Genomic DNA, 72,089 nt, shown 5'->3' with positions numbered 1-72,089 from the left:
TGTTTCAAAGAGTCTGTTTTCTGGATTCAACCATACATGGGCAGTTCCTATGAATACAGAGATCCTAAAAGTATTTGAATCTCTGAGATTCTCTGTCTTTTAAAATAATGACTTTAAATTTGTTCACCAAAGGTGTCTGTCCATTGAGCTTTCTGGGCACGTCACAGCTTTTTGTCTCACTAACTTTACTCTGCCAAATTATCTCTACTCCTTTCTTTAGGAATTGTGTCCTTTCTCCCTCCTTAATTTGAGATATAGCCTCTGCTTTCCCACCTTTTTGTCCTACTAACATATTTGTTTTTATCAGTAAGCCTCTTGTGATTTCTTTATTCCTTAATGAATTTGAACAGTAACTATTTCAGGAAATTATCTTAAGCCTCTTCTTTGGGAATTATTTTGAATCCTGTGCCCTGAAGGCTGAAAACAGAATAAATAAGAAACATCAGTTCTGTTGACTAATTTTAGTTGCTTCTAATAGTTTCCACACTGGATTATCCCTACCCTTAAGAGAAACAAGATTTGGTCATCTTTCACAAACATAAATCAGACATGTTGTCTCTCAGCTGGTAAACTAATCTGCATTCAGATGAGAAAAAAATGGGAGTTATTTTATATCTTACAATTATTCAGAAGACATGCTTGGAAAAATGTATCTATTTCTGGAGATCTTAAACATGCTTTATAGTCACTGGAGAAATTTGTTCAGATTTTGCATTTCTGAATGTATTCACCAAAGAGTAGAAGTTTCTTGATTTCTAAGAACCCATTTTGCAATTTGAGAAATTTTCTTCTAGATTGCTCTGATTTGAGCTAAAAACTTCCCCAAGCCTCTAAGACCAGTTAAACCAGGTGAGAGGAGGCATTACAAACTTGTCTGGTGAACTTAATGAAGACAATCATTCTGACTTTAAAAGAAAAGAAAGACTTAAAAAGGCTCTTCTCTTAGAGTATGCTTTCCTCTTGATTTTTGAATGATGTATTTTCCCAAATAAAATGTCTCAGTGTTCAAAAAAATTGAATGTCCAGAGATCCAAATATTTGGTCGCATAACTGCCATACATCCAGAATTTGGGGAACATCTGGACAGCTGTTTCAGGGTATCTATTACTATACTCCTAAATCAACATCTGTCCATTTATAAACATTTTTGTGAAAAATTTTTTGTTTCACTGTTGTTCGTTTTTTCAGTGAATCCCTTTGATGGATGACTGATAGTGTACATATTCAGATAGCCTTTTTGAGAACATAGGATACCACAGTGGTTGTGCCAGTTTCCTCCAGAAATCTGTGCATATAAACATAATGGCATGGGGCATAAGACAATCCCTTTTTCTTAGACATCACAACTGTTGTCTGTGCAATATTAATCATAAAAGCAGATATTCTAACCTGAATCTTTAAGAACACAGATTGCTATAGCATTTGAGTTTTTAAAAAAGCTTTGAGAAAAGATAACAATTATTTTTAATCTATCATGATTATTTAATATTAGCAAATACAATAATTAACAAAGCATAAATTGCCTTTTATTAGTAATTGCAATGGAGTGGCTGGGAACATGGTAAAGCATGAGAATGTATTATTTACTTACATATATTCTGTCTTGTTCTTTAATTAATTTATTGTGTTTTGAGATGAGCATGTTTAGAAACATGCCAATATGAGAAATGATACCATATATAGAACAAGCATGCTTGTTCAGGGCTTGCTAATAGAAGTGTCTTCTCGCAATCTACAGCTTCATTATTTTTTCATTTCATCTCTCCTAGTTAGCAGAGTCATCTACCTATTTTGCTCCTTAGTTTAGAAACCTTCAGTGAATCCTCACAAACTTCAGTATTAAATCTATCTCCCAGACTGACACGCTTAAGTGGTGTTATACAACAGAAACAAGTGGCCCCCCAAATGTCAATGACTTACAGTAACAAAGATTTATTTCTTTCTCATGATAATGCTTTTGCATGTTGACTGCAGTTCTCCAAATTATTTTTATTCTGGAAGCCATCTGAAGGAGTAAACTCAATCTGGGCAGGCATCGAAGAAAAAATGTATATAGTAGACTGTACACTGATTTTTTTTTTTTTAAACTTTGGTTTTTGCTCTTATTTTATCGGTCAAAAGAAATGACATAGACAAGGATATCAATGGAATATGAAATCCTCCTGCAGGAAGGGATGCTAGAGGGAGAAGCAAAAATCTAATCCATCACCCTCTTCACAAGCTTATTTTTATGTCTGTCAACTGAAAGTACTATTTATTATCTTTCACAACCTGCTGTTTCCTTGTTGTGTTTGCACATAGATCTGAAAATTTAAATCTGTCAGAATCCCTTAGAGTATCTTCCTGGCAATTTCCTACTCATTTTTAGGAACTGTAAGATCTATAAAGGTCCTATTAGCTTCAAGAATCTATGTGGCATATTTAGAATTACTTTTACTGGGAAATTTCTATTATGTGCATAACCCTTTTTCATTATAGCCTTCACTATAGCCATAGCTGTGAATATCAGTCTGGTGCTCATGCAGTCTGTTTCAAAGCTTCCAAAGTTTAAGTCTCCTAATTTTGAAACAATACCATGTTTGTTTTATTATAAGGTGGTGTAGGCCAATTAAATAGATGACTGATAGATACCAGACTTTGCTTCCATTTGAAGGCAAATATATTTATTTGTTGAGTTCCCTAATGCGAGGGAACAAACCTACCACTGGACCTCTTCAAGTAGAAGATTTTCTCGCATGTCATGTGGGCTCAGTATCAAAAGATCACTATATAATTAGTATAATTTTGTATATTAATATAATATTTGGTGCATTAATATAACATGTTGCTTTGTATATTATTAAGCATATTACTTTTTCTTACATGTAGTAACTGTTGAGTGGTTATTCTGTCTTTCTTAAAGTAACAGCTGTCCCTTATGTCCAGTCTTTGGTTCAGCAGTCTTGTTCTTCCATAAGAATAGTTTCATGGTCTCCAAACCATCCTTCATTCCATGGAAGAGAGACCATTATGATTGTAATCATTAAATTTCTGTTACAGAAGAACATAGGGGTAAAGAGTTAGACATATAAGATAGAAATGTTAACGTTATAAGATTAGAACACTCTTGTTCTTCTCCCATACTTCTGGGAATTTCTCAGACTTTCCATCTCTGGGGGCTTTAATTGGCTTTGGAATTTCCTAAACATGAGCATATCTGAGATTTATGAGGTTCTCATGGTCTTCTATATTTTAAGGAGAGATGAGAACTAGCAGAACTGCCAGCTACTAGTAAAAACCAGTAGGTTTGTTGAATACATGATGAATGTCTTAAAAGATGAAATTTGAGAGCTGAAAGAAACTCTAGAAATGATCCAATCTAGAGGAACCTAAACATAGCTGCATATCTGAATCACCTTGGCAGATTTAAAAATTACGGATGCTGCAGTCATAACTGCAGAGATGCTGATTTTGCAGATCTGGAATGAGGGGCACAGAAGACTTAGTCACTGAATCCAAGCCTCTCTTTACACTCTACCAATCTCTTCTGTTATCTCCCACAATATACAGTTGAGAAAGCTATAGAAAGTAGGTGCATAATAAATGTGACTGAATGACATCTAGTATAAATTCAGAATACATTTTTTACTGACAATATATCCCATGCTTGTCTTGTAAGAAGAAAGACAACTAGGATATTCTTTTAGTATGTAACATTTAAGTCAGGTTCTTTAGTTTTGATAAATATTCTGGTTCCTACCTAGTGGTTCCCACTTAGATTCCAGAGGTGGAGAGTAACCCGAATACCACCCCAATACCACCACCAAAGAATAAAAAAATCTGAGAGGAACTCCTATTTAACATACTCAACCAAAAAAGAATGCTCATGAATATCCTGAAGTATCTTTCAACATCCCATCCTAATAAAAAAAATTCAACCTTCTAATTCAATGTAATCAATAATTTTGAGCACTACTATATGCCAGATACTCTGCTAGGTGATGGATTATATGACCTTAGTTACTCTGATGAAGAGCATGCAATATCAGAGCAGAAGACTGAGCTAGTTACCATCCTATCAGCACCCTTGCCCCTCACTGCAGCTTAACTATGTGCCCCTAACATGTTCAGGGATCCAATTCCAATGCCTAGATATTATTTACTCCCAGTGCTTTTATCTTTTTCAAGGTTGCATTAAACAAATATATCTCTTTTTACTCTGTCCTCTGATTTATCCTCCTTTTCTTTCCCCAGGATCCAGTGTACATTTTCTCCCTCAATTCTGCTTATGAAATCTAACATGCTTTATCTGGTTTCTGGATTTTTTTTACCTTTTGAAAGTACTTACCTTTAATTCTTATATAGTTACTTAGGAGAGAACACCACCACCTACCTTTTAAAAGAATCTGAATTAAATTGAAAGTTTCTGTCACAGGCATTCAAGTAGTCATGTTGAAGATACCACCAACCATCCAAAATCAGTCTAGTTAATTTTTAGGTGCCATACTGACTGGTTCCAGGACAAATTTGTTTTTGTTACATACTCTTGCCATTGTTTGTGTCTTGCCATCACTGTTGGCCAAGACGCATCAATACATAATTGTTATCACCTGATCTTATGTGAATTTGGTAAGGTGCTATTCACATTGTTGTCACATCAACTGAATTATGTTTGTAATTGGTATGACTCATGTTGAATTTAATTGATTTTCACAATGTCTTCAAAAAGATTGTTATGATTTACCACTGAAATAAAAAGTGTATGTGTGTACAATGTCCTGGACACAGAACAACATGATATATGATAACATTTTAAATGTAAACAAAAATCTAAAAGTATTCTTTCAGTGATTATCAAGTAAATGTTCTAAGTGGAAAGAAAATCATGCCATAGTTTCACTGGCAGGAGATTTTCTTTTTCTTTTTTAGACATATATAAAATGATGTGTTTTTGTGACTCAATTTGCTGGAGGTGACTTTATGCCCAGCAAAGACCATTCTCCAAGTTTGCCTACTGATTAATATGGCCATGTAACTTCGTTGTATACCTAGAAATATAAACAGAAGTTATTTGGTTGATATTTTGGAAAAAAACAAACAACTCCTTTATGTGGGCAAACTTAACTGAGAAATGGTGTCTTCCTTTCTCCTCATTGAAATGGGGACTTGATGCTGGATCTTGAGTATCCTTCTTAAGACCAAGTGACCCTGAATACATAAGAATGACTGAGAAAGATGAAAGTAGCCTGAGCATTTTATGACCTTGTAGGACCAAGAAACCAGCCTTAGACTTCTTACCTGTGAACCCCTCGTGCATTAGAAAAATAAAATCCTTAATTTTTACTATTTTTCAGGTATCTAAACTCACTGTTGATGACAAATCTTGACTCTACACATAGAATCAAATGCATAACATGAAATTCATAAAACTTTTGATAGCCCCCTAATGAAATTATTTCCAAATGATTCAGTAAGAATGGTTTTCCAGGATATTTTATTATTTTTTAATTTATGTAAGTAATATATCACCATTGTATTAGAATAGAAGGATAAGAACCATATGATCTCCATACATACAGAAAAAGCATTTGACAAAATACAGCATCAATTCTTGATAAAAACCATCAACAAAGTAGGGGTAGAGGGAACATACCTCAACATCATGAAGGCCATATATGAAAGACCCATAGCTAATATTATCCTCAATGAGGAAAAAATGACATCTTTTCCTCTATGGTCAGAAACAAGACAGGGATGTCCACTTTCACTACTGTTGTTCAACATAGTACTGGAAGTCCTAGCCTTATCAATCAGAAAACAAAAAGAAATAAAAAACATCCAGATTGGCAAGGAGGAAGTCAGACTTTCACTCTTCATGAATGACATGATTCTCTATGTAGAAAACTCGGAAGATGCCACCAAAAAATTTCTAGAACTGATACATGAATTCAGCAAAGTTGCAGTATATAAAATCAATATACAAAAATATGTTGTATTTCTATATACCTATAATGAAGCAGCAGAAAGAGAAATCAAGGAATTGATCCCTTTTAAAATTGCACCAAAACCTATAAGATACCTAGGAATAAACCTAACCAAAGAGGTAAAACTCTAGAACACTTATGAGAGAAATTGAAGAGGACACAAAGAAATAGAAAAACATTCCATGCTCATGGATTGGAAGAAAAAATATTGTTAAAATGTCTATACTACCCAAAGCAATCTACACATTTAGTGCAATCCGTATCAAAATACCAACAGCATTTTCCACAGAGCCAGAATAAACAATCCTAAAATTTTTATGGAACCACAAAAGACCTTGAATAGTCAAAGAAATCTTGAAAAAGAAAAGCGAAGCTTGGAGGCATCACAATTCTGGACTTCAAGCTGTGTTACAAAGCTGTAGTCATCAAGACGGTAAGGTACTGGCACAAAAACAGACACATCAGTGGAACAGAATGGAAAACCCTGAAATGGACCACAACTATGTGGTCAACCCATCTTCAACAAAGCAGGAAAGAATATCCAATGGAAAAAAGACAGTCTCTTCAACAAATGGTGTTAGGAAAACTAGACAGCCACATTAAAAAGAATGAAACTAGATCACTTTCTTATACCATAACAAAAATAAATTCAAAATGGATGAAAGACCTAAATATGAGACAGGAAGCCATCAAAATCCTAGAGGAGAACACAGGCAGCAACCTCTTTGACCTAAGCGAGAGCAACTTCTTACTAGACATGTCACCAGAGGCAAGGGAAACAAAAATGAACTATTGGAACTTCGTCAAGATAAAAAGCTGCTGCACAGTGAAGGAAATAGCAAACCTCAAAGGCAGCCTACAGAATGGGAGAAGATATTTGCAAATGACATATCCGATAAAGGGTTAGTATCCCAAAATCTATAAAGAACTTATCAATCTCAACACTCAAAAAACAAATAATCCAGTCAAGAAATGGGCAGAAGACATGAATAGGCACTTTTCCAAAGAAGATATCTAGATGGCTAACAGACACATGAAAAAATGTTCAACATCACTCATCAGGGAAATACAAATCAAAACCACAACGAGAAACCCCTCATACCTGTCAAAATGGCTAAAATTAACAACACAAGAAACAGTGGGTGTTGGTGAAGATGTGGAGAAAGGGGAACCTTCTTACACTGTTGGTGAATGCAAGCTGGTGCAGCCACTCTGGAAAAACAGTATGGAGGTTCCTCAAAAAGTTGAAAATAGAGCTACCCTATGACCCAGCAATTGCACTACTGGTTATTTACCCCAAAGATACAAATGCAGTGACCCAAAGGGGCACCTGCACCCCAGTGTTTATAGCAGTAATGTCCACAGTGGCCAAACTATGGAAAGAGACCAGATATCTGTCAATGGATGAATGGATAAAGAAAAGTGGTGTATGTGTGCAATAGAATGCTACTCATCCATCAAAGAGAATGAAATCTTCCCATTTGCAATGACGGATGGGACTAGAGGGTATTATGCTGGGCAAAGTGAGCCAATTAGAGACAGACAGTTATCATATGATCTCACTCATATGTGGAATTTAAGAAACAAAACAGAGGATCATAGGGGAAGAGAGGAAAAACATAAAACAAGACAAAATCAGAGACGGAGATACGAGATAAGAGACTCTTAATCATAGGAAGGGTTAGGGGTGGGGGGATGGGGTTACTGGGTGATGGACATTAGGGAAGATACATGATGTAATGAGCACTGGGTATTATATAAGACTGATGAATCACTGACCTCTATCTCTGAAACCAATAATACATTATGTTAATTAGTTGAATTTAAGTAAAAATAAATTTTAAAAAAGTGGTATATATTATATACACACACACACACACACACACACACACACACAGTGGAATATTGCTCAGTCATCAAAAAGAAAATCTTGCCACTTGCAATGACAAGGATGGAGCTAGAGTGTATAATGCAAAGTGAAATAAGTCTGTCAGAGAAAGGCAAATACCATATAATTTCTCTCATATGTGGAATTTAAGAAACAAAACATGATCATAGGGAAGGGGGGAAAAAGAGAAGGAAAGAAGTGTCTCTTATGAGAGATGCTTAATGATAGAGAAAAACAGTTGATGGAGGTGGGTGGGAGATGGGCTAGATGGGGGATGGGTATTAAGGAGGGCACTTATGATGAGCACTGGGTGTTATATACAACTGAAGAATCACTAAATTCTTTTTTTTAAGATTTATTTATTTGAGAGAGCGAGAATGAGAGAGAGAGAGAGTACATGGTGGGGGGAAGGTTAGAGGGAGAAGCAGGCTCCCTGCTGAGCAGGGAGCCCCATGCGGGACTCAATCCAGGGACTCCAGGATCATGACCTGAGCCAAAGGCAGTTGCCTAACCAACTGAGCCACCCAGGCGCCCCAAATCACTAAATTCTATACCTGAAACCAATTTTATCAAATATTAACTAACTGGAAATCAAATAAAAACTTGAAATCAAAAGAAAAAAAAATAGGTGAGTTAATTGAAAATAAATTAACACCATCTAAATTCCCTCTCAAAGATTACTAATATTATCCAGTGGAAATATTAAATATAAACAAATATTTAAACTTTTATAAAATGGATCAATATATGTTGTAATCAAAGTGAGTGATTTAAGGGTGTTCATTGTACTAAGGATGTTTTTTCATTCTCCATTTTTCAGCAGGCTTAAAAATTTTCAAATTGGAGATTCAGATCTCTAATGTGTACATATATGTGTGTGTACATAACTTTGTACATTTTCCAAAACACTTGATTGACAAATATCACAGTTGGAGAAACTTTGGCACTTCCTTCAGTGCTGCTTTGGGCAAGCTCAGGGTTCCCATTTCACTGAGCCTTGTCCCATAACTATCTCCACACAGAGACTTGAAAAAACTCATTTATTTATCCTTCTCCCCCATCTTAGAAATAACATCCCTCAAACATATTCCCACTACCAATTTTAAAATCTGAAATGAAAATCCTGACAATGCAGAGGTGAGTTATACTATAGGACTAATTAGAACCCTTTGAATTTCAATGAAGAAAGAGAAACTGCTGTACTGAGACAGAATTATCAGAAAATGCCTGCTCTTATACCCAGTAGTGCAATTACTGGGTATTTACCACAAAGACACAGATGTAGTGAAAAGAAGGGCCATATGCACCCCAATGTTCATAGCAGCCGTATCCACAATAGCCAAACTGGAAAGAGCTGAGATGGACAAAGATGTGGTCCATATATACAATGGAATATTACTCAGCCATCAGAAAGGATGAATACCCAACTTTTACATCAACATGGATGAGACTGGAGGAGATTATGCTAAGTGAAATAAGTGAAGCAGAGAAAGTCAATTATCATATGGTTTCATTTATTTGTGGAACATACGGAATAGCATGGAGGACATTAGGAGAAAGAAAGGAAAAACGAAGGGGGGGAAATCGGAGCGAGAGATGAACCATGAGAGACTATGGACTCTGAGAAACAAACTGAGGATTTTGGAGGGGAGGGGGTGTGGGGGGATGGGTTAGCCTGGTGATGGGTATTAAGGAGGGCAGGTACTGCATGGAACACTGGGTGTTACATGAAAACAATGAATCGTGGATCACTACATCAAAAACTAATGATGTATTGTATGGTGACTAACAAAACATAATAAAATTTAAAAAAAAAAGAAAATGCCTGCTCTAAGTATATTCAAATTTGATAAGTGAAATGGCTTTCAGTGTGTTGTTTAGGAATCCCATAGTAGAGCATTAATGAGTCCCCATAGCTGATTACAAGTCAGTTCTAGCAAGGGATGTAATTAAAGTCTCAGATGTTTCGATTTTCACAAATAGAAGTTTGTCCTCCCTTGGTGCCTTTTATCCATGCTCAGAGTTCTTTGCAATTATTAGCTCATTAGTCCTAGTGGATTTTTAATTTAATTGTAAATTAGTAGACCCTACAGAGTTAAATATAAAACAAACAGAATGTTAATAGCCCATTTCATGAATATATATACCAATGGCTCAACCTTTATTATCTCAACATATACATTAATAATACCACCAGTGACTCCACCTCTCCTCTAAAGCAAGCACAATTTCATGTGTCCTGCATATCAGTAGTACACAAAATGTGTTTCAACCTCAAAACTACTTTTCTTTTTGGTACTTTTTTACATGCCGTTTCAAAGTTTAGCTTTTTGAGAATTTCTATATATCTTCATCCTACTACTTTGTAATATGTATAGCAAAATTGTCTCATATATTATGGACAAATAATAGAATGTTTTCATCAAATACACTGATTACTGAGATATCGTTTGATTTATCAAGCATCTTACATTAACATTACTTCCATTAACACCTTCAATCTGGGAAGGAAATCATGGGCATTTTCAGTGTTTCTAGGGCCCTGAGAAATATTTGGCCTTGTGCAGAATTGAAGGACTGAAAGAGGGCAAAGATTTATCACATGGATAAATGGAGAAGTGAATCTTGATGCCCCTAAAATTGAGAGAAGAGAAAGAACTATATAGTTGAAAGCTGAATTTTTTTCTAACCAGGTTCCATTCATCCTCTAACTCCAACTTAACTCCTGCAAATCACCCCTGCCCTCATTCTGTTCCAGTGCTGTCATTCCATTCCTGGTATGGTAGACCTGCACATGACTTAAGCCTGGCCAGTGTATTGTTTTCACTGGATTATGGTGATTGGTCCATGTAACAAAGTACCACAAACTGGGTGGCTTAAACAACAGAAGGTTATTATAGTTCCAAGATCAAAGTGTCAACAGGGTTAGTTCCTTCTGGATGCTGTGAGGGAGAATATGTTCCATGTCGTCTTCTTAGCTTCTGCTGGTTTGCAGGCATTCTGTGGCATTTCTTGGGTTTTGCTGCATCACCCCAATCTCTGCCTTCATTTTTATGTGGTGTTTTACCTGTGTGCCTGTTTCCAAATTTTCCCTTTTTGTAAGGACACCAGTCATACTGGATTAAAGATTCACACTACTCCCATAAGACCTAACCTTAACTAATGACATCTGCAACGACCCGATTTTCAAATAAGGTAACATTCATAGGTACTGGGTATTAGGACTTCAACATATGAATTTGGAGGGGCACAATTCAATCCATAACAGTCCAATATAAATGAACAAGCCATTAAGAGTCAATGAGGCTCAATAAAAATTTCATTGTGAATCCTCAAATATACTCCCAATTCTTTTTTTTTTTTTTTCCCCCACCACATAAAAGCATGCAGGGACTGATTCTGCTGCAGTCATCTTACAACCACTGGCTGGGAGTGGGGAGTTTGCTGAAGGTAAATATAACATTGTGGAAGTAGAGCCAAGAAATGAAGATAGAAATGTCTATTTCCTTCTTACTGAACACTGGGTAAAACCATAACTGAAGTCAAATATTCCCTTAATTGTTCAGTTCTATTAGCTAGAATGTACCCTCCCCTAACCCTGTCTTAGTATCACTTTCTGCCCATTGCCAAAGAAATAAAGTCATAAAGGATATGATTAAACAGTGGATTAGGGGTGGGGTATCCATGGGAACTCAAGAAAAAGGGTGATAGAGTGAATAACTCCTTTCTACTTTTGTATTATTTTAAATCAGATTCAGTTTGATGAGTTCCTCCATAGGAATATGTAATACTTCGAAGGCATAAGGAATCTAATCATTCTGTTCTATGAAATACTGAATCCCTTCACACAACAAAGGTGCAGTTTCCTGTAACAACAAATCTCCCAGCAAATGATCGAGCTATATGTTTCCAGATGCTGGGCCTGCATCTTCTTGGGAATAAAGAGACAATCAAGCTAAGGGCAAAAGGATTAGCACAAAGCTAACAGAGGATCAGAGGTCGAATGCAGACATTGTCAGTGGCCACAGAAAGGTGGTCTTCAATCAGAGATAGTGTCTAAACAGTGGAATTAGAAATGCAGGCTAATTCAAAAGGAAAACTATTCTTGGGAATGGGGTGGGAACTTGACTTTCAAAATGCATACTGGTGATGATGGTATATAAGGCGAAGTAGGTTTATCTCTGACAAATGTTTGGGAGCAGTGATGAAGAGGAGCAAGGTCCATCTTCCAGAAACATGGCAGATAATAACAAGTCAGGCAAATGTGTTGTGGCAGGTTCTCCACAAATGTCATTGACCATGAATCTTCAGAATATTGTTGACACTCCATCACTTTACTTGTATGCCTTAGGAACCCAAGGAGCCTGGTGTAGGAGCACCAGATAGTCTTATTATCTCTAGTGGTGTTTGATAGTGAGGTGATACTAGTCATAGAGGAGACTTATACCCAAAAACATCATTGAGGTGCCTGATATACCCAATCTAATTTCCATATCTTGTTCATTTTCTAAATGTATACCATAGATTTGGGGATTAACTAGCTTCTCACTGGCCACAAGTGAAATAGAAAACAATTGCTCAATAGAAACAGAGGTGATGGGGATAAGAAATTGACAGTATGGGAGGAAGGGAGCTGCCATTGTACAGACTCCCAATGTACAGTATTTAAGGAGCATAACTTCATGTTAATTTTGGTAATTTGGAGAGTTATGGGAATATTTCAATACATAAATCAGAGTATTCAGCCTTGGGAATCTCACACCTCTAAAGTGCAGATTCACTGCAGAACAGCAGCCTCCTGGATACATGCATGACTGTTGGACAACTTTTGTGCCTTGTCTATGGTCTTCTTGGCCCACCTTTTAATCTAGCCATCATGTAACAACCAGCTTCATACAAATATGTAATCTGAGAGCACTTCATCTTTTCCTGTGGCATACCTTCTGTTTTGTGCTCCAGGTCTTTGACATTGTGGTGTGGGATGCTTGTGGGAACCGGGTAGCACTCACACATCACACACTGCAGTGCCAGAGAATAAACATCTGATGAGGCAATCCTTGACTAACTGGAAGTGGGAGCTTATGCATGAATTTCCTCTTCTTTCCTTCCAGTGATCAATTTTGAGGCATATTCTACATTGCTTCTCAGAAGATCCAGCATAATCTTAACTCCAGTGCCGACAGCAGTAACCAAATTGAGAACACACCCTCGTACTAACTTTTCTTCCTTCCATGTCTCACTCCCTAACTTCTATTCCCTGGGATTACTTCCCCCCAAAACTATCTGCACTCAAGCCCTCTCAGACTCTAATTTCCCAGGGGGAACCTAGGCTATCAAAATAACCTTCTGGGTTCTCTTTATGTTTTATAGCTAAAATCCCGTTGTAGTTCAAGGTACTTACTTATCACTTATAAATCTCTACATTTTTTACAGTAGAGGACACTAAAGAGTTGCTGATGTGTGAGTCACAACAGATCACAAATCAAAGCTGGCAATTGAGAATATCAAGCCTTGTGATTTACACCTGCACTTAACATTTTACTGTTTATTTTCTTTATAATGTATGCCCTGATCAGAAGCCACATAGTTCTGATCTGGTACCATGGTTGCAATAGCTATGGATGATGAAAGATACTGTTTTTGGATTGCCCAATGGGTGCTCCAGAATTTTGTGTGTCCTTTGTGAACCAAATATTAAGTCAGACAATTCAAAGTCTAAGTTTGATAACTGGCTTAATTTTTATGTAGATTCTGTTTTTGGAGTATGTGGAAGAATTAATGAGGATAGCAGGTGATGGTAGGAGATTCTTATCTAAAATCTATTCTCAAATTTGGTTATACATCAGAATCACTTGGAGAAAAAAAATTTAATACAGACTTTGGGGATGGCTGTGTGTTCAGTTGGTTAAGTGTCCCACTCTTTAGCTCAGCTCAGGTCTTCATCTCAGGGTCGTGAGCTCAAGTCCCACACTGGGCTCCATGCTGGACTTGGAGCATACTTAAAAAAAAAATATATAGATTCTTGAGTTTTATCCCCAAAGGTTCTGGCTCCATAGACCTAGGCAGATATCCTGAGATATATATTCTTAAAAGCTTCCCAGGAGATTTTGATGCACAGTCAAATTAGGGAAACAGTGATCTAAATAATTCTTGAATTTTAAGAAAATTTGTCACCAAACTAAATTTTTCTACCATAGATTTGGAAGCTCAGGCATTTTTAAAATCACATTTTCTTTTTGTTTTTTTAAATTTTATTTTAAAGATTTTATTTGTTTGACAGAGAGAGACACAGCGAGAGAGGGAACACAAGCAGGGGGAGTGGGGAGAGGGAGAAGCAGGCTTCCTGTGTAGTAGGGAGCCCAATGCGGGGCTCAATCCCAGGACCCTGGGATCATGAACTGAGCCAAAGGCAGATACTTAACGACTGAGCCACCCAGGTGCCCCTAAAATCACATTTTCTTATTTTCAAGTGAGAAAAAGTCTACATTTCTTGATTTGGAAAGGGAACTTTAGAATTAAATTTTCAAAATAAAAGGTCTAATTTCATATATTTTGATATTTCTGAAAAATTAACATGAGTTTTTTTTTTTTACATATTTTCATTTATAGACATCTATAGGCAGGCTTAATTTAAAAGAAATCTCTAGGTGTAGTAGTATATAATAGAACGTATGTGTGGTTAATTATAAATACTTCGACTAATTAGCATTAATTAACTGTATAATTAAGACTTTGATTGACAAAGATAAGTAAGTTGATTCTCCTTAAATATACATGTTCCAAAAATGTTCATTAACTATTTTCAACCATAATACATTTCCTAATAGACTATCAGATGTGGATATGGTATTTTTTCTTCTTTTTAGAAACTACCTTAATAAATGAGTGTAACTTTGTGTCCAGATGATTCCACAGCTGCTTGAGATTGCTGAAAAAACAGTGAGTTCAGGTGCTTAGTTACCAAGAGAGTATGGGACATTCCCTTTGTTTTTGTTTGTTTTCTTCCTTAATTTTTATTTAAATCCTAGTTAGTTAGCACACAGTGCAATATTGGTTTCAGGAGAAGAATTCAGTGATTCATCACTTACATATAACACCTAGTCTCATCACAACTAGTGCCCTTCTTAATACCCAACACCCATCTAGCCCATCCCCCACCTCTATCTCTTCATCAAGCCTCACTTTGTTCTCTACTTTTAAGAGTCTCATATGGACCTACACATTCGAAGCAATCCCCATCAAAATACCATCCACTTTTTTCAAAGAAATGGAACAAGTAATCCTAAAATTTGTATGGAACCAGAAAAGACCCCAAATAGCCAGAGGAATGTTGAAAAAGAAAAGCAAAGCTGGCGGCATCACAATTCCGGACTTTCAGCTCTATTACAAAGCTGTCATCATCAAGACAGCATGGTACTGGCACAAAAACAGACACATAGATCAATGGAACAGAATAGAGAGCCCAGAAATGGACCCTCAACTCTATGGTCAACTCATCTTTGACAAAGCAGGAAAGAATGTGCAATGGAATAAAGACAGTCTCTTCAACAAATGGTGTTGGGAAAATTGGACAGCCACATGCAGAAGAATGAAACTGGACCATTTCCTTACACCACACACAAAAATAGACTCCAAATGGTTGAAAGACCTAAATGTGAGACGGGAGTCCATCAACATCCTAAAGGAGAACACAGGCAGCAACCTCTTCGACTTCAGCCAAAGCAACTTCTTCCTAGAAACATCACCAAATGCAAGGGAAGCAAGGGCAAAAATGAACTATTGGGACTTCGTCAAGATAAAGTTTTTGCAAAGCAAAGGAAACAGTCAACAAAACCAAAAGACAACTGACAGAATGGAAGAAGATATTTGCAAATGACATATCAGATAAAGGGCTAGTATCCAAAATCTATAAAGAACTTCTTAAACTCAACACCCAAAGAACAAAGAATCCAATCAAGAAATGGGCAGGAGACATGAACAGACATTTTTTCAAAGAAGACATCCAAATGGCCAACAGACACATGAAAAAGTGCTCAACATCGCTCAGCATCAGGGAAATCCAAATCAAAACCTCAATGAGCTACCACCTCACACCAGTCAGAATGGCTAAAATTAACAAGTCAGGAAATGACAGATGTTGGCGGGGATGCAGAGAAAGAGGAACCCTCCTACACTGTTGGTGGGAATGCAAGCTGGTGCAGCCACTCTGGAAAACAGTATGGAGGTTCTTCAAAAAGTTGAAAATAGAGCTACCATACAATCCAGCAATTGCACTACTGGGTATTTACCCCAAAGATACAAATGTAGGGATCCAAAGGGGTACATGCACCCTGATGTTTATAGCAGCAATGTCCACAATAGCCAACTGTGGAAAGAGCCAAGATGTCCATTGACAGATGAATGGATAAAGAAGAGGTGACATATATATATATATATATATATATATATATATATATATATATATATACATGTATATATACGTGTATATATATATATGTATATATACATGTGTATATATATGTATATATATATACACGTATACATATACAATGGAATATTATGCAGCCATCAAAAAGAATGAAATCTTGCCATTTGCAATGACGTGGATGGAACTGGAGGGTATTATGCTGAGTGAAATAAGTCAGAGAAAGACATGTATCATATGACCTCACTGATATGAGGAATTCTTAATCTCAGGAAACAAACTGAGGATTGCTGGAGTGGTGGGGGGTGGGAGGGATGGGGTGGCTGTGTGATAGACACTGGGGAGGGTATGTGCTATGGTGAGCACTGTGAAGTGTGCAAGACTGTTGAATCACAGATCTGTACCTCTGAAGCAAATAATACATTATGTATTTAAAAAGAAGAAGAAGAAGAAGATAGCAGGAGGTGAAGAATGAAGGGGGGGAATCGGAGGGGGAGACGAACCATGAGAGACTATGGACTGAAAAACAAACTGAGGGTTCTAGAGGGGAGGGGGGTGGGAGGATGAGTTAGCCTGGTGATGGGTATTAAAGAGGGCACGTTCTGCATGGAGCACTGGGTGTTATGCACAAACAATGAGTAATGGAACACTACATCAGAAACTAATGATGTAATGTGTGGTGATTAACATAACAAAAAAAAGTCTCATATGCTTTGTTTCCCTCTTTCTCTTTTTTCCCCCTTCCCATATGTTCATCTATTTTGTTTCTTAAATTCCACATATAGTGAAATCGTATGTTATTTCTCTTTCTTTGGCTTATTTCACTTAGCATAATACACTTTAGCTTCATCCACATCATTGCAAATGGCAAGATTTCATTCTTTTTGATGGCTGAGTAATATATGCAATACATATATATATATACCACTTCTTTATCCATTCATCAGTCAATGGACGTTTGGGCTCTTTCCATAGTTCGGCTATTGTTGATAATACTGCTATAAACATCAGGGTGCATGTACCCCTTCAAATCTGTATTTTTGTATCCTTTGGGTAAATACCTAGTAGTACATTTGCTGGGTTGTAGGGTAGTTCTATTTTTAACTTTCTGAGGAAACTCTATACTGTTTACCACAGGGGTTGCTCCAGTTTGTATTCCCACCCCTAACAGTGCAAGAGGGTTCCCCTCTCTCAATATCTTCACCAACACCCATTGTTTCTTGTGTTGTTAATTTTAGCCATTTTGACAGGTATGAGGTGGTATCTCTTCATGGTTTTGGTTTGTATTTCACTGATGATGAGTGATGTTGAACATCTTTTCATGTGTCTGTTAGCCATCTAGATATCTTCTTTGGAAAAGTGTCTATTCATGTCTTTTGCCCATTTCTTGACTGGATTATTTGTTTTTTGAGTGTTGAGTTTGATAAGTTCTTTATAGATTTGGGGATACTAACCCTTTATCGGATATGTCATTTGCAAATATCTTCTCCCATTCTGTAGGCTGTCTTTGAGTTTTGTTGATTATTTCCTTCACTGTGCAGCAGCTTTTTATCTTGATGAAGTTCCAATAGTTCATTTTTGTTTCCCTTGCCTCTGATGACATGTCTAGTAAGAAGTTGCTCTCGCTGAGGTCAAAGAGATTGCTGCCCGTGTTCTCCTCTAGGATTTTGATGACTTCCTGTCTCATTTAACAGAAAATCAGCTTTTAGTTGTTGTTCATTTGTTTATTTTGATTGTGTTTTTGTGAATGGGGAAAAAAGTGATGGAAATAGGGGCACCTGGGTGGCTCAGTTGGTTAAGCGACTGCCTTCGGCTCAGGTCATGATCCCGGAGTCCTGGGATTGAATCCCACATTGGGCTCCCGGCTCAGCGGGGAGCCTGCTTCTCCCTCTGACCCTATCTCCTCTCATGCTGTTTCTCTCTCTCTCTCTCTCTCTCAAATAAATAAATAAATAAATAAAATCTTTAAAGAAAAAGTGATGGAAATAAATAACTATAAAAAATTTAATAAGCAAGATTATAAATATAAATTGGTCTCTTGATGTGATTTTTATTGCATATATGCCTTAGCTAAGGGATTTTCTGACATAACTAACTTAATTTAGATGAGGTTTTTATGAAAAAGTTAATTTGTAGAATTGTAAAATATGAACTGTGACTGGAGTTCCTTTACTGCTCTGTGGAAGAGATATATATTTACCATGGAAAATAAAAAGGAAATTACAACCGTTGGTGGATTCAATCAAGCTGAATGAAAACTATAAAAAAATAGTAAAGCTACTCATTTGAAATTTCCATTCATTTACTCATTCAGTCCACAAGTATTTACTGAGTGCCCACTCTCCCAAGTAACTGTCCTAAACAGAAATATCTGGTGTTAGTGAATAAAATAGAACAAAATCCCTGCCTGACTAGGGACTTACATTTTATATTTTCTGCTTCTGCATTTTATTAGAAAAACCTCTGTGATATCACAAAGGGTAACTGAGAATTACTTATTGCTGCTTGTCTGAATATAATGTCAAAGCAGAAATGCACTTGAAATACGGTGCAAACTGCAAATTACAGTACCTGTATTTCACCTTCATCTTCTTTTTGTTGTGATTCATGGAGACACCAGCAACACTTGGAAGTATACTGGACTTATGGAAATTGTTCTGTATCTTGAGAATGCAGAGTGTATGCTGCACCATTGATGTAATTTATGAAACCATCTCAACTGAACTGCCTGTATGAGAAATTTTGATATCTCATTTGGCTATATATCTGATATTCAGAAAGTCTCAAAAGAGTGTATTTTAAGTGATGTATTTGACAGTATTAGACTAAGATAAACTGTAATAAGGGTCTTTGAGAAATTAGAGTCAAGTTAGCAGTTTAATAAAAAATTTAATTTTCTGAAAGGTAACCTCATAATGAGTCTGATCTAAGCCCTTGGCTCTCTCCAAAAACAATGATTCAAGTTCAGTCCCTTTTGTCTAATGTTGTTTTGCCTGTGACTGTTCTTTTACATCTGAAAATCCCTTATTTGTGTCATTGAATCTCAGAAAAAGAACATTATGACTCATTAATGGAGTAGGGCCCTCAAAGGAGTGGACAGTCTTGATTGTGAAGGGCAGCAGCGAAACATGGTCCAGAATATTCCTGTACTGATAGTAGGGTATTCTAATATTGGTATTTAAAAAAAAAAAAAAGGAAAAGGAAAATCCACAGTAAAAGTGCCTCTGAAACAAAGGATGAATAATGACTGTGCATTTCAGCTACTATGAAAAGGCAGGATTTTTGACAAGCCCTTTTTTATCCTCATTTTTTCTTCCTTTTCCTTCTTTTCTCTTTTACCTTCTCCTCTACTTCCTCCTGTTCATTCTTCATCTTTGTCGTCTTCTTTCTTCTTTGAATTAAAGGAAGAAGAAAGTTTTCTATAACTTATTCTTTGGGTCACTTTGAGATGCTCCTAAATGGGAAACTTGGCTCTCATTTTTCTTTACAAGTAGCTTATGCTGTTGGGTCTAGGCTCTACATCCTACGGCCAGTGAGAGCCAAGTAAGGATATCTACATTAAGATCAGGGCCATGAAGTACAGGAATATCAGACTCTTCTCACGCTTTAGTCATATGTGGAGGTCTACAGACAATGGCAGTCTGGTCAAGCAAGCCTGATGGGGCTAGAGGTGAGGATTCTGACTTAAAGTGTTTGTTGATTTATGGTTTAAAGTACTCTCACTGTGGCTGATTTCAAGTATCAACATGATATAACTGAATTCAGAGTTAGGAAAAGAGCCACTTTGCATTCATGTTTTATGAAGGAATTTTTTCTAAAGCCCCAAGTGAACTACTTGGTGATTGATATAGGACTATTTAAGTTTAAATATAAAGACCATGTGTCACTATAGGGAAAGCAAAAGGAAATTCTAATATGAAAACTACTTAGGGAATTTTTTTGCAAGAGTTTTAACTGAAATTGGGGGAGCTATAATCTCCCTACTGAAAGATCAGAGGAACTAGACTCAAATTTCCTGGAACCAAAAAAAAATTTCCTGGGAATGTTATTTCTGGTCTCCAAGATTAGACACTAATACAACCTTCTATTATCTAGTGTATTCATATGTGGTATCAGCAGTTACCTGCTATGTCATTTATCTCAGAATATTTTGCCTTTCTCTTTCTTCAAGTGTAGAACTTATCTAGCTTTGGATGCCATCTGATTTATTGAGAAATAAATAGGGAAGACTCCAGGTGATACATCAATACCCAGATATTCAGAGTCCAGATCCATCTGGAAATATTTCAATGCTTAGGTCAATAAAAGTTTCCTAAGATTCTCCAAGGTCAGTGGCTATCTATTTTCTCTACATTATACAGGACTTAAAGGGGCTGCAGCTTCTAAAGTAGGACAGAGGAGTGGGAAAAACCCTCATTGGTACTTTCACAAAAATTTGGTCAAATTCATCTGTTATCACAAGTTAAATTTCCTATTTAAGAAGTTGTATTGATTTAGTCATAAGCTTTTTTTTATATGAATTTCCATCCATGAGAGATTTGTCTTCATGAGGACTGAGGTTAAGTTTTTTCACTTGAATTTATGCTGCCCCTTATCACTGTTTCACTTAGGTGTAACTAATTATATAATAGGACAATAGAAAATAGAATGAAGATCCTCCTGACTATCCAAATATGTCATGATACCAAATGCCTATTTTAAGTAATTTGAAGCAGATTCATAATCTGAGCAAAACAGATCAGTTCTATGGTGATTTTAGTGTCAGGAATCATTCGGTTCATTGATGTTTCTAAAATCCACTTAGTGACCTGAGATATATGTATGTTAAAATATCACAAAAATTATAAGAATAAAAATTATATGTACTCTATGATTCTAGTCCTATAAATAAACTATAGAAAATATGCTGTAATGTTAATGTATAGTAGTACTATGGATAATTCATATTTTTTATTTTTAAGTTGTATATAATAGTATATTACCGAAAATTTTAAAAATTAAAAACTCGGTTCATAATAAAAAGTCATCCAAAGCAAATCACAATCTTTTAAAATTTTGGCTTTATCTCTGTTTGAGAATATATGAATTTCTTTTTATCCTCATCAACTTTTAAGTCCTAGATCAAGAATTTCAAGCCTGCCTTTAAATTTCTCATGAAGAAGATTTACAGGGTTTTAGAAGTGAACAGATATTACTCCCCATGATATCTATTCATCCCCCAAATCGAAACCTTCCAAACCCTTTGTGTTCCTGAGTCAGAGTTTCTGATGACTTAATTTTCAGGAAAAGTAGGGCAAAAGTTGATGATCAAAGGACATTTTTAGAAATCAAATGAGGTCAGAGATCACTGAGCATATCCATACCATCTGGGAGGCCAGAGCCAACAAAAACTGTTAAATCTTGAAAACACAATTTATCAGGGGCTTTGAAAGTTCTCTGAGGGTCACTTATAGCTTTATGCATTTCAGCTTTGATTTTATTCCAGGTTAAATGAAGTTATTGTGTTTTTAATTATAAAATATGTGCACATATTTTATAGGACACAAACTATGGGAAAAGAGAAAGTTGAATAAAATCAACAATCTACCCCATGAAGGCAAAAATGACAACATTTCGTGGGATTTCCTTTCAGTATTTTTCCGTGAATATTTTTTCTCACAGATAAAATCAAAGTATCACATTATGTACAACGTAAGTTTCTACTATGCTTCTTAACAACTTAACAGAAGAGTTTCTCCACGTTATTTATAGAAATGCTAAATAAGTTTAGATTGTTGGGCCAGAAATGGAAAATTACACAATGGAGTGGAAACCCCAACCCAACTGGGAGTTGAGAGCCATAGGTTTCAGTCCCCACAGTGTCTCTATTTGGGGGTAAAAGTGTGGGTACCACTTTCTTTGGATGTCAAGGAGGATGGAATGGGTGGACAAGGATGAGAATAAGGGTCTTAACATACAGATCTGGATTCTAGCCCCAGATATTCTGATTCAGCGCCCTGAAGTAAGACCCAAGGATCTGTATTTTTAGTAATCCTGGGTGATCATGTTGTAAGAGATTCTGGGAGCACTCACTGAAAAGCAATGCAGTAGATCAGTCTTAATTTTCAAAAATTGTTATGGAGGAGTTGGAAAAGTCCACAGACACTAGAGGAGGTGCAGGAGAGATACTGAAGTTATCAACAACTGCTTCTCTTCAATTCAAAAAACCCAGGAGGGGGGGCGGAGCAAGATGGCGGAGGAGTAGGAGACCTGGATTTCGTCTCCTCTCAGGAATTCAGCTGGATAGGGATCAAACCAATCTGAACACCTACAAACTCAACAGGAGATCGAAGAAAAGAATAGCAACAACTCTCTGAACAGAAAAGCAACCACTTTCTGGAAGGTAGGATGTGTGGAGAAGTGAATCTGAGGCGATATTCGGGAGGATAGACGGCGGGGGAGGGGCCTCCATCTGCAGCTTCTGGCAAGTGATAGAACCATGGAGCATAAAATGGGAACTTTTAGAAGTCTGCTCCGCCGAGGGACGTCACTCCGGTGGCTAAGCGGGGGGTGGAACCCTCCGGGACAGTGTGGTCTCAGGACCCTTGGGGTCACAGAAAGACCAGGGGTGCCTGAGTGCGGCAGAGCTCCCAGGTATCAGAAAGGGGAAGCCGGCTGCAGAGGTGGAGCCCAGGTGCGGGCTCTCAGCTCGGGGTTGCCATAAACCGTGATCCGCGGCACAGTCGGGCCCCTGCTCCTCCAGCAGGGACCCAACAAGCGGCAGATCCAGGGAGACTCACCTTCTTCCCCTGGGAGGAGCAGCGTGGGAACACACCGCAGGGATCTGCTGGGTTTGGAGACTCCACCCAGGGTCGTGTGCCAGAGATAGGAACGCGCGGTCACAGGCCGGGTGAGCACGAAGTGCGGCCGGAGACTGGGGAGACGGGAGTGACTGGCGGCTTTTCTCTGGGGGCTCACTGAGGAGCGGGGCCTCTGAGGCAGAAATTGGGAGGTCGCCATTTTCACTCTCAGCCTCCAAAGCTGTACAGAAAGCTTGAAGGGAACAAAAGCTCCCGAGAGCAAACCCGAGCAGATTACTTAGCCTGCCCCGGCAAGGGCGGGGCAATTCTGCCTCCGACAAAGAATTTTGGAAACCACGGCAACAGGCCCCTCCCCCAGAAGATCAGCGAGAACAGCCAGCCAAGACCAAGTTTACTGATCAATGAGAATGGCAGAACTCCAGCGCTAGGGGAATAATGCACATAGAATTCATTCAAAGTTAATTTTTTTTTAAATTTTTTATTTTTAAAGATTTTTATTTATTTATTTGACAGAGAGAGAGAGATAGCGAGAGCAGGAACACAAGCAGGGGGAGTGGGAGAGGGAGAAGCAGGCTTCCTGCCGAGCAAGGAGCCCGATGTGGGACTCGATCCCAGGACCCTAGGATCATGACCTGAGCTGAAGGCAGACGCTTAACGACTGAGCCAACCAGGTGCCCGAGAGTTAATTTATTTTTTTAACTGTCTTTTTTTTTTTTTTGAATTTTTCTTTTTCCCTTTTTCAACCAACATCTTATCAATCCCTTTTTAAAAAAAAAAATTTTATTTTTCATTTTTAGAGTCATATTCTATCCCTTCATAGTAGTTACCCACATTTTTGGCATATATATATAAGTTGTTCTCTCTTTAAAATTTTGAGATAGTTTCTTCTAACAGATCAAAATATACCCTAAATCTCTAGTGTATGGTTTTTTTTCTACTCCCCTGCCTGATCACATTCTCTACCTTTTTTTTTTCTCTCTCTTTTTAAAAATCCTCTTCTTTCTTTTTTCAAACAACTTATTATCAATTCCTTTTATAAAATTTTTTATAATTTCCATCTTTACAGTCATATTCCATCCCTTCATCATATCAACCCTTATTTTTGTACATATATAAGTTTTTCTTTCTTTAAAATTTTGGGAGGCACTTTCTTCTAACAGACCAAATACACCCCAAATCTAGTGTGTGGCACTGATCTATATACCAGCCTGATCATATTTGATCACATTCTGTTTTTTTGTTTTTTTGTTTTTTCCTGTTTTAGTTTGTTTTTGTCTTTATCTTTTTCTTTTCCTTTTTTTTTCTTTTTCTTTTTCTTTTTTCTCTCTTTCCCTTTCTTTTCCCACTGCTTCAGGTCTTTTCTGATTTGTTTAGAGTATATTTTCTGGGAACATTGTTACCCTGTTAGCATTTTGTTCTCTCATTAATCTATTCTCCTCTGGACAAAATGACAAGATGGAAAAAATCACCTCAACAAAAAGAACAAGAGGTAGTACCGAGTGCCAGGGACCTACTCAATACGGACATTAGTACGATGTCAGATCTAGAGTTCAGAATCATGACTTTAAAGATACTAGCTGGGCTTGAAAAAAGCATGGAAGTTATTAGAGAAACCCTTTCTGGAGAAGTAAAAGAACTAAAATCTAACCAAGTAGAAATCAAAAAGGCTATTAATGAGGTGCAATCAAAAATGGGGGCGCTAACTGCTAGGATAAATGAGGCAGAAGAGAGAATCAGTGATATAGAAGACCAAATGATGGAAAATAAAGAAGCTGAGAAAAAGAGAGATAAACAACTACTGGATCATGAGGGCAGAATTCGAGAGATAAGCGACACCATAAGATGAAACAACATTAGAATAATTGGGATCCCAGAAGAAGAAGAAAGAGAGAGAGGGGCAGAAGGTATAATGGAGCAAATTAGAGCAGAGAACTTCCCTAATTTGGGTAAGGAAACAGGCATCGAAATCTAGGAAGCACAGAGAAGCCCTCTCAAAATCAATAAAAATAGGTCAACACCCTGACATCTCATAGTAAAACTTATGAGTCTCAGAGACAAAGAGAAAATCCTGAAAGCAGCTCGGGAGAAGAGATCTGTAACCTACAATGGTAGAAACATTAGATTGGCAACAGACCTCTCCACAGAGACCTGGCAGGCCAGAAAGGACTGGCAGGATATATTCAGAGCACTAAATGAGAAAAATATGCAGCCAAGGATACTATATCCAGCTAGGCTGTGGTTGAAAATAGAAGGAGGGATAAAAAGCTTCCAGGACAAACAAAAACTAAAGGAATTTGCAAACACAAAGCCAGCCCTACAAGAAATCTTGAAAGGGGTCCTCTAAGCAAAGAGAGAGCCTGAGAGCAACATAGACCAAAAAGGAACACAGACAATATACAGTAACAGTCACCTTACAGGCAATACAATGGCACTAAATTCCTATCTTTCAATAGTTACCCTGAATGTAAATGGGCTCAATGCCCCAATCAAAAGACACAGGCTATCAGATTGGATTAAAAAACAAGACCCATCGATATGCTGTCTGCAAGAGACTCATTTTAGACCCAAAGGCACCCCCAGATTGAAAGTGAGGGGGTGGAAAACCATTTACCATGCTGATGGACACCAAAAGAAAGCTGGGGTGGCAATCCTTATGTCAGACAAATTAGATTTTAAACCAAAGCCTATAATAAGAGGTGAGGAAGGACACTATATCCTACTTAAAGGGTCTATCCAACAAGAAGATCTAACAATTGTAAATATCTATGCCCCTAACATGGGAGCAGCCAATTATATAAGGCAATTAATAACAAAAGCAAAGAAACACATCGACCACAATACAATAATAGTGGGGGACTTTAACACCTCCCTCACTGAATTGGACAGATCATCTAAGCAAAAGGTCAACAAGGAAATAAAGACTTTAAATGACACGCTGGACCAAATGGACTTCACAGACATATTCAGAACATTCCATCCCAAAGCAACAGAATACACATTCTTCTCTAGTCCCCATGGAACATTCTCCAGAATTGATCACATCCTAGGTCATAAATCAGGTCTCAACTGGTACCAAAAATTGGGATCATTCCCTGACTATTTTCAGACCACAATGCTTTGAAACTAGAACTCAATCACAAGAGGAAAGTTGGATAGAACTCAAATACATGGAGGCTAAAGAGCATCCTCCTAAAGAATGAATGGGTCAACCAGGAAATAAAGAAGAATTAAAAAAATACATGGAAACCAATGAAAATGAAAACACAACTATTCAAAATCTTTGGGATGCAGCAAAGGCAGTCCTAAGAGGAAAGTATATAGCAATACAAGCCTTTCTCAAGAAACAAGAAAGGTCTCAAGTACACAACCTAACCCTCCACCTAAAGGAGCTGGAGAAAGAACAGCAAATAAAGCCTAAACCCAGCAGGAGAAGAGAAATAATCAAGATCAGAGCAGAAATCAATGAAATAGAAACTAAAAGAACAGTAGAACAGATCAACAAAACTAGGAGCTGGTTCTTTGAAAGAATTAACAAGATTGATAAACCCCTGGCCAGACTTATCAAAAAGAAAAGAGAAAGGACCCAAATCAACAAAATCATGAATGAAAGAGGAGAGATCACAACCAACACCAAAGAAATACAAACAATTAGAAGAACATATTATGAGCAACTCTATGCCAGCAAATTAGATAACCTGGAAGAAATGGATGCATTCCTAGAGAGGTATCAACTACCAAAACTGAACCAGGAAGAAATAGAAAACCTGAACAGACCTATAACCACTAAGGAAATTGAAGCAGTCATCAAAAATCTCCCAACAAACAAAAGCCCAGGGCTAGATGGCTTCCCAGGGGAATTCTACCAAACATTTAAAGAATTAATACCTATTCTTCTGAAACTGTTCCAAAAAATAGAAATGGAGGGAAAACTTCCAAACTCATTTTATGAGGCCAGCATTACCTTGATCCCAAAACCAGACAAAGACCCCATCAAAAAGGAGAACTACAGACCAATATCCCGGATGAACATGGATGCAAAAATTCTCACCAAAATACTAGCCAATAGGATCCAACAGTACATTAAAAGGATTATTCACCACGACCAAGTGGGATTTATCCCTGGGCTGCAAGGTTGGTTCAACATCTGCAAATCAATCAATGTGATACAATACATTAACAAAAGAAAGAACAAGAACCATATGATCCTCTCAATAGATGCAGAAAAAGCATTTGACAAAGTACAGCATCCTTTCTTGATCAAAACTCTTCAGAGTATAGGCATAGAGGGTACATACCTCAATATCATAAAACCCATCTATGAAAAAACTACAGTGAATATCATTCTCAATGGGGAAAAACTGAGAGCTTTCCCCCTAAGGTCAGGAACGCGGCAGGGATGTCCACTATCACCATTGCTATTCAACATAGTATTAGAAGTCCTAGCCACAGCAATCAGACAACAAAAAGAAATCAAAGGCATCCAAATTGGCAAGGAAGAAGTCAAACTCTCACTCTTTGCAGATGATATGATACTTTATGTGGAAAACCCCAAAGACTCCACCCCAAAACTGCTAGAACTAATACAGGAATTCAGTAAAGTGGCAGGATATAAAATCAATGCACAGAAGTCAGTGGCATTCCTATACACCAACAACAAGACAGAAGAAAGAGAAATTAAGGAGTCGATCCCATTTACAATTGCACCCAAAACCATAATATACCTAGGCATAAATCTAACCCAAGAGTCAAAGGATCTGTACTCAGAAAACTATAAAATACTCATGAAAGAAATTGAGGAAGACACAAAGAAATGGAGAAACGTTCCATGCTCATGGATTGGAAGAACAAATATTGTGAAGATGTCAATGCTACCTAGAGCAATCTACACATTCAATGCAATCCCCATCAAAATACCATCCACTTTTTTCAAAGAAATGGAACAAGTAATCCTAAAATTTGTATGGAACCAGAAAAGACCCCAAATAGCCAGAGGAATGTTGAAAAAGAAAAGCAAAGCTGGCGGCATCACAATTCCGGACTTTCAGCTCTATTACAAAGCTGTCATCATCAAGACAGTATGGTACTGGCACAAAAACAGACACATAGATCAATGGAACAGAATAGAGAGCCCAGAAATGGACCCTCAACTCTATGGTCAACTCATCTTTGACAAAGCAGGAAAGAATGTGCAATGGAATAAAGACAGTCTCTTCAACAAATGGTGTTGGGAAAATTGGATAACTACATGCAGAAGAATGAAACTGGACCATTTCCTTACACCACACACAAAAATAGACTCCAAATGGTTGAAAGACCTCAATGTGAGACATGAGCCCATCAAAATCCTAAAGGAGAACACAGGCAGCAACCTCTTCGACTTCAGCCACAGCAACTTCTTCCTAGAAACATCACCAAAGGCAAGGAAATCAAGGGCAAAAATGAACTATTGGGACTTCATCAAGATTAAAAGCTTTTGCAAAGCAAACAGTCAACAAAACCAAAAGACAATCGACAGAATGGGAGAAGATATTTGCAAATGACATATCAGATAAAGGGCTAGTATCCAAAATCTATAAAGAACTCATCAAACTCAACACCCAAAGAACAAAGAATCCAATCAAGAAATGGGCAGGAGACATGAACAGACATTTTTCCAAAGAAGACATCCAAATGGCCAACAGACACATAAAAAAGAGCTCAACATCGCTCGGCATCAGTGAAATCCAAATCAAAACCTCAATGAGCTACCACCTCACACCAGTCAGAATGGCTAAAATTAACAAGTCAGGAAAGGACAGATGTTGGCGGGGATGAGGAGAAATGGGAACCCTCGTACACTATTGGTGGGAACGCAAGCTGGTGTAGCCACTCTGGAAAACAGTATGGAGGTTCCTCAAAAAGTTGAAAATAGAGCTATCATATGATCCAGCAATTGCACTACTGGGTATTTACCCCAAAGATACAAAAGTAGGGATCCGAAAGGGTACGTGTACCCTGATGTTTCTAGCAGCAATGTCCACAATAGCCAAACTGTGGAAAGAGCCAATATGTCCATCAACAGATGAATGGATAAAGAAGAAGTGGTATATATATACATGGAATATTATGCAGCCATCAAAAGGAATGAGATCTTGCCATTTGCAATGACGTGGATGGAACTGGAGGGTATTATGCTGAGCGAAATAAGTCAATCAGAGAAAGACATGTATCATATGACCTCACTGATTTGAGGAATTCTTAATCTCAGGAAACAAACTGAGGGTTGCTGGAGTGGGGGGTGGGGTGGGAGGGATGGGGTGACTGCGTGATAGACACTGGGGAGGGTATGTGCTCTGGTAAGCGCTGTGAATTGTGCAAGACTGTTGAATCTCAGATCTGTACCTCTGAAACAAATAATGCAATATATGTTAAGGAAAAAAAAACCGAAGAAGATAGCAGGAGGGGAAGAATGAAGGAGGGGAAATCAGAGGGGTAGACGAACTATGAGAGATGATGGACTCTGAAAAATAAACTGAGGGTTCTAGAGGGGAGGGGCATGGGAGGATGGGTTAGCCTGGTGATGGGTATTGAGGAGGGCACGTTCTGCATGGAGCACTGGGTGTTATGCACAAACAATGAATCATGGAACACTACATCTAAAACTAATGATGTATGGGGATTAACATAACAATAAAAAAAAACCCAGGTTAAGTGGCACCACAGGCATAGCATAGCTGGCCAAAGGGCAACAGCCACAGCCTTCAAGGCCCTCAGTCTCTCCCCCACCCCCGCCAATTTGTGTCAAGCATTCTTTCATAGCCCCCTTGCTTTTCCTGTCTCTTCCCTTTCTGGCCGCTTCCCCTCGCCTTTCAAGTCGCAAGTTTAGTTAATAGCAGAGTTCATAGCGGAAGCTAGGTCCCTCGAACCCTTTCCTAAGATCTTCCTATTGCACCATCCTTCAAATCCAGATTTTTTGGGTTCCCAAGCAATAGCTCTTTCAAGAAGCCTTTCCCAGTTCTCCAGTTTTTTCTGTGTTTCTTTCTTTTTTTTTTTTTTAAGATTTTATTGATTTGACAGAGAGAGAGAAAGCACACAATAGGCAGAGGGAGAAGCAGGCTTCCCGCTGAGCAAGGAGCCTGATGTGGGACTCCATCCCAGGACCCTGGGATCATGACCTGAGCTAAAGGCAGATGCTTAACCGACTGAGCCACCCAGGCATCCCCTTTTCTGTGTTTCTACAGTAACTTCCCCCACCCCTCTGTGCTTGCTTCTTTCATCATGTTTATAATATAGTTAACTCCCTTACCATCCTTCCCTACTGCCCTGGTTTATCCTGAGCCTAGCACAGTTGCTGGAACAGAACATACACGCAATAATATTTTATGAATTAACAAATAAATATACAATCTCTTCTTAAGGCATTTATGGTTAAAAGGGCCTAATGTATTGTAGTACATCTATGTAGTATGGGTCTTCCCTCCTTGGTTAAGCTTTTTTTTTTTCAGATGCCAATATTTTGAAGTTTCATCTCTTATTTAGGGAGCATTCATAGTAATTGATCTTTTCTGAAACAGCAGGAGTAAATCATTTCATGCTATTACACATACAGCTTGAGGAGGGATTTCTTTTTAAATTTATTTCAATCGGTTGGCCTGATTTCCATCAGAGTCTTCATTTTAAGTTGTTATTTTATCCTCTGATCAGAATAACTGCTCTGTAAAGGAAAAGAATAAAATGTTCAAAGAAGATAGTTTTATCATTGACATTGTGTTAAAATGCAAATGCAGTGCAAACTGGAAGAAGTCAAACTGCCAAATAATCTGGATCATTTCTGAGTTCAGGAGAAAGATTCAAATTACTCATTTTCTGTATAGCAAACCTCTGTATGTATATTCTTTGCAAGAAAAACGGAAGTGAACTGGAGGATATTCATTCTTCATGCTTGGTTACATAGGGAGAACACCCACTGACATTTTCTAACAGATTTTCAAAAACAAACTTTCATTTAAAAACATATGTACCATGCATAATTACTTCAGAAACATTTTGGGTTTCATGGAAACCCCAACCCCACCTTCTTAGCCCCAAGCTGCCTCCATATTCCTTTCATACCTGTCAATAGACCTCAAATATTTACCCAGTTTTGTTCACCCTTGATAGGTTTTGCCTTCGGGATTCCTTTCCCCTTAGACTAACTGAAAAGTTGTATAGAATCACTCTAGCTACTTGCTTTTTTGTATAAGTCAGATATAAGGCTTCATAATTTAAGAATTTCCTTCCTAACCCTCATCTCACTATGTTCCCTGGCCCCCGATTACCTCTGATTTTATCTCTTACATTCTTCCTTTGCCTTACTTCGTTCCAGCTTCTTTGATTTCCTGGCTGCTCCTTAGTGACTAAGCACACTCCCAACTCAGGGCCACTGGCCTTACCTTTGCCTCTGCCTACGTGCGGTCCTCCTTTCCCTTGGAAGTCATGATAGCCCACTCCCTCACTTCCTGGGGGCCTTTGTTCAAATGTCAGCTAATCAAAGAGGCTATGTCCTCTATTTCTTCACTCTGTTTGTTTTTTTTTTTTTTCATAGCCTGCATCACCCACTGACACATTATATATTTGATTGCTTTATGTCTATTACTGTGAATCTGAGAACATAGTAACATGAAAGTAATGACTTTTTCTGTTTTCTTCACTGCTCCTACCTTAGGACCTAAAATAGTGCCGGGCACATACTAGGTGCTCAAAAATAATTGTCAAATAAAGGAATGATTACAATGGGAAAATCGGCAGTTTCTGTAAAGGGTAAATGACAAAAGTTCTGAGGTTTTTAAATAGCATTTAAAATATAGTTCCTGACCTTTATTCTCTAACTCCTTTGGAGACAGCTATTGAACCAGTGGCATTTATAGACTCAGCTTTCATTTCTGAGAGGAATCTCACCATTACTATCTCCTCTTCACACCCTTGACTTTAAAACAGAGTTCCATTCTCTGCAGGAATGCTGATTTGTGTCAAAAAATGGTGTATAAAAATGGCATCATGAGCACATTGTTTTATAGCCTCTTGCTGCATAAAACTAATACAAGAGTACAGTTCGCTGTAGCTTTGAATGATGAAATAGTTTCCTTGGTAAATCCACAATGATTAGACATTTAAGTTGTGTCCAGTTTTTTAGTTTTCTAAACTATACTGAGTTGTCTATTCATGTAGAGAAATCTGTAAATGCATCCATAGATATTACTGTTGGATAACCTCCTAGATGTGGAATTATGTCAAAAAGCACGACTTTATTTTTAAAGCTATTTTTAAAGCCACATTCCCTTCCAGAAAGGTGGTAGCAATTTACCATCAATGAAAGAAAGTGACTATTTATGGTGTCTGCATTAGTTAGGGTTCGCCAGAGAAACAGAACCAGTAGGATATAAAAGGAGATTTATTGTAAGGGATTAGCTCACCCAATTATGGAGGTTGAAAAGTCCCACTGTCTGCCATCTACTTGCTGGAGACCCTGCAAAGCCAGTGGTATAATTCAGTCTGAATCTAAGGCTTGAGAACCAATGATGTAAATTCCAGGGCAAGAGAAGGGATGAAATATCTCAGCACCAACAGTGAGGCAGAAAAAAGGGGCAAATTCTTCCTCTTCTGCCTTTTTGTTCTATGTAGGCCCTCACCAGATTAGGTGATGCCCGTTGGGGAAGGCAATCTATTTTATTGCACCTACAATTCAAATGCTAATCTCATCCTGAAACACCCTCCTAGTCATACCCAGAAATAATGTTTAATCAAATATCTGGGTATCCCCTGATCCAGTCAAGTTGACATTTAAACTTAACTATCACGGGGCACCTGGCTGGCTCAGTCAAAGGATCATGCAGCTCTTCATCTTGGGGTTGTGAGTTCGAGCCCCATGTTGGGTGTAGAGATTACTTAAATAACTTTTTTTTTTAATTTAAACAACTATCACAAATCCATTCCTTGTCAATTTGGCATTCATATCCCTGTCATTAAACTATACTTAATTTCCAAATAAAAACAATAATGAGGTTATAATTTCACCTAACATGATACAACTATCCTGCCTACAACTGAGAACCCACTAACTCTTTCCCCAGGAGAGGACACAAAGTCAGGGGCACCTGGCTGGCTCAGTCATGAAGCGTCTGTCTTTGGCTCAGGTCATAATCCCAGGGTCCTGGGATTGAGCCCTGCATTGGGCTCCCTGCTCAGCCAGGAGCCTGCTTTTCCCTCTCCCACTCCCCCTGCTTGTGTTCCCTCTCTCACTGTCTCTCTCTCTCAGAAAATAAATAAAATCTTTTAAAAAAACAAAAGAGGACACAAAGTCCTTGGGTGATGTTTACTCTTCTTGATACCATGTAACTTAAATACTATAATGTAGAATTAGCAATACTTAAATACTATGATATAAAGTCAATACATCTATCTTATGTTACATGTTAAGGGAATGATAGGAAAACAAAGGTATTTGATACACACACAAAAATTGTGTTTTTCCTAACAGAATAAGGAGGACTGCTCATGACTCTTATAGTCCTCTTTTCTGTAACTGGTCACATGACTGTAGCTGATGTATAGCTACCTTCTTTCACTACCATTCTGTATTCTCTGGTATGACCAGTTCAGCTGGCCATGGTTTTCTTACTGGTGTGGTGAGACTGAATGTTTGTATCACACCCAAATTTGTGTTGGAACCTAATCCCCAGGGTGATGGTAAATGGAGGTGAGCCTTTAGGAGGTGATTTGGTCATGAGGGTAAACCCCTCATGAATGAGATAGTTCCCATACAAAAGACCCCAGAGAGCTCCCTTGTCCCTTCTGACCTGTCAAGACACAATAAGAAGGCCATGTAAAAATCAAGTCCTCAGGTTAGTGGGCCCTCACATGTCACTGAATCTGCTAGCAACCTGACCTTGGACTTCTAGCCTCTAGAGGTCTGACAAGTAAGTGTTTGTGGTTGAAGCCGCCCAGTTTATGGAATTTTGTTATAGCAGCCTGAACAGACTAGGATGATGTCCATGAAAACTATTCTGATTCCTTAAAATCTTTGTTCAGTTTGATAGGTGAAAACTTGTTTATTTGCATTTGTTTCACTCCTACTGTGGTTGAAATTTTTATGTCTCTTGACCATTTATGTATCTTCTTTGTAATATATTCTTTTTTCTTTTTCTTATTGAATTGTAGGAAATGTTATATACATTATGACTATTAAATCTTTGTTATAGCTATGCAAAAATTTTCTCCCTTTTTTGACCATTTAGTTACCTTTTTTTGTGATAGTTTCATTCCTCTGTTTTTTTTTGGTTTTTTTTTTTTTATTTCTCTTATTGGATTTCAGGAAACTTTTATGTATATTATGACTACTATAAAAAATTTTCTCTTTTTCTTTTTCATTAAATTGATTCTGGGTATTTTTTTCCCAATCAAATCTGTCACCTCTCTTTATTGCTTCTGAATTTTGTGACATGTTTGCTTAGAAAGTTCTTTCCAAAATTTTTTTTTGTGGTTTTTTAAAGAAATATCAAGATGTTTCAACAGCCTAGACATTATTTTGGTCCAATGATTAGTCTGACATTTGTTATTTAATCTTTCTCTATAGGTGTAGATCTTTCATCTACAGACATCTCTCAAGTGACACCTTTATTATATTCTAAATTATTTATATTTACATAGGACTTTTTCTTGACTTTCTAGTCTTTCCATTGTCTCTTTCTCTCTAAGCTCATATTGTTCTACACCAATTACTACTACTTTATAAAAAGCCTTCTTTTTTTAATTGTGCAGGGTCATAGCCCACTGTTTCCTCTTTTCAATATTTTCCTCACTAGTCTCAAACAATTGTTCTTTCAGGTGAACTCTATGATCATTCTAATAATATGCCAAAAGTCTCATTGAACCAAATCATCTTTCAAAAAAATGTAACATGTCAATAACATTTTGTTATCTGATATATAAAGTAAAAGCAATAGTAATAAAAAGCATGAAGCCCTGTCCCACTTATTGCATTGCCAGGTGGATGGACTGGGTGCCCAGAGGGCTCCCTGGTGTGCATGCATTTCTGGCACCATGGCGGCCTGACCTCACCTCCAGGTCTCCCCAAGCAGCATTTCACTGCAACTCTTTAGATTTAGTTGTTGGTAGAAAAAAAGCCAAAATATTCTTCCAATAAAATGATAACTTGAATAATCTAAAAAAGGTTTATTAAAATAAAATTTGTGGGGCATCTGGGTGGCTTAGTCTTGATTTTGGCTCAGGTCATGATCTCAGGATCATGAGACTGAGGCCTGTGCAGGCTCTGGGCTCAGTGGGGAGTCTGCTTAAGATTCTCTTCCTCTCCTTCCCCCTCTGTCGCTCCCCCCACACATGTGTGCTCTCTCTTTCTCTAAAAATAAATCTTTTTAAAAATAAATAAAATAAAATTTTCTACAGAAGTCAAAGAGGTCACATTGAAAAGAGAATCATGGTCATCTTGGACCCTATAATTAAGGTGTTTACATGTACACACAATCCCTATCAGTTGCATGTCTTTGAAACCTGCTGTAACCCTGCTTAACCCTTTGTGTCTTGTTTCATGATAGTAGCAATTCTTTTTTTTTTTTTAATTTTATTATGTTATGTTAGTCACCATACAATACATCGTTAGTTTTTGATGTAGTGATCCATGATCCATTGTTTTTGTATAGCACCCAGTGCTCCATGCAGTACGTGCCCTCCTTAATACCCATCACCGGGCTAACCAATCCCCCCTCCCCCCTCCCCTCTAAAACCCTGTTTGTTTCTCAGGTCCATAGTCTCTCATGGTTCAGCTCTCCCTCCAATTCCCCCCCCCCATTTTTCCCTTCCTTCTCCTAATGTCCTCCATGTTATTCCTTATCTTCCACAAATAAGTGAAACCATATGATAATTGACTTTCTCTGCTTGACTTATTTCACTTAGCATAATCTCCTCCAGTCCCATCATGTTGATGTAAACGTTGGGTATTCATCTTTTCTGATGGCTGAGTAATATTCCATTGTATATATGGACCACATCTTCTTTATCCATTCAGCTGTTGAAGGGCATCTCGGCTCTTTCCACAGTTTGGCTATTGTGGACATTGCTGCTATGAACATTGGGGTGCATATGGCCCTTCTTTTCACTACATCTGTGTCTTTGGGGTAAATACCCAGGAGTGCAATTGCTGGGTCATATGGTAGCTCTATTTTTAAATTTTTGAGGAACCTCCACACTGTTTTCCAAAGTGGCTGTACCAACTTGCATTCCCACCAACAGTGTAAGAGGGTTCCCCTTTCTCCACAACCTCTCCAACATTTGTTGTTTCTTTCCCTGTCCATTTTGGCCATTCTAACTGGTGTAAGGTGGTATCTCAGTGTGGTTTTGATTTGGATTTCCCTGATGGCTAATGATGATAAACATTTTTTCATGTGTCTGTTAGCCATTTGTATGTCTTCTTCAGAGAAGTGTCTGTTCATGTCTTCTGCCCACTTTTTGACTTGATTATTTGTTTTTTGGGTGTTGAGTTTGAGAAGTTCTTTATAGATCTTGGATACCAGCCCTTTATCTGTAGTGTCATTTGCAAATATCTTCTCCCATTCTGTGGGTTGCCTCTTTGTTTTGTTGACTGTTTCCTTTGCTGTGCAGAAGCTTTTTATCTTGATGAAGTCCCAAAAGTTCATTTTTGCTTTTGTTTCACTAGCTTTTGGAGATGTATCTTGAAAGAAGTTGCTCTGGCCGATATCAAAGAGGTTACTGCCTATGTTCTCCTCTAGGATTTTGATGGATACCTGTCTCACATTGAGGTCTTTCATCCACTTTGAGTTTATCTTTGTGAATGGTGTTAGAGAATGGTTGAATTTCATTCTTCTGCATGTGGCTGTCCAATTTTCCCAGCACCATTTATTGAAGAGACTGTCTTTTTTCCATTGCATGTTTTTTCCTGCTTTGTCAAAGATTATTTGACCATATAGTTGAGGGTCCATATCTGGGTTCTCTATTCTGTTCCATTGGTCTGTATGTCTGTTTTTGTGCCAGTACCATGCTGTCTTGGTGATCACAGCTTTGTAATATAGCTTGAAATCGGGCAACATGATGCCCCCAGCTTTGTTTTTCTTTTTCAACATTTCCTTGGCGATTCGGGGTCTTTTCTGATTCCATACAAATTTTAGGATTGTTTGTTCCAGCACTTTGAAAAATGTCATTGGAATTTTGATCAGGATGGCATTGAAGGTATATATTGCTCTGGGTAGCATAGACATTTTAACAATGTTTATTTTTCTGATCCATGAGCATGGAATATTTTTCCATCTTTTTGTGTCTTCTTCAATTCTTTCATCAGTGTTTTGTAGTTCCTAGTGTATAGATCCTTTACCTCTTTGGTTAGGTTTATTCTGAGGTATCTTATGGTTTTTGGTGCTATTGTAAATGGAATCATTTCTCTAATTTCTCTTTCTACAGTTGCGTTGTTAGTGTATAAGAAAGCAACTGATTTCTGTGCATTGATTTTGTATCCTGCCACATTCCTGAATTGCTGGATGAGTTCTAGTAATTTGGGGGTGGAGTCTTTTGGGCTTTCCACATAAAGTATCATGTCGTCTGCGAAAAGAGAGAGTTTGACTTCTTCTTTGCCAATTTGAATACCTTTTATTTCTTTTTGTTGTCTGATTGCTGTTGCTAGGACTTCTAGTACTATGTTGAACAACAGTGGTGAGAGTGGGCACCCTTGACGTGTTCCTGATCTTAAGGGAAAGGCTCTCGGCTTTTCCCCATTGAGGATGATATTTGCTGTGGGTTTTTCATAGATGGATTTTATGAGCTTGAGGAATGTTCCCTCTCTCCCTATACTCTGGAGAGTTTTAATCAGGAAAGGATGTTGTATTTTGTCAAATGCTTTTTCTGCATCAATTGAGAGGACCATATGGTTCTTCTCCCTCCGCTTATTAATGTGTTCTATCACATTGATTGATTTGCAAATGTTGAACCACCCTTGCATCCCGGGGATAAATCCCACTTGGTCGTGGCGGATGATCCTTTTAATGTATTGTTGGATCCTATTAGCTAGGATTTTGTTGAGGATTTTGGAATGCATATTCATCAGGGATATCGGTCTGAAATTCTCCTTTTTGATGGGGTCTTTGCCTGGTTTGGGGATTAAGGCAATGCTGGCCTCATAGAATGAGTTTGGAAGTTTTCCTTCTGTTTCTATTTTTGAAACAGCTTCAGTAGAATAGGTATTATTTCTTCTTTGAATGTTTGGTAGAGTTCCCCAGGGAATCCATCAGGCCCTGGACTCTTGTTTTTTGGGAGGTTTTTGATCACTGCTTCAATCTCGTTACTGGTTATTGGCCTATTCAGGTTGTCAATTTCTTCCTGTTTCAGTCTTGGCAGCTTATAGGTTTCCAGGACGGCCTCCATTTCATCCAGATTGCTCAGTTTATTGGCATATAGTTGTTGATAATAATTTCTAATAATTGGTTCTATTTCCTTGGTGTTAGTCGTGATCTCTCCCCTTTCATTCATAATTTTATTAATTTGGATCCTTCCTCTCTTCTTTTGGATAAGCCTGGCCAGTGGTTTATCAATCTTATTAATTCTTTCAAAGAACCAACTTCTAGTTTCATTGATCTGATCTACTGTGTTTCTGGTTTCTAATTCATCAATTTCTGCTCTAATTTTAATTATTTCTCTTCTAATGTGTGGCTTAGGTGTCGTTTGTTGCTTTTTCTCTAGTTCTTTAAGGTGTAGAGTTAGTTGGTGAATTCGGGATTTTTCAATTTTTTGAGTGAGGCTTGGATGGCTATGTATTTCCCCCTTAGGACCGCCTTTGCAGTATCCCATAGGTTTTGGACCGATGTGTTTTCATTCTCATTGATTTCCATGAATTGTTTAAGTTCTTCTTTGATTTCTTGGTTGACCCAAACATTCTTGAGCAGAGTGGTCTTTAGCTTCCAAGTGTTTGAATTTCTGCCAAATTTTTTCTTGTGATTGAGTTCCAGTTTTAGAGTATTGTGGTCTGAGAATATGCAGGGAATAATCTCAGTCTTTTGGTATCAGTTGAGACCTGATTTGTGACCCAGCATATGGTCTATTCTGGAGAAAGTTCCATGTGCGCTCAAGAAGAATGAGTATTCTGTTGTTTTAGGGTGGAACGCTCTGTAAATATCTATGAGATCCATCTGGTCCAATGTATCATTCAAAGCTCTTGTTTCCTTGTTGATTTTCTGCTTAGATGATCTGTCCATTGCTGAGAGTGGAGTATTGAGGTCTCTGTGATAGTAGCAATTCTTTCTTGGCCTTTTGACATGCAACTAGGCATGTGCAGCTTGTGGACTTGGCCAGCACCAAGAAGCTGCCTGTGGACATTCCCGCACAGAAGGGCATCCTGAACTGCATTGCTGTCAACCTGTAGGGAGCACAAATTGCAATCTGAAAAAGGAACTCTTAGAAAAATATTTGCTACTTCATCAGGGCATTGAATCCAGAAACCACGAAGATGATCACAAGCAGCAAACATTTATTTCATTTACTTCAGTCAGGATGCTTCCCTCATCTGTGTATCTAGTGACCGTGGCATGGTGCACATTTTTGCTGCCAAAGATCCAAAGAAGGAATAAACAGTCTAGTTTGGTGTCAGCAATTTTCTTCCAAGCTACTTCAGTTCTAAATAGAGTTTTCCCAAATTTCAGGTTCCCTCAGGTTCTCCATGCATTTGTGCTTTTGGAACAGACTCAAATGTTGTCATTTCATTTTGCACAGAAGGTAGCTCCTATACGCATTCCTATTCAACTTCAAGGAGGAGTGCATCCAGGATGCCTATGTGCAGTTTCTAGGAATGAGCAATGACAAGCTGTGATTCTTCACAAGTGTGTGCCCTCAGCACCCACGCTGACCACCCCACTGAAGGGCTGAGTGTGCCGAAACTCACCCAATAAGCCCAGGAGCTTTGTGGTATCACTGACAGGAGTAGCTAGTCTTCTCATGGGGCAGGACTAGGTCTTATAAATGAGGAGAGTCAGTTTTATTCAGGGTTAAAACTAAATTTCTCTGTTATGTGTTAGGAACAAAGTAATGCATAGACTTTAAAAATTAGTCATTTAATTTAGAACCTACAAAAGAAAATATTCAACATCTCTCAACAAAGTGATATTCAAGAATGTCCTCTGGTAATTTCTGTCAATGTTGGGCATAATGCCTTATATAATACTTCAGTCTGTCATTTCTAGTTCTGTTTCTTGCCATCTTTTTCTGTCTTCAACATTTTTAAGATTAGCTACAAACCAGTACTTTGGGAATGAAAGGCACATTACATTTTTTAAAATCATTGGGTAACTACCATAAGTTATGGGCTCTGTATTGTAACATACTGTTTGAGGTATATTTAATTTTCTTAAATTCCTGATAGATTTAATTTTGTGTTTTTGACTTCATCATTTAAAATCAACATAGCATCAAATCCTCAGTTTTGCAAAAATATGACAAAAAGACTAAAGAAGCTAAAGCATGAGCAGAATATAATTATGAACTTTGTGGTCTTGATCTTAACCCAGGTGTCCTTAACGGGTTCCCACAAGCAACATGAACTAGAGTCTAGACTCAATAGCCTAAGCAGCTTGCAAAATAAAAAGAAAGCCCAAATTCTTCCAGTGGGGCATTTCTGAGCATCCCAAAGTATCTATGATACAAAGAAAATCTCTTCCTCCCTTAATTCAAAAGAGGAAGATGAAGAAGACCAACACTCCAGTAGAAAACTGGTAATAAGACATAGAGAAACAAATCACAGAAAATAGTTGCACAATAAGCACCATGAAAACATCCCCACTTCACATTTAATAAGGAAAAGTAATTATTAATTATGTATCATGTTTTGTCTGTCAATATAAACTCCTGGTGCAACTGCATATTAGTAACACCTGCCCAAAAAGCAACTGGACAATAACTGGCAAAAGCTTTAAAAATATAACTTACACTTGAACCTAACAATTTTAGTTCCAGGATTCTACTTTTAGAAAGTCACCAGAGATATGGAGATGTGAAGAATGATTCATGTACAAGGATGAACATTACAGAGTTCCTAAAATATAGAAAATTAGAAACAATTCAATGCCCAATTGTAAGTTAATCGTTGCATAATTTATGGAATAGCCTTCTGGTACAATATTATACAGCTATTAAAATATTATTTTCAAATAACATTGAATATTATAGGAAAATGCTCATTGCATAATTTAAATGAATAGAAATAGGTGATAAATATATAATATTATATACATGTGTGCACGGAAAGGAGTATGAAATATTTACAATAGTTATTTCTGATTCCTGACTTTATGAATAATTTTTATTTTCTCCTTTATACTTTGTCAGGGTTTTAATGTAAACCTATAATCACTTTTAACAGAAAAGCACTAAATTTTATTTTAATACCTAACAACTTTAGGGAAAAATAATCTGTGAAACACAACACATTTGACTTCCAAAATATATTACATTCTCATAAAGTTTTTGTTTTATTTCTAATTCTAAACTTGTCCTTTAAACTTAACTTTGTGAAATAAAATTCTCAGTTTTAGGAAGTGACATTTTAGCTCTTGTTATTCTTTTGGGAAATTTTACCAGACTAACCCTCAGCTCAAACTAGTAGAGATTGATGGGCACATATGTTGAGTAATGCACACTGATTTTTCACAGGAATGGAAACATTTGTAGAGATTGATAGAGCAATTCTTTTCAGACAGTATACACTTTGCTTTTCCAGACATTCACACTAAAATAAGAAAAAAACCCAGTTTTCTTAGCTTGATCTTTCTACTTTTCTATTTGTTTTGGGTTAAAAAAACAAGCATATCTTCTGAACTTGCATGTCAGTAAAATAATGCTCTGGATGAAGCCAACATAAACAAAATATAAACAGAAAATCCATTAATAAAATGTTCCTTGATTATATGCACAACCTTGAGGAAAGCATTTAACTACATTATACCTTGGATTTTGCATTTAAAAACTAAGATAATATTTGTGTTATCACTGTGGTTTTAAATTTTGCATCTCGAAAAGGCTTCACTTCCTCTTTATATCCAGGAGGCTTTGCAATAGTCCTACCCTCTTTCACCCATATAACACCACAAAGATTTTCTAAACCACCAATTTGATTATGTTTCTCTTCTTAGGAGTCTTCAAAGGCCCTTCCTTCAGGATAGTTATAAAGAGGTAAGCACTGATTTGAAGGATTTTTAACCCACTTCCTCTGCCTAAACATTTGTCCTTCCTTACTATTCTGCCCCTACTACTCCTCAGTCTGTGTCTTGGCTGTTAAGATTTTACAAACAGGCTGGGCTATTTCCAGACTATATGTCTTTGTTAGCTGTTCCTTCTGCATCAAATGCATTTCCCCAGCTTCTTTGCCTAGCAAGAAAAACTTCATCCTGTAAGATGCATCACAGATGTAATTGTCTTGGTGAAATTTTGCCTGCTTGCCCCAGGGTAAATTTGTCCTTCCTTCCTCTTCACTCCCATCCCATCCTTAAGTCTGCTTTATACCATTTATTGTGCTACTGTATATGTATATGTAGTTGTTAATTTATGGCTGTGCTTTCCAGTAGACTGTGGGCTCTGTGAGGATAGGGATGGTGTGAGTTTCCCATTACTCCAGATAGTCAAGCCTAATGCTAGAACCAAAGGGTGAAGCAGGCTATAGTAGGAACCCAAACTTCAATGGATGATTTACCAAGACGACTATGGGTGCCCCTTTCAGTTCTAAGCATATGGGAGTCCCCTGCCCAGCTTGCCATTCTGCCTGGGGAAGGGAGAGGAGAAAGTTGTTCCTGTGGGCTGGGGCAGGGATGAAGTGCCTGGTAGCAGTGCATCTTTTCCAACTCTAATCAGCAACTTTAATAAATACATTCCTTTCTCACTGTTTCTTGAGATCCCAGGGCTCTGATAAATGCAAAGTAGCTCTCCTTACCATAAAACATTTGAGGAAACTGCTGAGCTAATAATAACTAGTGTTATTAAACATTTACTCTATGCCTGGCATTCTTCAAAGGGTTTTCCGTATATTAATGCACTTTATCCTCATGGTAACTCCATGAGATAGGTATCATTAGTGTAGATGAGAAAAATGCAAACATAGTTCATAGAATTTGTTTGAATATACATTGCAAGTAAGTGGCAGACCTGAGATTCCAACCCAGGCAATAGGATCCAGGTTTCTACAGCCATGATCAAGGGTACTTGTCTTCAGAACTATTGCTGCCTTCTCAAATTGTTAACCTCTGAACAGTTATGGAGCTCAAGGTCAACACTAACTGAACGTAACTGTTTTTTAAAGTTGTTTTCCTTCAATATCCTGTTTACACACTGCAACCATTTTACCTTACAATACACAAATCTGATCATGTCACTTCCCACCAGAACAGGCCTCCAATATCACCCCACTGCTTTGGAGATAACATCCCAACACCTGAGCATAAAATGAAAAGCCTTGCATGAGATGGGCTCACTATTCTAGTGTCCGATCTGGGCTTGGTAAAAGCTAGAAACAAAGGAGGTAATTAGGCCATAAGGAAACCCTGAGTGCAGTTGTAGGATCTAAGGCTCACTGGAACATCTGTGCCCTAAATGCCCCCAGAACTTCTCCAAATACGTTCTCCCATGCATCACACGTGTTGTTCCCTGCATGACCTTTCCCCCTCTTCCTGAGAAATTCTTATCTATCCTAAAATGTTGAGCTAGGCCAGACTGCTGCAAAAGAATCCACTTGGAGCCTTCAGCAGGAACGCTGCTGGCAGCTGGAGTGCTTTGGTCCTAGTGGGGTCCTAAAGTGCTTTGGGTGGTGTATCACTATATCAATTCAGCCTACTGCCCTTTATGGCCTGTAACTGTGCCATAGTTGTTGATTTCTGGGTTTTATTTCCTATTGTGTCATGAAGGCTTCTACCATTCTGGCCATTGCCTACCACAAGGGTACAGTTGAAATATTACAGTGTCTGTAAACATTCCTGTATTTGCCTTTCTCCACCTTTCTCCTATGCAGAATTATTCTTTCTCTTTTCTGTGTTCCCATGTTATTTTGTTCATACCTCTTCTAGTACTTACTCTTCTTGTGTAATGATTCAAATTCACATGTCTGTCTTCCCTTACTAGACTATTAGCATCTTAAGGGTAGGGTACCTATTTGTTCCTATTTGTAACCATCTCAGTATCTGGCAGATAGTAGGTGGTCATAAATGTTTAATGAATGAACTAATAAATGTGGCTTAAGGCAGCAACTCTTCTGCCTCTTCATCAATTGGTGGAGCAGACGGAACAGCCAACTGTATGAACAAAAGCCATCAAGCATGTCCAACAAAAGTGACTGAGTGTGTATCAGGAGGCAGTAAAGTAAACAATATCTCAAGGGTCACAGCTGTTTCACTCTGCCTTTCAGCCAAGAAATGCCATGATTTACTTTCTGCTCCTGCCAAGGATGAAGAAATAAAGTCATAAACAAAAAGTGAAGGAGTGAGGAATTACTCAGTTTGGATGGACAGGTCAATCTGCTTGCCCACCTGTGGCCAAGCAAGCACGATCAAAAAATAATATACGTTCCCCTTCTGTCCCCCATTTCATAGGCTTTATTCTTTAACAAAAATGAAGGGATCTTCAGCAAGAAATGTAGTTTCAAACTTGACATCACTATCAAAGTTGGTTTTATAGACAGATTATATTGGGTATCCCCAACATTGCAGGGACTGTTTCAAAATATCTGCCCCCAATATACCCCTTCTTGCTCCAGGCTGCAATATTCTAAGAGTACTCCTGTGTATTACCTATTTCACAGGGATATTAGGGGGGATTTAACAGATCAGGAATTGATAAATATAGAAACTCCTAGGATAGTTCACATGATATGTGCCTAATAAATGTTTTTACTTTATTTATTTTCCTCTAATAGTTTAAGTTCAATAACAAATCATGTATATGGAAGGTTTGGAGGAACAAGGTCAATATGGCAGTTTATATGTATTTTATTTTGGAAATTTTACATTTATTAAAGTAGCATAGATACAAAGTAAAAGTTCAAACAGTATAAAGCAATATTAAATGTCTTCCTCTCCCCAAACCTGCTCTTAGTATGGTTATTCTAAACAATATACTGAAATCTGTGTTTTTTCCATGTATCAGCTTTAAATGCTAGGTATAAACTTGCCTGTGAACTTTTATATGATTTATATTTATATGATTACTTAATTCTCTTGGTTTCATTTTCAGCTCTATATCATGTAGATTATTCCTCAACACCTACCATTTAAATAACTAAGTTATAAATTTGCAGAACCTCATACACAATGGTTTACAGCTAAACTGACTCATGATGGGAGGAGCTGATTTGTAGCATTTGCCTATTTCTGTGGCTAATTTCAAGCTACCAACCTGACTGTACATTACCTTTTATAATTGCAGTCATATTCGATGTTTTCCCTACAGTTTGAATTTTTTAAAAAATCAATAAGCTGCATTTATAGAATTATGGTTATGCAAATGTTATTCAATATAGAACCAAATATTATGATTTCTCATAGAGAAATAAATGTAATCCTGATGGGAAATAAAGTAGATAATCAAACTACAGTTTTCAAATTCCAATTGTATTTTAGGAATAATTAAATCTATCATTCTGAAGAAGAACATGGTTCTTCCAAAATTCAAAAAAGAAAATATAAGGCAGCAGGAACAACAGATAACAGAAAATATATGCTTTACATAGTTTTGATTACAGAAGCATGCTGTTTTGTGTAAACACTTGGGACAAAAACTAATGATGTATAGTGATTAACATAACATAATAAAATTAAAAAAAAAAAAACAACACTTGGGAGGACATCCAGAAGTCTTAGGATTATTAAGGGTTACCACCAAAAAGAGAACAGAGACAGAAAATTATTTCCTAGTCATATTAAAATGATGCCACCAGAAGGAAGCAACCAGAAATATGGGCCTGGATTCCAAGCAGGAATCTGAGTGGTGTGAAACAAAGGGGAAACAGGTTTGTGGTTTTATTCAAACATGTAAAATCATGCCTTCTTGCCTGAGAAATTATTGGCAACTGCAGACTTGTTGCTTCTCCAAGAACATGTAAATACTAAGATGCAAAATTGCCTGTCTTCTTTGATTCATTTTCTGTACTGGTTTCCATCATTTGTTAGAACAATGGGAGTTTCTGTGATGATTAAAGTGTTTTATTTCTTCACTGTTCAATTTTATTCATTCGTTCATTCGTTCAACAGTAGTCATTAGCCACATGTGGTTCCTAAGCACTTGAGATGTGGCTACTACAACTAGGAAAGAAATATTTCTTTATGTAATTTTGATGCCATTTACATTAAAAAGCGACATGTGGCTAGTTGACTATGTCCTGGCAATGCCATTCTTAAAAAAGCTATAGATAAAGGAAAGACAGAGATGCCTCCACTGGGGGCTCTATAGTTTGGCCTGGGAATGAAACAATCTGCTCAGCTACTACTTAGAAAGTCCTCCTTGCCCTGGAGGTCTGGGTCACACAGTCAGGAGGAAATGAGAGTCAGCAATTTGATGACATTAAACCTGTGCTACTGGATGGCTGAATATTCTAAGCATGAAAATCAATACAGTCTCTTTCAAGCACACACAAAGGCACAGAAATCAATTTTATTATGTCACAGTACCCATCATAATAGGAATTTATACTTCTCTTGCCTTCTTTCATTTTAACCAATTATCCATTCATTCAAGAATATGAAGAGAGACATCTATTCCAGACCCTATACTAAATGCTGGAGATACAGCTTTTGCCCTCATGGTCTAGTAGAGAACATAGTTAGAAACAGTATAATAATAATACATAATTATATTAAATATGATAAAATAATTATAACAATTTTTACAGTTATATATACACCCAAAACTATATATATAACAAATAATAAATATAATTCCCAGATAATTAAAAAAGAAATGATTACTCTATATGTAAAAGCAGTAACAGAAGCATGGAAAACAGAACAGAGTGTAATTGTGTAGTCAACAAAGGTTGTAAAGAGGTTCCTTGATTGTGGTGCTGAAGAGTAGGATCCTTCAGGGCGACCTGGGAGGTAGCTGATCCAAGTGAATGTGCCTCCCTTCAGATGTTTGAGTAAGCTTATCTCAGCATGAAGATATTCAGGGGTCCAGTTTTGCCACATCCTGGGCTCCATTTGCTGTTCTACTCCACGGAGATCCTTGCTCTTGACTTGTGCCCCTGAAACATTTCCTCAACTGTACCTTTGCATTTTTACTGGCTGCAAAGTGTTGAGGGAGGTGGATTTACTTATCTGCATCATGGCTATTTTTATCTATTTACATTTTTTTCTGCTCACTAGGAATGGGTGGTGGTGAATAGAATTGTCAATTAAACTTTACTAAGAATATGCTGTGGAGAATGGACCATACTATTTTTTCTGTTAAAAAGGGGAGGAGAACTACAAGGTGCTCAACCTTTGGGAATGGCTTACAAATAAATGCAAACATCTCCCTCTCATTTTTCAGGAGAGAAATCTGAATGAACAATGACAAGCTCACTTGAAACTATAAAATTTGCCTGTTGCAATAAACTTAGACTACTCAAAACTGGACAGAGATTATTTTGGAAGACAGAGAAGGGAGAATTTCATTTTAAAATGAGTATTGATTTCTTTTATTATTAGAACAAAACATGCACATTGTGGACAATACAGAAAATTATAGAGGAAAGCAAAATTACCTAGCAGTCCCATTTTCCTGGGTTAGTTACATAGATAACATTGTGGAATATTTCCTTAATGTCTTTCTCTAATTATATGACATTATATTTGGAAGAGAAAATAAACCTCTTGACATACTGCAGTTTTTTAATAGAATCCAATTCTAATAGTCAAAAGCTTTGTTATACTTTATATTTCATGTGCTCAAATTATCTGCCCTTCTTTGGATTTTCTGAGCAGTAAGCAGAAACTACTTTTTCTTTCTTTCCAATGCACTTCTGTCACTATTTTCCAAGCTCCTTTTTCCCTCCTTCTCTCCCTCCTGAGTCTGTGATCATCATGTTATTCTGCATCTTTCAGGCTTCTGTCTTTATCTTCCATGGTACCTCAGTTGGGTTGAAACTCTCTCTTATCAGAAGGTTTTTTCATAAAACAATATTAACAGTAAGATAGAGAATTGATATTTGAACTTGACCCAATTGGTCTCTTCTAGAATATTACAACAATTAATGAGAACAAGGACATACAGGGCTTTTAGATCACATATTACACAGAGATATATAGTACCAATTATTAAAATCTGGGATAATCTTACACTTTTAGTTCAAAGGACAGGCGAATATTTAGCTCTACTTCAGTGGGATATCATCTTAAGAAGAGATCAAAGTAGAAAAGGAAAAATGGCGAGGACTTACAAGTACAGATATACATAAAACAGAATTCCAGGAAAGCTGCAAATGCTTCAAATAAAAAGTCCTCATTAAATTACTGAGGAAAACATTATTCATGCTGTTGTGATTAGGGTTAACCTTAAGTTTAGCACTCCTCAGAGAACTTATCTTTAATAAAACCATAATGGTGAAGTTGTTACTAACTAGACGTTATCATATTCTTTATTTCTGAGTTTGGCAAATCAGAGTCTAGCCCATACTTCTATGATTAACAAATTAAAAAAGTGATTAACAAATAGTTGAACAAATGATGAACAAATGAATGAATAATGGATTGATCTTGGAAGTGTTTGATCAATTTTAAGATTGAGTCTGAAGGGGGCAGAATTAATACTTGGCATTGAAGTTTACTACAGATATCAGCAATAAGACAATACTCATTGTCATTTAAAATCATGGAAACAAAAGTCAGGGCAGTACTAAATGATAAACTAAAATCGAGCAGCCAGAATGCAGGAGGCAGGAATAGAGCCAACTTCTGGGAAAATATAAGACTGTAAGATCCACCATGTCGAGGACATCAAGTGGACCTACTGTGTACTAGCCAAGCACAGTGTAGCTGCTCAGTAAATAAGATTTGTTAAGTGGATGAATAATGAACTCTAACCCAGAAGGATGGGTGGGTGGGCATGCATATAAGAGTGTATGGGTGTGTGGGTATGTGCTCAGAAATATCTGACACAAGGCAGAAAGGGACAATTTTCTATACCTAATGAGTAATTGTTGTTGCAGCAGTTTTCAAAAGTTTAGTTATACATACAACAGATTTCACCCTGGGCTACATTGAATGACCCACATATCTTCTCACAGAAGCTGACAGAATTGATTCCAATCACTTGGGGGAATATTGATAGAATTCACTCCAAAGCAGAAATAGTGCATGGCCTATTTCTTAAGACAATTTCACCTTGTAAAAGTTCAAGATTTAAAAAGGAAATGGTGCAAGAAGTATTTATGGGTTTCTTTTTCTTTTTCTTTTCTCTTACCTCTACAGCACTGAGCAATAGGCTCAAGGGATAATACAAATTGGTATTACTTTCACTTTATTAATTGGTCTTTATAAAAATCTATGTGGTCAGTATTACATCCCATTTCTTAGTTGGGAAAATTGGTGTTCATTGAGTTAATTCAATGCTTTTCAAACTTTATGTGCATGAGAATCAGAAAACCTTGTTAAAATGCAGATTCTGATTCAGGAGGCCCTTGGTGGAGCCTGGGTGTGTATTTCTCAGAAGCTCCCAGGTGATGCTTTGCAGCTGGTCCAACTATTTTTTCAAGTAAATGAATAACTAAGAGACTCACCCAAGGTCACAAAGCTAAAAACAGTACAAAGCTAAAAATGGTAGGACCAAGATTTGAACTAAGCTCTTCTTACTATAAATCTGAGACCAGAAAGCATGGAGTTAGTACTCCATTTTCCCCGAAGATCAGAAAACAAAGATAAGTGAGAATCTATCACCTTCTTGACAGTGTCTCACACCATTTGGGTAGGAGAGAAAATCCTAATTATTCTGATAGGAATCAAGAGACTATAATAGGAAACCTATACTTCTCTCATTTAGATATTTTCCAATAAAACTTCTGGACTTCACTTGCTATTATCAATAAACCTGCTCTCTTTGCCAAAGTTGTCAATGATCTTGATTTTAAAAACACTGGATATTTTTTTTTTAACTTGACAACTCAGGAGTATTTGATAGGGAGGATCATTCCTTTCTCTCCTCCCTTGATGTCCATTTTAGTGCTCCATTCGTGTTCTACCTTTCTGGCTGCTGCTTCCCAGTCTCCCATGTGCGTTCCTTCTCTTCTTCTCCTTCTTCACATATATGTTTCCTGAATATTGGTTCTTGGACTGAGCCCTATTTCACTTTGCCCTCTTTCCCTATAGGATCAGTATTTAACTCTTCCATGGAATTCAACTTTCACCTGCAAGTTATCACCTCTAGATTCTATCTTTAGCTTAGATCTTTATACTCCAGATGTCACATACAAGTACGTATTAAATATCTCCACTTTTATAATCCAAGTTGAGACACCTGAGATTCAAAAACTAAACCAAGTTAACTCATCCTTTTACGTTAAATTAATTTTTTCATTGGGTCATATCTTTGGTAAACCCATCCACCTGGTTGCCCAAATCAAAAACACGGTCATCGTCTTCACTTCCCCCTGTTACTTCCCACATTTAATCTATCTAATCCTACGGATGGCTCTCAGAATAACTCTCATCTCTCCACCTTTGCAGCCTCTTCTTATTTCAGATTCATGATATTCTCTCTCCTTTATCACTGACAACCCTTTAACCTCCTGCCTCATTTCCTCCTAATCCATTTTCCATACTACTGCTAGAATAACCATTCTAAAGTACTAATGTGATTGTGTCACCCTCTTCCTTAAAGTGCTCCCCTTTGCTTTTAGTATAGTTGGTAAATTCCTTAAGTAACATAAAAGATACAATATGCCCCTTTCTACTTTTCCTACATCATTGCCCATCATTGATCTCCTCCTGATGAACAAGACCATTAGCATCCTGGCCTATTTAGTTTCCCCATATGACATGCTTTGTCATATATCTATGCCTTCCTGCTATCAATCTTTTCAGAGCCCCCAGGACACTCAACAGCCATTTTCCAAGCTAACCTCAGTATTTCCTCTAAGATGTTATTTCTTGAAGGAAACGTTCCATAATTCTTTCAGGCTGGGTATCCTCTTATATGTACTAACATAGCACCTGTGTTTATATCTTAGCAATGGCTACACTGTATTATTTATTTGTGTCCTTTTAGAGTATGAACAGTTTGAGGAGAGCAAGTGTGTCTTGATTTCTGAATAACCAGAACTATGGACAGAGCCTGGAAGCTCAATTAACTTTTGCTGATGAGCGATGTTAGGGGAGAGTCACTTTCTTGATGAATTAGTCAAAAATTTCCTTTTAATGTCCCTGCCATCTTACAGGAACCATACATTCTAAACCCATAGATTATGGGCTTAATTTCTATAAGCAGTACATAACTAAACACATCCTGTTAAAAACATTCAATAGTAAAGGACCCTCCTCCCAGCGAATATCATTTTATCATTTACCAAGAGGTCTAATTATCACACTGGCAAGGAGATTAGACTGGGTCTCCTGCACTCTTTGCTTTTACCCAGTAGCACACTCTTGGCAAAGGGAGTGAATGGATCTCAGCCTAGTTGCTTTAATTCCTTTCTCCCTAACTTTAAATCAGGATGGAGTGATTCTATACTCATGATAGAAAGATAAAATAAATGCCTTGAATGGAGACATAAATGGAGGTGGTGTTCCTAAGGATTGGGGCTTACTCTTATTTTCCAGAATCTTTTTGGTTAATGCATTTTTATTTTTGTAACACAAGCAAAACGGTTAAAATTTTAAAATTAACACCTGTTCATTTAAGAAGGTTCAAGCCATATAAAACATTCAGAGAGGAGATAACACAAATCACATATAATCTTACATTCCTGTAATAGACTATTAAAATTTTGATGTATATCTTTTCAAAATAAATGGATCACGATAGATGAACCATGAGAGACGATGGACTCTGAGAAACAAACTGAGGGTTCTAGAGGGGAGGGGGCTGGGGGGATGGGTTAGCTTGGTGATGGGTATTAAAGAGGGCACGTTTTGCATGGAGCTATGGGTGTTATACGCAAACAATGAATCATGGAACACTACATCAAAAACTGATAATGTAATGTATGGTGATTAACATAACATAAAATTTAAAAAAATAAATGGATCACATTACTTATGCTGTTTTGTATTTTTTGAAATTAATTATATCATTTACTTTATAACATGTCTAAGCATGTTGTCAAAATCAAAATTATTGTCATGAAAAAATTTTTTTATTTCTATGCATGAGATTTCAAAATGCAGAGTGGTAAAGAGAGTAGAATACTAATTACTATAATATTATCTTAAGGGGTTATCAAAATTGGAAATCGCCAACCTTATGTTTTTTATATGTTGGAACAAATCATTTTAATTATGTGAAGAGTTTATGGAAAATAAAGCTGTATTTAAAATGCTAGCCATTTGCCACACGTGGCTACTTTAATTAAAATGAAATAAAATTAATAATTTAGTACTGCAGTTGCACTAGCCAGATATCAAGTGCTTAATTAATAGCCACGTGTTGCAAGTGGCTTTAGCATTAGGCAACACAGACATAAAATAGTTCCATCATCACAGAAAGTTCTGTGGGGAGTTTTGGTGTAGAGTTCTAATAGATATGTCACAATTTAAGTTTAACAAGCAATTTGTTGAGCACCAAGTGTATGTCAGATGTTATGTTAGACACCTTTCACTTTTCCAATGTTATTTTACCTTATATTCACAAAAGAGCCGTGGGATAAATATTTGTCATATCAACTTTTCAAGGTAAAAAAAAAATGGAGACTCATAGAAGCGAATTGATTTGATTGAAAGAGTTGGAAATCAGTTGTAATTTTCATGGAAGTGTACTGATTTGATTCAAAGGGTTGGAAATCAAGTTAATCTGTCCAACATCACAATGTTAGTAGCTGGTCAGTTGGGGCACTTGGCCTTGTGGTACATAGGTTGTTGATTTCCCATGTCAGAATAGCCAGAAAACTCACCCCTTTGAATTCCATGTTGGGAATTGACTTGAAGACAAGCATCCCCAACCACTCAGTTCTTCTTTATGACCACACCCTCTTTAATTGACCTGGACTCTTGGGCTGTGGTCCTCAGCAACTCTCCTAAGGTATTAAAGTCCAAGCTTCTCAACATTATTCACAAAACCCATCACAGTCTTGTCTGAACTTAACTCTCCTGCAAATTTTCCCACTCTCTACTTCCCAGCCTGTGTGCCAGTAATGTCAAGTAGTAATTCCCAAAGGAGGTATCATGTTGTCCAAGACTTCACATAAATTGTTCACTTGACCTGAAAGCTTCTTTTACTCTTTTCAACCTATTTAATATTGATGGTTTTTTACTACTCAGCTCAAGTTCTGCCTTCCCCAAATGCTTTGTCTTAACCACAGAATATGACTTAGGAATCCCCCTAATTTAGGAGTTCTTATTGTGCCTTGTTCTTAGCTTTCATAAATCACATTTACCACAGTGTGATGATTGGTTAACTTGTGCGTTTCTCATTGACTATAATCTCCTTGAGAGTAAGGCTCATATCTTAATCTGCCACAATACTGCATATAGGTGTAAATGTTCAACTCTAATAATTAGACAACTTTTTTTACAGTTATGAGATATCATCTGAAGATAAGGAAGCAGAAGGAGCAAGAATCATCTCTCAGGATTCTCTCAGACCTCAAAGGATCAGTCTCCATCTTTCCTTTAATCCCACGTCTTCTCCAAAACAGGTAAGGAGAGTCACCTGTCTTTGATGGTCCTTATACTAAAATTCTCTAGGAATACTGTGGCTGTTTGCTTCAGAATATATGGAGAGGGAGATGAACCATGAGAGACTGTGGACTCTGAGAATCAAACTGAGGGTTCTAGAGGGGAGGGGTTGGTGGGGGGATGGGTTAGCCTGGTGATGGGTATTAAAGAGGGCACGTACTGAATGGAGCATTGGGTGTTATATGCAAACAATGAATCATGGAACACTACATCAAAAACTAATGATGTAATGTATGGTGATTAACATAACATAATAAAATAAAATAAAGAATATATGGAGAGAGTCTGTAGTTGCCCAAGAAGGTGGGGACAGCACACTTCTCTGATAACTTTGTCCCTCTCCAAGGCTGGAAGTGGAGCTCTTTTCATGTGCTTAAGAGGGAGGCTTCTTCCCATCCCCCAGCTGCCACCCATGCTTTCTGAATCATTTGAGAAGTCCTACCCACTCCTTCATTAACTCTCCTCCGTGCCAAATAGGGATGGCTTGCTCTGACACCTGCCATAATGTGTCACCAGCTGACAGGCAATCACTTCATGGAGGGTACTGTTCTGCTACAGAACACACATCAGACTGACACACTGCCTCTCCCTGATGGGGAAGAGCAATTCTTCTACATCCTCAGGTAGAAAAAGGTGGTATAAAATGCCAGGCTTCTGTAGCAATATGATGTGCATAGGGGCATTATAAACATGGGAATTTTTATAACTGTCATTCATCTTCCTGGCCTTGGGATGTGTGACATGGTTAAGATAATCACCTGCCCTCATCCAAGCATATTCATTTATCCACGCATTTATTCATTCATGTATTCAACAAAATTGGGGGGTACTTTCTAAGATTTAGGTACTCACAGGAAGTGCCAAGGGGATACAGAGGTAAACAAAACATGGTCCCTGACATTAAGAACATCTTATTCAAGCAGGAGACACAGGCACATAAACATGATTATAATGCAATGAGACAGAGGCTTGTAAGAGAGTCAGACATGAGGTACTGTCAGGCAGAGCACAGTGGAAGGAGCCATTTATGAAGCTTGAGGGAATCAGGGAATGTTTCATAGGAGAAATGAAATAGGAGCTGATATTTGAAGGACAGTGACATTCATGCAAGCTGGGTAGGGAAGTCCTTCCTGGCAGTGGCAATAACAGGTGAAGAGGAAGTAGGTGTAAAGGGGTCCAGACTGCAGTGCTCTGTGGTGGGGCATGAGATAAGCAAGTGAGAGTCACAGGAAATGGCATCAGACAGGCCCGTGGGGAACATAGCATCCAAGGCCCTTGATTTTCTCATGTTGACAATGGATGGTCATCAGCTATTTAGTCAGGGTGGAGCACAATCAGAGATTTTAAAGTGAATGCTACCCAACTTTATGGAATCAGGAGAAATAACAGGTTTTTTAAACTTCTGTATCTCCCCCTTATTTATTTTTATCTTTTTTTTTGTATGTGTTTCCATAATGGTTAAAAACTCTGAAATACACACACAAAAGGCCTGCTGGTTTACATTTGTGAGTAGCATGGGAAGAGAGGAGATTGGGAGACTTAATCTCACTCCATAGGGTAAAGCAAGTCACAGCAGAACAGAAAGAAAAGGAAAGAAATCTGAGAATCTTGGGGTTAGTTGAGTAAGGAAGAGAGGGGCCCAGAGATACCAAGCTAAGACAGAGAAGTGGTCAAGTGTCCTTGGTGCCTAATTGCCTGATCTGGTGTCAAGGGACTATTGCAGGGTAAGGGTCTAGAGGACATGCATATATGAGGAAAGAACCATGGGGTGAGGTTAGAGAGACATGGAAAACACCAGAAATGGTGACTAATCTATGCAAGTAGAGGTTGATTGCTTTGCTGACTATGCATTTGCTTAGATAAGGTATGTCCAGGAAAAGCTGTATGTGGGCATAGAGAAGCAGATGAAAAAGATATTAGCAATAAGATGACCACATAGGCCTTCCTTTTATTCCCCTAAAGGATATGACCAACGCTAAAAGTCAGGGATACTGTCTAAGATTATGCCACGTACTTAGAAGCAAAGGTATTGGAATCAGACAGAAATAAGTTTAAATCCCAGTTCTACTGCCAAGTCTCTGTCTCCCCATTAATGAAATAGGCATGAAAATACCTTTCAGTGTGATTGAGGACCAGCTGATATAATACATGCAAAATGTTCAGCTCACTGCCAGGCATTCAAAGAATGGAGCTATTATTTTACACAGTTTGTATATTTTCCATGTAGCACTGACCTGGGCCTTCAAGAAACTTAGAAATATTCCTTGGGATGAGTTCTCTTGGTTTGCAAGTGCACCGGAAGTGTAAATTAATCTTTTGCAAGTATAAGGCACATGAAGAGTTATCACCGGTTGGTTGAAGGAGATAGTCATTTGTCAGTAATATTGACCCAAGGAAAACAAGTCAGGTGTAAAGAGGCATCACTTTGAATTGATGTGACAAATGAGGCTCCATCATTTGAATGAGGAGACAGTAATAGGGTCACTGGATCTTGTGGGCCTGCTCTGACACATAGTTAAATAGTCATTGCAATCGCAATACACAAGATTCCTTAGTCATTTGTACAGCTTGGAGTAGGGGATATGAGTCCCTTTGCTAAGAGTAGAGATAAAATCTGCATACCTCAAGCATGGAAACCTGAGATAGAATGACTACTTGAGAAATAAGCCTGAAGATTTGGGAAAAAAATACAGTAAATAGGTGTTAATGTCCCAATAAAAGTATCAGTACATTTAAAAATATTTCTTTGAGGGCTCCTGGGTGGCTCAGTTGGTTAAGCGACTGCCTTCGGCTCAGGTCATGATCCTGGAGTCCCAGGATCGAGTCCCACATCAGGCTCCCTGCTCAGCAGGGAGTCTGCTTCTCCCTCTGACCCTCCTCCGTCTCGTGCTCTCTCTCATTCTCTCTCTCGCAAAAAAAAAAAAAAAAATTTTCTTTGAATAAGTACATCAGTCATCTGTTAAAATTATTCACTGATAAGCCTTAAATGTCCATCTCTGAAGGCCAACAAATCTTATTTAAATTTAACCAAGAGCAGGTGAAATTTTGACAAGCTTCTATTCTTCCTTCAGCATTGAAGCTTATGTTTAATTCAGTGTTTCATCATTTGCAATGAAATAAACTTCATGCTATGAAAAATTTACAAAATGTGAAGCAAAGGGAGTATATGTCAGGTACACAACGATATTATTAGCTGCTCAAAAAATTGTTTATGTGTCATGAACTTACACTTGTGTATTGAAGAGGGGGATAGAACTTAATGTTCGAAGCTAAAGAAACAGAAAAGTATATATTTAATTTCCAGATCACCATATACAAATTGGCGTTTCACTGCCTGTCCAGCATTATTCTAGAGACTCTGTGGACAGCACACCTCCAATCTGCTGGTTTCCTTGTCTCTAGTCTCTCTCACCTGTATATTTTAAAATATATATATATTTATATTTATAATATTTATATAATGAATATATTTATAAAATGAATATATAAGTCCAACCCCCAACTTTTAACTTCTCAAGGTACCTCTTCCTTCCTCTCCCTCTCCTCCTCCCCTCCCCCTCCCACTCTCTCTCCCACTCCCTCCCCCCACTTTTCTCCTGTAGCAGCAGGAAGCCATGAACTCTGGGAGAAGCAATGGCAATAGCTATAGTCCACTCCACCACCATCAGCAGTGAATACTCTCCTGGCTGTGTTAACACCACCCCTTTTCTGTTCTTACAGTCCTCAGAACTTCCTGTAGTTTCTAATCTCTGTGTTACCTCATCTTCCCTCTTACTTTCTCAACTCTTCGAGCACTTTGGAAACATGTACTCTCTCTCAAAGTACCTCTATTTGTAATACACAGTGTGGTTTAAGTTTTTCTCATTGGACCCTGATTGATTCAAGGTCTTATTAGCCCATGAATACACATGAAGTCAGATTAGCAATCAAAACACAAAGTGTTTTTCCCATCATCTACTTATGCAGGTATTCGCCACCTGCAACGTTCCTCTCACTCAAGTGTAATGGGCGTCGGTAGGAAGATCTGTGTGCCAACTCGGTTGAGCAGAACCACTGCATTGCTGAGTTTCTTGGGTATCTGCCACCTCCTATCATGCATCACAGTCTCCATCATTGCTCTGCTTCAGCCTTCCTGGGTACTGCCACAGGTGCCAAAGCACTGCTATGTGCTCCTTTCCATACGTTGTCATGTATTTCCACCTGGGAACAGAGCAGCATTACTTGTGTCACTGGAAATCAGATTCCCTCATAAAAATAACTCCTTCTTCTCTGGTCTAAAAGTCCCATATTGGCACGGAGGAGCCAATAATCGAGGGCAGTGAGTGAGACCTATGGAGCACCCAGCTAAGTCTTGGTTTGTCCCTTGGTGAGACATGGGTGTGTGGTCATCTCTCCAGAAATGAATAGCTAAGAGGGAGGCAGTGCGATGGGGTCTCAGAGGTGGTGGTCTCCAGCTAGCATAAGGGGTGGGTGAGGGCAATGGCATAAAGAAATGGAAGTGGCATGTTTTAGGGGAGAGTCTCAGGCATGCAGAACTGCAGGGGTGGATCAAAGATTCCTTAAAGAGATAGCCTATACCGTTGTTCAACAGTTTTTATCAAATTTAAATTACCAGAGCTCTGTCTCCTTTGTCCCTCCAGTTAGGACAGCCTCAACCTCAATTTGCTCAACTATCACCTGGGTAGCACCACCATAGCAGTTGATGAACACTTCAGATTTTGTATTTTTTTCAGACGCATTTCTAAGAATTTAAAATCAACAATAATAAAGACCAACAACTTTTTAGTTGGATAATTTTGAGGGGGTTGTCAGAGAACCATAATTAACTAGTTTGGATTTTATTTTTTTGTTTTAATATGTGGTGCTTCTGATTGTTTTAGTGTGATGATGATGATGACCATGATGATGATTAAAGACCCAAATCACGTTAGAGGCCCTCATGGCTTATCGGGTGCTTATAAGGTATTTGAAATTGTGCCAATTGGGATGGGTTTGGAGTGAACCTATGAGTCCGTGGGAGAGAAAGGACTGTCCTTGAGTAGGTCCTGTGTTCCTTTTACCCTCCATCCCTCCTTCTCCCCACATAATGACATAGCACTTGAGCAGTGGGCCTACACCAGGATTTTTGTCCATCTTTTTGTAAACATTGTGCAACAGAACCAAAAGTCTATCTTCAAAAAACTACCTAGAAATTAAAGTTTTTAAACAGATAACATTTAAATGAATTGAAATTTAAAATGTACTCCTCGGGGCACCTGGGTGGCTCAGCCAGTGGTTAAGCAGCTGACTCTTGATTTTGGCTCAGGTCATGATCTCAGGTCCTGGGATTGAGCCCCATGTTGGGCTCCCCACTCAACGGGGAGCTACTTGTGGATTCTCCCTCTCCCTCTACCCCTCCCCCCACTCTTGTGCTCTCCCTCTCTCTCTCTAAATAAGTAAGTCTTTAAAAATAAATAAATAAAATGTGCTCTTCCACCCTCAAAATTATTCTTCATCAAGCATGTTGGAGCACCTCATTGAGCTCCAGCAGGAGTTATTCCTGACCCCATGTGGCACTAAGGTGCTACCAGGGCTTCCTGCATGGAGAGATGAGGATGCATAGTCCAGGGACTCAATTTCAGTAAAAAAAGAGTTTTAAAAAATTTTCTCTAACCAATAAGAATTTGTGAGAAATCAAAATGTTTAGAATTATGTTTGAAGCCATTTTCTTTTGGCCAGGAAGCTTTTTATTGAGGTATATTTTACATATAATAAAATGTACTCATTTTCAGTATAGAGTTCAATGAGTTTTGGCAAATGCATACAGAACAGTTGAATCACCTCCCAAAGTTCCTTCATTCCCTTTCCAGTCATTCTTCCTCAAGACAACTAGTCTGATTTCCTTCACTTTAGATTAGTATTCCCTGGCTTAGAATTTCACACACATGAAATTATACAGTATTTCTCTTTTGTGTCTGGCTTCTTTCACCCAAACTTATGTCTATGTGCTTCATAGACATATGAAGTAGTTTCTTCTCTTTCATTGTTAGTATTCCATGATCCCATTGTTGTGTTTCTTTGTTGGTTCTGCTGTTATTAAACACCTGGGCTATTTCCAGTTTTTTGCTATTATGAATAAAACTGATATAAAAAATGAAAATATATATAAAAGAAAAGCCCCATATTAGAATACAAGCTAGGCTGATATGATGAAGTGATCCCAACACATGGTGGCTTCTGCATGACAGAAGTTTATTTCTGCTTATGTATATTCTGGAAGGAGCCCAGGGCTGATGGTGGCTCTGTTCCCCCAGGTTGATGGACTAGCTCTGCCATCTTCAAAACATGACTTTGATCTTTGTATATAAGGTAGGTGTCCCATCATTGCCATCGCCTAGACAAAGGAAAAAGGAAGAGAGTATCCAAGATAAGGGACTTTGCTTAAGAAGGTGGCTGGAGGTTATATTATGGACATCATTGCTGCATATATCCCATTAGCTGGAACTAATTCATGTGACTACTCGTATTACAACAGAGGCTGGGAAATTTGCCTCCAGCTAGATAACCAAATGTCCACTTAAAACTCTGGGGTTCAGGGTACCAGATGTAAAGATTTGTGGGTTGTAGTTTGAAAAATAATGACCTGCTAAGAAGTTAGGGGAGCTGATACCCAGCCCATGCTCTGCTCATCAAGCCATGAGTCCCAGTCTATCTTCTTTACACAAAACTTTCTGTTTGTCAAGCCCTGTGTCCACAGAGCTGTCTCTGCCCCAAGAGGAACTTTTTTCTAATTTGCACAAGGTGACTATTTAGGCTAGTGGCAGTCCTGGAAACTCCTAGTGCAAGATACTAGCAGCCTATGCCAGAGATTCTCTCTATACAGGGTTTATATCTAGCTCATAGGGCTGAGCAAGGTGGGAGGCAGTTAGGAATAAACAGCACCCTTTGGTCTCCAGCTTCTCTTTCTCCTGTGTGAATGCCACAACAAAATCTTCCTGCTTCAACCTAAGATAGAAACTTTATAAAAATTACCTCTTGCAAATCGAGTGCCTCCCTTATCTTCCCTGCTATTCTATTCACATCCTTCATCCTCAAAAGTCTGGGCATAACTATTATATATTTATTTATAGTTACATATGACGAAACTGAGACTCAGGGATATTAGGTAACTTGACCAAGATCATACAGCTACTAAGCAATTAAATATGAATTTGGTCCTAGGTCTACCTGACTCCAAAGCCATTGCTTATTTTATTATATCAAACTGCCTATTAAGTTACAAGCACTGGTACCTTGTGATAAAAAATGAACTACTTGTAATATGAACCTTTTTAATAGAGAGGTTTCAAGAAACAGGACATCACCAGGGCCACACTGTCATTGTGGTTTACACTTCCCATGAACTCTTTCCAATAAACATTTAATTTAAATTTAATAAAGTAGTTAATAAAGCCATAAAGGTTAATTTCTAGTTAAGGAAAAAATATGACTTCACTTTGGTGAACATGTGAAAAATGAATCAACTTCGTTTTGCAGTTAACCCAGGATTATACAGGCAATAAAGCATGATTATGGATTTAACATGTTAATTCCCAGTAGATTTAATAGTGGTGCTGTGAAGTACATGACCAATCGCTAACCCATCTGACAAGGCTTCAGAAAGCACTAATCAAGATTAAACCATTTGGCCTATATGTGGATGCAATATATCTTTCAAGATGAAATGACTGTAATTTTTCAGCATGGAGTTATTATAAATGCCGATAGGATGAAAAGTAGAGAAGGGAAAGTGGGAAATGTAATCTGTGATCTCAATCTGACACCTCACTTTGGTAGCCATTTTTTGAAGGAAATAACCTTTAACTTTTTTTCATTCTCTCCAGGGATGACTCTAGTGGTTTGTGATTTATTTGTATTTTGTAGAATAAAGCAAAGCATCTACATCCCTTAAAATATTTCGCCTTTCCAAAAATAAACTATTGGCAGAGTCAGCTCTTGGTAGCACTAATATTCTATATTCAACAACTTTCTCTTTCTTCAGTGTTGCTTTAATTCTTAAGAAACAGAATCCTAAAGAACAGTATATTTTGTTTATCATGAATTGTACCACCTGGTAACCATAAAAGAAAAATGGTACATTCTTTTCATTACTTGAAGGTTAGCAATAGGGACAATAGGGATCTGAAAATGATGGACCATGGGCCAAATCTAGCCCACCAGCTATTTTTGTAAATAAAGTTTTATTGGTACTTAGCCATACTCTCAATTATATAATGTCTTTGTGCTGCTTTCACACTACAATGGCAGAGGTAACTAGTTGTTACAGAGACCATATTCCCACAAAGCCTAAACTATTTACTGTCTGAACCTTTACAGAAAGTTTGCTGACTCCTGATCAAGAGATAAATTTTTCCCCCTTAATTCCAATTTAACTAAACATGGTTATTTTTAGGGCCTTTTGTTTCTCCCATTTATATCATGCATTTTAGACTTTGGTTCCCAATCTTCTAAAGTCCTACATCAAAACTGCTCCCTACCTCACCTCATAGTGATGAGAATGAAATATGGGAGCATGTGCTCTAATATACAGCAGGTGCTCAAAAAATATGAATTCGCTGCCACTCATCCACACTGTTGTTGCTGTTTTAACAGGAGACAGTACAGTGTGATAGTTAAGAGCATGGACATGGGCTCCATACTGCGTGGGATGAGAGCTAGCTCTCCCACTATTATATATGTAACCTTGGGCAAGTTCCTTAAGTCTTCTGTGCCTCCGTTTCTTCATCTGTAAAATAGGGATCATATCACTATACCTGGTAACACAAGCGGTATATTTAGTATAGTGCTTGGCACACAGTAAGCATTGCACTGGTGTTAGCTGCCACCACCAAACCATCATCATCATCAACATCATTAAAAGAGCTTATCCTATTGGAAAGAATTAGTCTGTTTCCTACTGATGGAACAAATTGTGTAGGAATTGTTTAAACAGCCCTGTGTTTAAGGCTCTATGGCTCTATGGCCTTCTACTTTTTTTTATCTCGGATAATTCATTTAGCTTTCCTGCATCTCTGTTTCCACACATGTAGTATAGGTTGGCAAGACAGACTTCATCAGTGACTTAAGGATTAAACCAGCTAATATTTATGAAGGCTGCTGGCACTGTCCCCAGCACATTGTGTGTGTCAATAATTGATAGTTTTCTCCTCTTCTCTGCCTTTCTATTCCTTTTATGGTAACCTGACCTTCCTAATTGTCTCCTATTTCCTGATTATTCATGCCCTAAACCGCAGTGATGCTCATCACATCACAATTGCCCTTTTGCCCTCCTCTATTCTCTGCCTCTTCAATTCTTGTGTCCAGACCAACCTTTGTCCTTTCACATGCCAAGTTTTTAACAATAACAATAATAAAACAGCAAATATATATATATATATATATATATATATATATATATATATAATTTTTATATTTATATAGCACTATGGGCCAGGCACTGTTTTAAGCATCTTATATATATTGACTGCTCATAACAACCCTTTGAACTAGGTACTATTATTATCCTCACTTATAGATGAGGAAAATGAGGAACAGATGTTTTGTGAGTTTTTTAAGCTTTTATTTATTTATTTGAAAGAAAGAGTATGAGCAGGGGGAGGGGCAGAGGGGAGGGAGAGAAAATCTCAAGCAGACTCCACACTGAGCGTGGAGCCCAAGGCTGGATTTGATCTCACGAACCTGAGATCATGACCTGAGCTGAAATCAAGAGTCAAGCACTTAACTAAGCCACCCAGGTGCCCTGAGGAACAGATGTTTTAAATAACTTGCCCAAGGTCACACAGCTAATAAGCATAGAACAAGGATTTGAATCTAGATAGCCTGGCCCTGGAGTCTCTGCTTTTAGCCACTCTGTTACGCTGCTTCCTTAAATGCTTTCAAAATGCTCTGGTTAAATTTGTGTTTCCTAAAGCTTCCTTTGATCAGAGCTTGATCCTAATGGACTTAATAAACATACGCTACCAATGCATTTCTGCCTGTGAATTTACATTCATGTATGTTCCATGTATAGAATGGTCCATCTGCTTGTTACACATGTAATGTTAAAGTTATATAGTCTCTCTATCTCTTCCCCCCCCCTTTTAAAATTTTGGATGAAACCATAATTTCTAGAACTTAAGAAACAAAACAAATGAACATAGGGGAAGGGAAGAAAAATGAAATAAGATGAAAATTGAGAGAGAGGCAAACCATAGAGGAACTGAACTCTAGGAAAGAAACAGGGTTGCTAGAGGGGAGGTGGGGCGTGAGGGATAATTGGGTGATGGGCATTGAGGAGGGCACTTGATGTAATGAGCACTGGGTGTTATATGTAACTGATGAATCACTAAATTCTACCTCTGAAGCTAATTTTTAAAAAAACATAATTCTTCATTGGAGTTCAGCCTTACAATTGTTATTTTAAAGAAGTGTCTCTCAAAATAACATGCATATTAATCACTGGAGATAATATTAAAATGCAGATTCAGATTCAGGTTGGAGGCTGAGATTCTGAATTTCTATTAAGTAGCAAGTGTCATTTTAATACAGTACATAGAGAATTTCATATTAACACATGATGATTAAATAAGGGCATCCTTTAGAATCTCCTTGGGATTTACCTTGCTTGGACACAGTTGACTGACTTTTAGGTTCTAATATGGGACAGTGATTAGAATGGATCACAATGGACTTCATGGCAGGGATCCTTTTTGAGTCACTGTTTCCTCACGCCTCATGATGGCTCTTACAACCAATAATCCTACTTAACTCATCTAAAACTTTGTTCTGTATCTTTCATCATTCATTTATCCATTCAGTGCTCATTAAGCACCTACTATGCACCAGGCTGGTCCTTGTCTTAAAGAAGTTCTCTTTCTTGGGGCAAGGGGAAGGGGAAGGTAGACATGGAAGATAAAAAGTCAAAATAACCATTTTTCATGTTTCAATAGAAGTTTGTGTGGGGGCACAAGGAAAGTTACTGTTCACTTCTAATAGCTTGACATTTGGGGAAATAATTAAGTAAGGCTTCAAAGAACAAGTATCCCTTGAAACAATTCTAAAAAGTAAGTATTGTCTAATCAACAGTGGAGCAAAGAATATTCTAAGCTAAGAACAAAGCATGAAGACAGTGGCTTGGCCTAACTGAGGAACCAGCATTCTACTGGTATCACTGCATCATGCGATTTTGGATCACATTTGAAAAGGAAAAAGCAAAGAACACGATGCAGTAAACAGTAGAGATTGGGAAAGCATTAAATCGTTAAGCAGGGGAGAAATTGATGACTGCCTTGCATTAGCAATTAGGCTGTTGCATCTGTTCCTTGCTTGTTGTAACATCCAGGCACTATATTTATGCTGAAGTATAGCACCTTGTTCTTCTGAGTTCTCAACAAATAAGTGTATATGCAGGATCTTTATATTTAAAAATGTTTTGTGTAGTAGTTGGTATATAAAAATAATATTTATAATATATTTGCTTGTACTGTAACCTAACATAAAAAATATACCTATCAACTCCCTAAGCAGCTTTATAGTTGCACATTACTGAAACTGTTGAAGCTACTTGTGTTCAGACACTTTATACAATAATAAATGACATATCAATGAGATAAATCTGCACATGCCAGTATTTCTAAACAATGTCCTAAAATTTTACTTTGGGTCACTTAACAATGTGATAAAGTTTGTTGTCAGTATTTCGCTATATAATACTAGTAGCTCAACAGTCACTTTGAAATGACTGTTTAACTTAATTAAAATAAAAAAATCAAAGACACATAGATTAGAAATTGAAGGAAATCTAGAAAATCCTCTAGCAGAGTGTTGTCAAGTCCAAATTATATTATAACCCAGTATACAATTTAAAATCCACGTGGACCCCAATAATGTGACAAAGAAGGCAGGTGAATGTGAAAGATGAGTCCAGTCAAAACCACTGACATAAGAAAGTATGGAAAAGGTTCAGATATAATGTGGTGACATTGTTTTATGGAACATCAGATCAGTGATTCAAAAAGTGATTGAATCAATTTCATTTAACTAAGGTGAAAACCAAATTGCAGGGAACTTAACTTATCCGAGATCCCACAGTTCAATAGTACCAGACCAATTATAGGAAATGTGTTTATTGAACACCTATTATATGGAAGACCCTGGAACAAATGTTGTGAAGGGAATGCATTTGTTTAAGGCAGGGAGGTTACAGTCTATACTATTGGCAAGAGACGATGTATGCAGATATAAGGATATGTATATATGTCCTTGTGTATACTATACATGTATGTTTGTGTGTTTTGTTTTTAAAGACAGAACAATATAGGAATGGATTGGGGCCAAAGGGTCCTTATATGTAAGAGTAAAGAATTTGGACTTTATCCCCTCTGCAGAGAACCAATGAAGAATTTTAGGCAAGGAAATTAAACAAGTAAACCTATATATTAGAATAACTGAAGATGATGATCTGGAGAGACATGTGCCCAGAAGCAGGGAAGCCAGTTAGGAAGGTACACTAATAGTTCCAGTGAGCACAGATGAAAAAGTCTTTCCTAAGCAGTAGCTGTGAGGACTGATAAATATGCATTGGCTAAAATATGCATGATAGAAAGATATAAGCATTAATAACCCATTTTTTTTAATATTCTCACCTGACAATGACTCTCAAGTATCTTCAGACACCTCATTTCTCCTTACCTGCTTTTCATTAGATAGATGAAATGTACCTAAAGGAGTGTCAGCCCAAAGAACATTAGAGTCAAGGACAGAGATGAAAACTGGCCCTGGGCTTCAGAGATTCAACTGACCCACATGCCATAGAAGATACTGTGTGAATTGAAGCATGTGTATTGAAAAATCATTCACCTGCCTTCTCCTACTGGCTGAGATGAACCCCATTAGCATCAGAAGGACAATTCAGGGTGAACTTGGGAAAGAGGAATTGGCTTTTATCCTTATAAGTAAGTAAAGGTGACCCCTTAATACCTTACCCTGCATGATTATATTAGTATTCTGGATTTTGAGTGAAAAAGTGCTCTCAGTAGCAGAGAAGAGTAGGTGATTAAGGGTCATAGGGTACATTTGAGTTAGATTTGAAAAGCTCGGTCAACCATGACAGGCTATATAAACAAAGCATGGGTAGTTAGACCTACAGTTTGGCTTTCAGCACCAGCTTGTTATGATAAAACTTCTTTGAAACTTGTTTTCTTCATTGAAAACACAGGCATAATTAAGCCGACTTTATTTACTTGTAAAGTTAAAATAACAGTGTTTGTGAATATATTCACCAGAGTGTGAAAGGTAGTAGGTAATTGAAAAAGATGACAACAAAAAAAAGTAAGCAATGTCAAGTTGGGTTTAAGATCAGTGACTCTGGAGGTAAGGACATCTGGGTTTCAATCCAGACTTCAGCATTTACTAGCTTTGTGCCCTTCAGCTAAGCCTCAGTTTCCTTCATCCATAAAATGTGAATCCAAATAATACCTGATAGTGTGTGTGTGTGTGTCACAAATAGTAAGCTTTCAATATTAATTACTATTACTGTGTTATCATTGAATGTTTTTTTCTTTTTCCCGTCCATGAAAAGATGTTTCACATTTTATAAGTATGATGTTTTTGGTTCATTAACAACTGTCTGTGACTCTTTAATGAATCTTGGAATCTTTGAGTCAAATGGGAATGTATAAAATATGCAGTCACATTTCCCACATTATTGGGATCCACCCAAGCATGAACACTTCCAAGAATGAGAGTTCCTTCCCTCCATTGGCCTCTTAATCTACCATATGTCCATTCTAACAGGAACCATATGACCACTCTAATAGAACAGGCTTTCTTTCAGTAAGCAAAAATCATTTCCCAGTAACTTTCTCCTTAAAGTAATATTCATTTTCCAAATCATCTAGAGAAATATATTTTCTTGGGTGCCTGGGTGGCTCAGTTGGTTAAGCGACTGCCTTCGGCTCAGGTCATGATCCTGGAGTCCCTGGATCGAGTCCTGCATCGGGCTCCCTGCTCGGCAGGGAGTCTGCTTCTCCCTCTGACCCTCCCCCCCTCATGTGCTCTCTCTCATTCTCTCTCTCAAATAAATAAATAAAACCTTAAAAAAAAAAAAGAAATATATTTTCCTAGAGAATATCTATTCATGTATTTGATGTCCATTTTGGTTTTCCCTACCTGGAGAATTTTTATCATGAAACGTTCAGCTCATTGTGGACAGTAGACTGCTCACCTGAATTGATGAAAGTGTGGATTAAAAAAAAAATTTTTTTTGTTACATTTTAACAATTTTACAATTGAATGTACCAGGACACATTTATACCTGTTAAACAGATTTTCTAAGATTTCTGCAAAAACATGTCTTGATTGGTCTTTTTTTTTTAAAGATTTTATTTATTTGACAGAGAGAGAGATAGTGAGAGCAGGAACACAAGCAGGGGGAGTGGGAGAGGGAGAAGCAGACTCCCTGCTGGGCAGGGAGCCCGATGTGGGACTCAATCCCAGGACCCTGGGATCATGACCTGAGCCAAAGGCAGACGCTTAACGACTGAGCCACCCAGGCGCCCCATGTCTTGATTGTTTTTAAAAAGGAGTTATTAAGACATAATTTCATCTTTTTAAATTTGGAATTTGAGTCCTGTGCTACATTTAGGTGCTTTGCGACTACTATGAACCCAGAAAAGCCAGATTTCATTCCTATTTACAACTTGGGATCAGCATCCCTTCTCAGTGTCTCTCTCAGAATTTCCCAGTTACATTGGAAGGAGAGTGCTGGGAATTTTTATTTTTCTCCCTTTTTTTTCAAGTTGCTCATTTTTTTAAATTGAAGTATAGTTGACAATGTTACATTAGGTTTTGTTGTTGTTGTTGTTGTTGTTGTTGTTAATCATTTTTCTTGATAGCATTTGCCAACACATTAACCTGGGAAACTCTTACTCACTCTTCAAGACCATACTCACATTCCTTCTCCAAAAAGCCTTCAGAAACCTCCCCAAGGCAATTGTTGCTCCCTGATTGCCACTTGCCACTTCCCAGTGAATTGTTTGATTGCAAGTAACTGGAATTCTTTATTTAATAAGAGAGCAGAGAGGAAATGTATTGACTCACAAAACCTAAAAAGGGTTAAAAAATAAAACCACATGAAGAACTGGAGAACAGCTCAAGTTCTAGAAGATCTAGGTCCTGACTCCAGGACTGTCTCTCATGACTTCCTTTGCTTTTCTTTGTTAGCTTTCTATTTTCTTACTTCAAACTGGTTTTCTTCACAAATTGAGAAATACAGCTCTTCACAGTATCCAAGCTTTAAAGCTTTTACTATCTGCCAGGGGGGGGGGGGGGGGGGGGGGGGAAGGGGGCGCAGAATAACCCTCTTTATCGGAACCAGTTGAAAAATCTCAGGGAAGTATTATGACTTGACCAACACTGGACTCATCAATTGTGTGACCAGAGAGGCAAAATACGGTCAGCAAAATATTATGATTAGCTTGGCTTTGGTATAGTTACCATTACTGGACCAGTTTATGGTGGGTAAGGAATCAGTTATCTAAAAGTATGGCAGCCTTTAATGAAGATATCTAGATGTCAGGGCATGTAAAGGCACAGTTTTCAGGGTAGGGAAATAGGAAGGTAGTGCCAAATATCCCAAAGATGTTTATTTTTTCTATTTATTTGTATCTGTTTTTACAACTAGATTGTGAGATTCTTGAAGGCAATGACTATATCTTAAGATAGTGACCATGCCTCCTTATTTTCCATGGACTGAAAATGCATTAGGTCTGGAATATACACACACACACACACACACACATATATATTTACACATATATATACACATGCATATATATACACACACATACATATTTACACATATATTTAATAAATATATTTTATAGAATTTATAGATTATATATTTAAAAAATAAAAATCAATACATCTATCTTTTCTTAAAAAATAACACTTGTGCTTAGTAATACTTAATATCCATAACTTGTGTTAAGTAACATATACTCCTATCATTAGTGTAGTCTTTGTGGTGTTTGCAACTTTTGGCAGATAATCTTTATAGTTAAATCTAGGGAATAAAAAATAAGCCAAATATTTTAAGAATTCAGTTCGTAAGAAAAAAAAAGCAGACTGAAATAATATTTACATTTATGGCCAATTTAATAATATGCATTTGTCTCTACAGGAAGCCTTAAATTTAATTCATCAGGCTTTTAGTTCCAGTTACAAAGCAACAGGATGAATCCTTTCCAGGTTAATATTAATACTTTCAAAGATCCCTGGTGGCTAGTTGAATAGACTGATTTGCCTTTCAAACAATTTGCATCCTTGTGTTTCTGATACTTTGTCTCCTTTATGTTCATTCTTGGCCCAGTAACATTTCTGAAGGCCTGAATTCTCCTTTTTCTTTTGGATTTGCCTCCTGCAGGAAGGTGCACACTCAGAAAGACTACTCCTTTGCCTTATATCATTCAGATCCCCGACTTCATCACTGACTTCCTTTGTGGTTTTTTTATCTAGACACTGGCATTTGTTTTTTCTGTGCCTAACTGCTCTGGTTTTGCCACCTCTTGGAACTGTAGTTTTTTGCCTCATCTCTTGTTTACTTGAGGATCTTTGTTTCTCAATCTGTAGGCATGTGAGATTGTTACAGTGGCTTCCATCTTGGGAAGTACTCTCGCCTTTAGAACACTTGGGTCTCTTCCCAGAAGTTGAAGGAAGTTTCACATATTGGACTGTGGTCGAAGATGCCCTTCCACAGTTGGATTCATAACAACGCACATTCTTTTCTTTTGAGTGGTCACAGCATATATTTTGGATGAAGCATTCACTTCTGTGACTTCCTCTCAGAGATGAATTACTTGAATCTCTGCTTAAAGATCTCTTTGTAAGCCCAACACACCAAGATTTGGATCTGTGAGTACTGGACCTTGATTGTCTTTGGATTCTTCTACTGAAATGTGAACCAACTTCTGCAAATTGGGAGGACTCTTTGCCCTTCAATCTCTTTTTTCTGACAGAGATCAGTTTCCTACTATTTCTCTTAGAAGAAAGGGCAGTTTCTGAAATGCAACTCCAAGAAGGGTCCCTCTTTCTGGATTTGCAACTTAGCAGGGATCTTTCTCTGGGCAATCTTCTTTGAAAAATCTTCAGTGAAGAATCTGAGTATGTATTTTTTTCTGCTTTTTTCTGGAAATTGATCTGCTGGTCAGGGCTCAAAATCCTTTCTTCTCTTAGACTGTACTGAGATGGCTGCCCCTGATTAAAAATTGCTGGGGAACTGAAAGTATGTGCAGTTGTTTCACTCTTTCCCAGATCCTGGACATGACCAGGAAGCAACTTTATCTCTTCCATTTTCCTCTCTTGAACTTTTTTTTTGCAATTCAGTATGCTTGGGCCCCTTTCCGTTGGTGTAGTATAATTCAGGAATATATTAGTAGAAGTTGTGCCTTTTTGATCTCCTGATTCTGGTTTGTCTTTGATCCAAGCATGGATTTTGCTTGCTGTTTTATGATGGAGTAGTGGGATTTCAGATTTCTTCAAGGAAGAGTTACCATTTGGAAATGGCTTTAAGCCAGACAGAGGCTTCTGCTCATTATTCCATTGGTCCTGGGTATTTCTAGACTGCCTTGTATCATGTTGAGATGCCAGTAGAGCCTGATCCTTAGACAAAGGCAAAACAGAAGCTGATGCTATGGACTTCTTTTTTATCCATGGTGAAATAGAAGGACATTGATAGATGGCTCGTTGGTCATAGGTTTCCATGTTATAAGGTGAATGAACAAAACTGATAAACTCATGCAGAAAATGGTGGGTGTGTTGTTGGAGATAAGGTTCCAGGAGGTGAATGAAGGACTCACTGTCCAGATCATATTCTGTCATGTGATGGAGAATGGTGGATAGGATATTCTTCACCGTATAGCCATAATCTCCATAAACAGCTGTTAGTTCCCGTTTCAGCCAGGGGACAAGCCGGTGTAGACAACCAGGGTTTCTCTTGAAATAATTAGCTGACAAGTGCTTTTCAAGTCTGTAGCCTTGGACATGTGTCACCCAAATTCCAGAATAATACAGAGCTCTTCTGAACTTCATTACCACCTGATCTCTAAAGTGGCCTACGGATGTGGAGTTTGGCTG

The 72,089-nt window shown here is 37.7% G+C and overlaps 1 pseudogene; it reads left to right on the top strand.

Annotated features, from left to right (window-relative positions):
- The first annotated feature begins 12,039 nt into the window (after nt 1-12,039).
- On the top strand, nt 12,040-39,916 carry LOC110581713 (annotated as a pseudogene).
- The last annotated feature ends 32,173 nt before the right edge of the window (nt 39,917-72,089 follow it).

The sequence above is a fragment of the Neomonachus schauinslandi genome, chromosome 13 (genome assembly GCF_002201575.2).
Source record: "Neomonachus schauinslandi chromosome 13, ASM220157v2, whole genome shotgun sequence".
NCBI lineage: Eukaryota > Metazoa > Chordata > Mammalia > Carnivora > Phocidae > Neomonachus > Neomonachus schauinslandi.
Note: the sequence above shows the minus strand (reverse complement) of the source record. Positions and strands in the feature narration are given on the sequence as shown.